Source organism: Stegodyphus dumicola, chromosome 7 (genome assembly GCF_044657685.1).
Source record: "Stegodyphus dumicola isolate Sdum_Otavi_A_Nest chromosome 7, ASM4465768v1".
NCBI lineage: Eukaryota > Metazoa > Arthropoda > Arachnida > Araneae > Eresidae > Stegodyphus > Stegodyphus dumicola.
Window position 1 is genome coordinate 46,599,165 of NC_140774.1, and position 72,089 is coordinate 46,671,253.

At 34.8% G+C, this 72,089-nt stretch overlaps 1 long non-coding RNA gene across 1 annotated transcript; it reads left to right on the forward strand.

The window, feature by feature from the left end:
* The first annotated feature begins 7,646 nt into the window (after positions 1-7,646).
* LOC146996170 (uncharacterized) lies at positions 7,647-36,666 on the forward strand. The gene is made up of 2 exons (XR_015041866.1): positions 7,647-7,780; positions 36,118-36,666. It is a non-coding gene; the product is annotated as an uncharacterized LOC146996170 (long non-coding RNA).
* The last annotated feature ends 35,423 nt before the right edge of the window (positions 36,667-72,089 follow it).

The following is a 72,089-nucleotide window of genomic DNA, read 5'->3' on the forward strand; positions in this document are numbered from 1 at the left end:
AAAAAACACCACAAGAAAAACACAATTGCCGAACTTGATATCGTCGAAAACTCCGAGCCTTAAATAGCGCTTTGAAGTCGCGTGATGTGCGTCTGTGCTGAAATTCTAATCATTTGCATATCTCACCTCCGCTAATGCATGTTGTAAATTTCATGTTATTTGCATGCTTCTTTCAGGATGCTGCATTTACGATAGCCAGCAATGTACAAAAACTCTTTTTTTTTTTTTTTCAAATTAGTATGAACTACAAGAATCGTATTGTTAAATTAATAATAAACTTTTATTTATTTATTTATTTATTTTTTGAGTCTCAAGATCACATGAATCTATACGGTGTTTGAAACTGAATAGGTTTATTGTACGCAGTTTCGTAATTTTTTCCGACGTAACCGGAATAAGACAGTTTCACTTAGAAAACCCTCATGAAAGTTTCTCTCTTATTAGGTGGATAGCTCTCGAGTGTTTCGCTATATTTAAAAATACAACATGAAAATAAAGCATATTTTGAAAAATTTGGTTGTTTCCAATACTATAATTTGCGTTTATAATCTATTCCAGAACAGGATTCTAGTTAACGAGGAAAAAAATTCCTTTTAGTCTATGGTAACAAAATAAAGCAAATGTTCTGTCTAATGGAATTTTTCATCGATTGTCAGTGGCTGCATTACATGTTATGATGTTCCATCAGTGTGCCGTTTATCATCATTACAACCTGGCAAAACTTGCAACGATCAACAATTCCTAGAAGCTCGTTTTATTCCAACTAATTCGAAGCATAATTATTCCACGCGCAGTATATTACACGAAGACCTAAAATGTTGCCAAAATTACGTAATCTTCGAAATTAATTTATCAAAAGAAAATATTCTAACTCGGGTCGAATACGCCAAAGTACAGTAAGGCTTTATTCATACCACGGTTTTGTCGTCATAAAGCACTGTGGTTTAAGGCACGAAAGTCATTTGACCCATCTATTTAGCAGAGTTTAAGCCATAGCCAACTATGGAAGGGAAAGTTTCCTATGCGTAAATGTGTAGCTGGCTCAGTGAGACCACCGCCCGATGTTTTCTTCGGTGTGACTGGTGTTTCCAATATGAATCTGACATAAAATTAAAAAGTTAGAATTTTTAGGTAAAGTCCTTAAACCAGTTTTTCTGACACTTTGCAAGATCTGGTAACTCAGCAACGGAGATCGGCTTAAACCTGTTATTACTTTAAACCCAGCGAGTGAATGAAGCTTTGGGCTATTTCTTTAAGGGAACAGATGTCTTCCTGGAGGACGTTTTAAAAGAAACTGGCTCTTTTAACATGTACGAAATTATGCAAACACCTAGGCAGCCAGCCCATTCAATGAAATTTGAACTCAGGTAATCAGAGAATTTAACAGCTCAGCAAATGGTGGATTTTAGCAACTTAATAAAATTTCCTAGAAGCGCAGAAATTGATAACGATTTGCATGAATTTGTGATCCAGTTCGATAAGGATTTAAGGCAAGTCACATATGACTTGCCTTAAATCTTATGTGACTTAACATAAGAATAAGATGGTTACCGCTTACTGAAATCTGTCGCAAAGTGTCCCATACCGCTTAATTCGTTGTTTCTTTTTACCTTCTCCAACTTAAGGTGATTAAATTGCTTCTCTTGCCTCAGTACTGAAGTCTAAAGTATTGAATTCACATTGTCATCACTGATTACTCAGTTACATTTAATAACAATTTCCAGTGTTCTTTTATCTAGACCCTGGTCAATGAATAATTTGAACAGATATAGATAAATAATATAATCAAATGACGTCTTCATTTTAAAAGTACCATTCGGCTATATTGGATGTAAGTAATCTCCAAAGTTGAATATGTCTTGAATTAATTAGTGTGGCATGACAGCCCTTTGAAACTCATATTTATCTTCTTAAAAGAGTAGAATAAATCTTGCAAGATTTTATTTCGCATTCTAATTAGTTAAATGAAAAGACACAGCTTCGTTTGCGTATTACTTCCTGGAAATAAGATCCATATAATAAGCATTTTTACCTAAGTGGATGAAAATATATGATTTTCAATTTTTGCATTTGTGCATATCTCATACCTATATAAAATTTTAATGTGCACCTCTGAAGAATGAAATTATGTCTGAATGTGAAAAGACAGAAATTCCTTTACTACATCGAAGAAACGTTGAATTTTTTAACATTATTTATCCTTTAATTTTTCATATCAGTAAATTAACTCAGTTAATTCAAAATATAATTAATTAAAATGTCACATAAAAAGATAAAAGAAACAAGATAATCTGAAATTTAAGAATAAGAAAAACTGCAAAATATTTTACTCAACGAACAAAACAGATCAGTGACGTAATGACTCAAAAAGCATAGTTTTTCCGTAAAACTAACGTCTGGTCTAGGCTGAGTTTTGCCTAACTTAAAGTTCCAAGAACTGTTTTTACCCCTGCAAGCATTAATCGCTGCTGAAAAGTTGGAACAAACTTTGAAAGTAAAATTATGTGTACACAGATGTCTGTTTTTTCGAAAGTCGGTTTTCGTCACGGGGCATTTCAAGATTGTATTGTGTTATAAATAAGGGAAAGGTATCCAAAGGTTATCAGTTTAAAAAATAGAAACCTCCTTTCACAGTTTATCAAATAATGTCTCTAATGATTACCAAAATGTGTGAATAAACGTTTTAAATGACAAAGAGGATATTTAGATATATGCGAAGAACTGATTGATAACCACGTAAAAAATACGCATGATTCTAAAGCAATGCTTTTTAAAATCGGGGTATACTGTGTGCATTCCGTGAAATACTGCCAATGATTCTCCAAGAAATTTTGTTGAATAAGCAGTCAAATTTATGACGAGTAACTTAATAGCATATAAATTTATAATCAGACCTGTGAAATAATTATGTAAATGTGCTTGCGAATAAAAGGTTTGAGAAACACTAATCTAAACAGTCGAACGCACAGTTCTATTAAGCAAGCCTTCTACCACAGCTAACAACAAACTTCGACCTTCGTCAAAGCAAGCAACGATTTAGTATAACATGCTGTCATCTTTACCATTATTTTTTATCCTTTCAATGTACTACCTGTTTTCGTTATTCTAGAAGGTGAAGCTACAACATGTCCAAAGAAGTCCTTATTCCTGCACTATCTTCACAGACGATGTTCTGAATAATGAAATCGAATTCATTACTACAAGTGAAAACATGGCGTTTCAACTTGACACAATTGTCCAATAGCTGGTTCTTGAACGTACTGTACAATCAGTGGTAAACTAGAATATACAGTAACAGGACTTCGTCTCAGTCACTCCTCAGATGATGGGAAGGATACAAACGATACGAAACTTTGTTGGCCAAACACTATTACACGTATACAGATTCCATGGACAAACAGCCGGATGGGTTCATTATGTTACATTAAAATGTCGCATAAAAAGATAATGGTGTGGAGGCACCATTTACTGCACCCATATCCATTATGTAGTTCCTGCACTTACTATATTGTGTTATTTGGTAAATTTTGTGAAAAGGAGCATTCACTTTTTATACAAATTAATAATAATATTGCTTTATTACTATACACCATTTAGACTGCTGAAAAGGTTTTTAATTAAATGCACCACTACCACTTTCAGATAAAAATAAAACATATATAGATGGGCCAAGAAGTAACAGAACAGTAAAGTCATGAAAAAATATATATTTATTTTATTTTCTGATTTAAACAACTAACTAATTACATACAAGAAATAATACGTGTACTTTGATAAACTTGTCTCTTCCTAAATGAATTGCAATTTTCAAATGTAGATAGTAATGAGCGTCGTATTTCCTTCTCGTTATTCAGTTGAAAACCATGTACTTCTGTATAACGAATTCTACTATGACGTTGAGAATATGAGTGAAACTTGCCATCATGATGAAAACAGATTTCATCAGATAATTAAATGGTGCGCAATAACTAGTTTGATGGTGAGTTTAAAAGAACTGCATTTTCTAGCATCTTCTTTAAGATCTCTGGAATATAAAGTATTATTTTTCAGCACCCAAGAAAATATACTTGTTGTCCAAAATACCTTTAATAATTTCTATTCTAAAGAAGTCAACGAGAAGAGCCAAGCAAGAAATCGACATTCCTAAATCATCAGTTCATAACATATATATATAGAGAGAGAACAATATCCCTTTTATCTCATCTATAGTTTTTTGGAAGCTAATCCAGCTCGAAGGCTTCAGTTGCTATAAAAACTTTCAAACGAAAGGTTGGAAGGGGGGATGAGACTACCTGAAAAGAAATTGTAAACTCAAAAGTTAATGTTTAAAGCTAATGTTCAACCACCATAACAGCGTTCAATTTCACACTGTAAAACAGGACTTAAAGGCCTCTTATTTTTCGATGGAAGGCAATAAAACAGGATTATATGACTATTGACATATGACTTTCTCAAGCATGTTACTAATTGGGAAAAATTGTGAACTAAAGTTCCAGTATAATGTTGCAGCACTGAAGCACAAACTTGGCTGGATAAATTCTTTTGTCCCCTTTGGATTGGGATGGTGCCCACCAGCGGCCGAGCTTTGAGATTACTCGACGAAAAGTCTAATTGCATAGGAGATGTTGTAGTTTTTACCCTGTGCAACGTAAATATGAGACAGTTTGCCTTACGCGCCTTTCATGAAGGCACCTTTCCCAGCCAGATATCTCCTATACGCTTTGCTATAATCGAATAATCCATTAAAATAAGGTGTAAGATGAAACTGTTCACCTGATCAATTTCCAGCATTTTATCTGTGAATTGTGCTAAAGATTACAAAGCACTTCGCCATATCTTGAAGCCATCGGAAACAAACACAGTCTACTTGATAAACGTGCAACCATTACTATTGAATAGCGCAGTTATATTATCAAGCATTTATATTAGCAATATAATAAAGCTATTTGCATAGGAAAAGGGATGTTTTCGTGGATCACATCCTAAGGGAAAGTGGGTTGTAATTACTTTGCAAATATGGAAGACCTGGAAGCCGTTTATTAACATGCTGTTGAATACCCGTTTGAACGCTTGTTTTAGTACATAAGTATGTTACGTATATAGTGACTATTTCAGGTTTGTTTTGTAATTTGTTTGCACTTAGTAAATTACATAACATATAACAACAGTTGGATGATTTCCTCTTTATTTTGGGTTAACTGCTCGTCTGAAATAAAATTCTTTACTTTGAGAATATTATGCCCATCTTACGCTAATCTTCGAAGCAAGCCATGAGTATTGTTACGATTGATTACATGTAGCGAATTATCTAAAAAAAGGAGAGACAGAAGAGATAAAAGAGAAGGAACGCAGCTCATTAAGCTAACACAGAGCTATAACTATAATAAATATCACAGCTATAGTAAAATTAGAAGTACTGAACATAACTCAAGCTATAATTACCACGTGAATATGTCATGCCAAAGCTATTCTTATTAAATCTGGAATCCTGCCACCAATGCTTTTATAGAAATTGATCTTTACTATAGAGTCACTTTCATTAGAAAAAGAGGGAAAAAACTGTTCTTATATCTGGAAAACGTTCATTAATACCGTTACAACACTCCATTAGTGCATTACATGAATCTAAAAACAGAGCTACATATTTTCACAACGTCTGCTTACAATTCTAATCTAATGAAAAATAGGCATTTTCTTGTTTTATCGGAAATACAGATACTTTTGTTTTTATAGTACTTTGTTTTATTTGATTACCATGGGCAAGGCAATAAATTTCATTATTTCTACGAACGCAGTATGATATGTTAATTTTTTTAATACCTAACATTTGAGATTTTCTTTGCCCTAGGTTTCCTAGGTTTCTGCCACAATAATCCACCAATTCAAAATTTTATGCAGATGTCAATTACGAAAAATTAAAGCTGTACTGATACTTCTTAGTTTCAATATATGCCGCGAGATCACCTATTGTAGGCAAAGGTGCTCGTGTCATTTTTTTTTTTTAATCTAATGGCGGGCACTTGCCTGTTCGACAATGGTCACTCCTAAGTGAAAGAACTAGTGGCCATGCCATTTTATTGTTGAGGCACCTAATAAGCAGCCAACGTTGCCTCCTATGAAGAGAGGGACAGTTACAACCATGTTTTCTCGGGGATTCGAACCCAAGTCCTTTGGTATCGCAGTTGGCTCCCTTAACCACTATACTATCTGGGCAGCATATTTAGTTATTAGTGGTAAACAAAAGTTTAAAAAGCAGAAAATTTTCTTGCATCTAATTGATTATGTAATTACGATTTTTAGTATTTTAGTAATTTTAGGCTAGCTATGAAAACCTTAATAGAATTAGAAGATTCTTAGATATTCTAATTGATTGAGCAGTTAGAACTGTGAAATGTTAAACATAGTAGGCTCATTCTATATTCGCTGTTAAGTTAAAGGAAGCTTCAAGTTTTCTAATGTATGTTATTTTGTGTTTTATCACCGGCTACAGTTGAAAAAAACTTTGTTTCCTTTATTTAGCTGTGTAACCTATTTCTTTTTAATTTTTGCTTGGACGATATGTCACCTTGATGTTTAAGTAGCTAAGACAAGCAGCCATCTCAGAAAAACAAAACTTACGTTAAGAACCGCTGTGTGTAAAACTGATGTCTCGACAAATATGTGTAATGCATGAAACATTTTTGCTTTTTAAATCTTTTATTGTGCATCCTTTACTGAAACACTTCAGAGACTATGCCAAACCAATACGGCAGAAATCCACACAACTGTCGGCTTAAATTTACAGTTCCTTCAATTTTTGATTGACATAGATTTAGCAGGAAAATAAAAATAAGGGCTGTATTTACTGTATTATACAAAATACTTTGTTTAAAATCATCATGAAGTTTTTAACGATACAGAAAGAAATAAAATAAAGTGAGCGAGTGAGTAAGTGCACCGCTATGATGGCTTCCGACCACGGGGACATGAACCAAACGGAGTTATATACCATCACAGCGGGGAAAACTCCAGAGAAACAAAGTTGAATATTCCATACTAATTTAACAGTTTCTGTAGCTTGATAACTGCACCAAGCATTATTCTGATTATCTGCTTTAAATTCTGAACTTTTCAAACATGATATTATTCACTATTGCTTCTGCTTAAGCATTGTCTTGAGATTTTCTCTAAATAAAATAAAGTATAAGACGATAGCGCCTGAAATGAAAGAATCATGATAGTCATTAGTTATATAAATTACATTTTAATATTTGTTATTAATGGCAACAAGATTTTTATAAATACCTGCTGTTTAAACAGTGTGTTTATTGCTGTTCATAAGTAGGATGTTTAAAAAAATGTATACACAGTTTAAAATTTATAATTCATTCAGTTTTCTATCATTACAAGTTTAATTGATTTTAAATAATTTATGGAATTAGACTAAGCTTTCAACAAAGAAAATTTAGTCCAAAGTGCTACTGAAATATGAAAATTTAAGTTGCAAAGGCAGTTTAGAAGATAGTTTAATTTGATCTACCAATACGACTTATCATCACTTGAATTACATGTAAATTTGAAACAGATAAAACTGTTCAAAATGACTAAAAAAAATATTGTGAAAAGTTATAAGGTATTTTCTTCCTCCTTCCAGCATGCCTTCGTGGTGTAACGGTAGCGCACTCGGCGCGTGTTCGAGAGGTCCAGGTTAGAGTCCCGACGAGAGCATTCGACATTTTTCACACCTATCAAAATACCCTAATGACTTTGCAAGGTCACGGATATCAACGATCCCCACAAGGTAAGAAAAACTGATAAAAATGGATCGGCACAAATGAAGAAAATCTGTGATGCAAGCGAATCTTAGATAAGAATTTTAAAATCATTTGCCAATCACATTTTAAAGCGTTGTGATTTACGTTCTCCGACTCTCAGTGAAGATAATCGGGATCAAAAAGCAGAGCTTTCAAAGTAGCACTTGGCAGAATGTGCAAAAGTTGCAAAGTTTCCAAGAAGCTGTATTTGGAATAATGAGGCTACATTTAAAAATAGGAATTGACCCAAAAAATAATCATTCATTTCCATAGATTGTTTTAAATTAGGGAAATAAGCCACGTTTATAAACACTGACATAATGATGATTGAAAATATATATACATTTTTGAGACACGCAATAGGTTTAGTTATTTATATTGCTAAAAAGGCTTTGCATAAAAGGCAGAAATAAAATAAGTGTTTCATATGAAGGCAAGGTAGATAAGAGCCCATTAGTAATTAATGCAGCATTAAAATATTCATCCAAACTCTACCTAAAACTACAAATAACTTGTCATTTTTCCAAAAAAGCAAAAATTATTTCATTAACGCAGTTGATGATTAGTTTGAAGCCGGCACGTTCGAAAGTCTGAAAGAAGTTTTGATATGGGATTTCAGGAATCTAAAAGATAGAATTCAAGTATCGTTTTTCAAACCTTCAGAGGATGGTTTAAAAATCTGTTAATGTTTTACATTATAAAATAATCGCTAGAATTAACAACTTTTAAATAATATCTGAAGCAATATTTAAAATTTCTATTCCGAAACAAACATCTATTTTATTCTTTCAAAATTAAATAGTGGCATAATAGATTCAAATTATTATACTAGAATGCATATTTCTATAGTACATTTGCATGGCGTATGTGTTTATTTCCTTGATATGTTGCATCAAATTATTCACAAACCATTTTGTGTTTCTTTTCGACAAATTGTAAAATTCGGTAATTTTACACGATTTCTGCTGAATTCAAGCACTTCTGAACCTAAACATGCAATATGCGGCGTTACAAACGTCTTTTATTATCGTCATTTCTTACGATTATTAATTCTTACGTACTGTTTAAAAACACATAAAAATTCTCATCTGGACATGTTGAAAATTAATTCATCTTAATTTATATCACTATTCAAAAGTAAAAAGAGAGATATAAGTTATTAAAAAGAGTGTCTGTTGCTGCTTTAACTTGTTCAATTTTTTAATGCTGTTGTTGTTGTGACTAATCTTGCTTGTCGGCTCAGGCAAACTCGAAAAAGTTCGCAGAATGGGTACCTGCGTTTTAACGCTAACCCTGCATAATGGTAAAGTCCTTGGGCGTCTATAAACACGGTAATACAGGTAAATAGAGTCTCGAACGAAGACGCCGCCCAAGGCGAAGGTAAGTGCACAAGCAATTAACCAGAGTACATATTCAATTATAGCGATATAATATAAAAAGAAATGCCTTAAATTTCAGAGAGAGTCCTATCACATAAGACTCTCATAAATAAGTGGTGGGGAAAATGTACAATTATATTTACAATATATACATGACTACATAATATACATATTTACATGCTTGAAAAAGTTAAATAGAAGGCATGAAATTGTGCTTCAAAGTACTCATGTGAAAACTACTTTTATAGTTACGAGTATATGTTTTGAAAACTTTATTTCCTTTATAATTATCTTAGAATCATTTGAAATAAAATACGCTTTTCTTTTGATAAGTTTCGAAATTCGGTATATTTTCAGTTTCAAGATGGCTTTTAAAGAACGACATCCTTGCAATTTCTTGCATAACAAAGAAACGATCCGAGTTGATATAAAGATACAGCTGTTCAAATCGGAAATATAATAGATGCAGTCCGAAGAAGGATATCACGAAGAATATGATCTTCTTTTGTCTAACTGTCTCATATTGCAGGACTGCAGATGATTGAATTCTAGGTTTATAGTTTTATACCAAGGAAAAATGAAAGGGAATACTATTTTTATTTTATGGCTTCTCGACTCGTTTAATCTATGAAATATGCTGGAAAAGTTTGAAAGCCCTTGTCAGGAGGATGAAGCAAATTTTAGGAATAAGAAAATTTGCTTGTAACAAAATGCACTACGGAAATTACGCAATACACTGCTACGAGATGATATCATTTCTCCACTGAAGCTTCAAAAGAAAGAAAAATGGCCGCTCCGCATAATAAGACTTTCTTACAATGCAATTTTGTCGAAACAAGGAATGTCTGTCAATGTTGATCTCTCAGTATTCCCAAAAAAAGCATACAAATAAGGTATGATGCATAATGATGAAAATATTAGTTCGTATAACTTGTAGCTAGACAGGTAAAAAATTTAAATAATACTCGTAGTATTTGGTGGTATAATGATATTTTGCGATTTTCCAATATTTCAAAATGTTTCTTCTTTAGCGTCCAGGTGATAGATATTCCAAATGAAAATATAAACTAGTAAGCAAATGGAGCTAAGTGGAAAATTTATTTGTTGTTATTCATTCATTTATGTCACATTATCTCATTAATAGCTTGTGTAAGTTTTTTTTATTTTCAATGGCAAGGCACTTGACACATACAAGAATGTATAAAATGCACAATATAAAATACATAAAAAGAGAATACAGTAGTGAAAGTAATTCAATCATGCGCAGTCTTTCAAACTAGTATCATTCAGTCTCACACTTTCCACGAATTACAGTGAACCGCATAAGATGGTCTCTATCTATAATGCTGCACAGTGGGCAGATTGGGCTTGCCTGGATAGCAATGAGAAATAGGTGCGCATTCAAGCGATAATGTCCAGCAATAAGTCGCAAAGTCGCCACAGCTTAAAACGAGGATAATCAGGAATATTGTCTTGAATATTTCTCAACTATCTCTTTGTAGAATTTCTACACACTAAATCTTGACAACAGTTAAAGGCGGAAGTGTATGTAATAATACGTTTAGCAGTAGAAAAAGAAATCTCACTCTTAAACATCTGAGGGACTACGGATCTCTTTTTAGCTAATAAATCCGCTTTTTGATTACCATCCACACCGCAGTGTGCCAGGATCCACTGGAGGGTAACTTAGATCTCTTTCCTCTTAAGCTGCTGCAAATAATTTCTGCATTGTGATAAATCTAAAAATGTAGCCATGGCATTAGATGCAATAGCCTGAATAGCTGCCTTCGAGACACTCAGTATCACAGTCTCAACAAAGGTCAAATTTCTGATCAAAAGTTGTTATAAAGTTACCTTAATAGCAGCTATCTCACCATCAAAAGCAGTTCCAATATGCATAAAACGCGAATAATTCACAAAATATTCTCGCACCGTCATCTGTTGAGTCTATTGAACGTGATATTAAGCAAATCCCCATATACAATTAGCGAGATGCTTAAAGAAAGCGTCTTGTGTAAACTTAACTAGTATAATAATTCATTTATAATACATTAATAACTTAATAAATTTTAAAAAGAAATAAAGGACCTTCCTTTCTATTTTTATAACGAAATTTAATACCAATAAAATGCCTGAAAAAGGATGGGAAATGCAAACATATTTAAATATATATATATATATATATTAAAAGTAATATTAAAATTAAATTAAATTAAAAATACGACTGCATTTGAATACTTGAGTTTACAGATTTGACCACGCCCAACTGGGATAGTGGATAGCGACACTGACTGTGCTACCAAAGGGCCTGTGTTCGAATTCTGGAGAAAGCATTGATGTTTCTAAATGTTAAATGAAAGTGGCACTCTAAATATGCGGTGAGCCAGAAGGCCTCTCGAGAGGTTGGTGGTAGGGGAAAGGGGGTGGAATACCCTTTCATCCTCCCCCCTTCCCGGGGTACTCTCCAACAAAATTGGGGGCTGAACTGAGCAAAGTCGTACTGTCATCTGTATGGTGCTCAAGGCTTTTGCCAACGACAGGCGTAATCTTGCACTCCCTGCAGCGAAGAATTTCGTTGGCTTGTTCAGATGTTACCGTCAGACAAGTGAGATAAGTCACAACACAAGAACGGATTTGCCAATTCAGCAAATAAAATAGTATTTCTAACTGACAATTATTAAAATTAACAGCACCAGAAATCGATTTCCTCCCTGTCCTCCAAAAAAGAATTCCAGTTTTGAGATTTTTGGCAGTTGCTTCTGTCATTCATTTTTGAACATAAAATAACATAGATTACAATGTATGACAAATATTAAAAAAATGACAAATATTCAAAAGTTTGAAATGACATGGGTATATTACTGTTTAAAAACGAACGCGACCATTAAAATAAAATTTTTAATTTTAAAAGGAAACTAATATAAAATACTGAAGTATCTAAAGTTACTGCAAAGGTTCTTCATTACCATTTGCTGTTACGGCACAGCTTCAGTATAGCCCACCCGGAATTTTAAACAAAAAATATCGCCAAGAGCGGCGATAAATGATATGCTGTGGTAACCCATACTATTCGCCAAACGCAATGTAAACAAGAGGAAGGAATTATGATTACAGCTAATATACTAGTCAGTTACATTTATTCAATTTCAATACAAATTACCGAGATATCCGTTTACTCACGTGCAAGTTTAATGCACGTGCCTTGTATTCTTACTTTTCCGGTGTAGCTTTCTCTTAAAATTTATCTCACGCTGCGTTGCAGGGAAAATACAACATTTTTAATTAGAATTCTACTAAAATTAATATCTAAATACACAATTCCTAACACTGTTATTGGCGATTGTTTAACGCTCAGACACCGTGAATACTATTTTGTATATATTGTTACGGATTTGACATTTAAATAGCTAATGTTAGTTGAATTATAAATTAAATTGCTTTATTCCCCGTGCAGTGCAGCGCGTGACGAATATTAAAGGAAAGCTAAGCCCGAAAATTAAAAATACAAGAGCACGTGCATTTAATATTTAATAAATAAATATCTCTTTTTGATTTCGAGAAAGTGCTGGAAAATTCTCGCGCATTTAAAACGCTTATATAAGCGGCATGAAAACTTCTCAATTCGAGGTCAGTTAGTTAGTTGTTGTTTTAAGAATGTGTTTAGAAAACTGCTCTTGTTGATTGTACCGAATTCGCGGATTAGCTTTCTTTAGCTGTTTAGAATTAAGTTCTCTTGAACGTTTGAGTAGTTAAAAGATAACTATTACGAGATATTTGTAATACTGCACGAATATCTGAGGAAATTTAAGCATTTTTGTTGTAATAATAATAAATTTTGTTCATTTTTCATCGGACTTGTGAATTCATTTTATAACGAACCCGTACGCACGCAACAATTTTTGGTGTCAGGAGCGGGGTTTGAATGCCAATAACAAGAGCGATGTAAGAACAGTTAAGGCAGTTGATATCAGCCTTTGCCTCTTTTAAAGAAGAAATTAAAGAGGAGATGAAATCTGGTCAAAAAAATATGGAAGCTGGTCAAGTTGCATTTAAAGAAGAAATGAAAGAAAAGATTGATGCTGGTCAGGAAAAGATGGAAGATTCCGTTAAAGGAGAGATGAGATCTGTTAAAGGGGAAATGAAAGCGGGACTGGCATGCGTTAAAGACGAGATGAAGTCCGTTAAATACGAGATGAAATCCGTTAAAGAGGAGATGAAAAGAGAAATTACCTGCGTAATAGAAACACATTCGAGGCTACAGAAGGTAGGATAGACTCGGTCGAAAGTAAGGTTGGAGAAATTGAAGAAAGAGTTTCTCTGCAAAGTTACTCTGCAATGCGCCGGCTACATTTGAACGCCTAATGGAGACTGTTTTGAAAGGTCTTTCCTACGAGGCCTGTCTGATATACCTGGATGATATCATCGTCAGAAAGACGTTTGAAGAACATCTAGAAAGTCTCAGAAAGGTGCTTCACAAACTGAAAGAAGCCAATCTGAAGCTGAGTCCCGCTAAATGCAAATTGTTCCGAAAGAAAGTGACTTACCTGGGACATGTCATCTCTGCAGAAGGTGTGTGCACGGATTCTGAAAAGGTGTCAGCCGTTAAATCATGGAAACGTCCCGAAAATGTCCATCAGCTGAGAAGCTTAGTAGGTGTATCCTCAGCTCGACAGACCATTTATTCTCGACACGGACGTGAGCAATGAAAGTGTCGGTGCTGTTTTGTCCCAAGAAATAGACGGCCAAGAACGTGTAGTAGCTTACTGGAGCAAGTGTCTGTCTAAAACGGATAGGAATTTCTGTGTCACTAGGAAAGAGTTCCTCGCCATAGTTAAAGCCGTAGAGCATTTCCATCATTATCTATACGGCAGAAAATTTCTCCGCAGGGACCATGCCTCATAGACCTGGCTTTTAAATTTCAAAAATCCTGAGGTTCAAATAGCCAGGTGGATACAGAGACTCCAAGAATATGACATCACTATCCTTCATCGTAAGGGATCATCACACGGGAGCGCCGAAGCCCTCTTCCTAGAATTATCCTGCAAAAGAAGACCTTGAACAGAAAGCTGTCGGTATTGTTCCAGCGTGGAAGCGAAATACGAGCTGCTGACTCCGGTCGCAAGACAAATTACAACATCAACATCGGCTGATCGACACCCGTGGAGTGATGATGAAGTCAGGAAAGACCAGCTGGAAGACCGCGACATTAAACCCATACTTGATTTAATAGAGTCATCAAACAGAAAACCTACATGGCAGGACATTTCTATCTGTAGTCCTACAACAAAACAATACTGGGCACTCTGGGATTCACTTCACATTCGAAACGGCGTCTTATACCGGAAATTCGAATCGGATGATGGGAAGACGTTCCGATTGCATCTGATACTTCCAAGATCCCGGATTCCTGATGTCCTTAAAGAAATGCATAAGAGCCCTACAGGAGATCACTTTGGAATAATGAAGACTTTACAAAGAGTTCGTGAGCGCTTTTACTGGAATAATGCAAAGGATGACGTGCAAAAGTGGTGCCGAACTTGCGATGTCTGTGCAGGTCGAAAAGGACCAAGAAAACGCAGCCGAGGCAAGCTGCAACGTTACAGCGTAGGTGCTACTTTTGAAAGTATCGCCTACGCCTTTTGACATCTTGGGACCTCTGCCACGAACTGCTGATGGCAACAAATGCATACTCGTTGTCATTGATTACTTCACCAAGTGGCCTGAAGCGTATCATATTCCTGATCAAAAGGCTGTCACAGTAGCTGAGGTGATGATACAGCACTGGATTTCCAGGTTTCATCTGTAGTGCTACGTAGGCACTCTGAACATCTGTATCAGATCAGGGAAGGTATTTTACCTTGGCAGTAATCAAAGAACTATGCAAACTACTCGGCATTGACAAACCCCAAACGACGCCATTACATCCCCAGTCGGACAGCCTGGTAGAGAGGTCCAATCGAACTATCCTTAATAACCTCTCATTAGTGGTTTCCAAAAACCAGCAGGACTGGGACAAGAAATTATCACTGTTTTTACTGGCTTACCGCAGTGCTGTCCACGAGACCACCGGCTATTCCCCATCACAGATGTTCTTCGGTCGTGACATTCGTCTTAACAGGGATGACCTTGGATGCAACGCATAATTTCATTCTTTGATAAATGATTTTTCTTTAACAAATGATTTCTTTTAGGATACTCTTCTTTACACATCATCATTATGGGTGCGATGTGCACAACCCAGTAAGTCCTCAAATCTTTAGGCCCACCAGCGGCCGAGCGGTCAAGTCGCTGAACACTGGTAGTTCGGTCTGAGGTTCAAATCCCGCGAACGGGCTGGCTGCATGGGCATTTTCGTGGTTTTCCCCATGTGTAACGTGTATATGAGCCAGTTTCCCTTAGAAAGTCCTCCCCGAAGGCATCCCTCCCCTTAGGCAGATAGCCCTAGTGTGCTTTGCCATAATTAAATACACCACCACACCTCACATCTTTAGACAATGGATGAAGCAAAGATATGAGTGGTAGCACAGCGAGAGGAAGGCAGCAAAGTAAGTTTACATTTTATTAAAGCGATATTTATAAAGTTGGGTCTTTTTTGAAATTTTTATCTGTGATTGGATAAAAAGTATCCGCAATGCTGCTCTTACATAATGGCATGATTCGGATTCATTTTGAGATAGTGCATTTTAGATTCATATATTATTATCTTTGGGACAGGAAGGAGATGCAGCCAAATTAAAATGAGGAATTAAAATAGCTATTGCTAAATTTAGTAGTTTTCATACTTATTTTATATCTTAAATATATTTTAAATGTTTCTGGATAATCAGGATAAGGATTTAATCGGATTCAACAAAGCGTACGAAAAACAAACAAACACACATACACACACACACACACACACACAAAAAAAAAAAAAAAAAAAAATTTAAGCAGATCACATGACAGTTTCCTCCGTCCTCTAAGTTAAATTCCACTTTTGATCAAAAGTCTCCTGGGGGGTGGAATCCAAGGACAGATTTTAAATGCATCTTTACTAGAAAGATACTAAACATGCATGCCTTACCGAATTCGAACCCAACGGTGTGGGAGATCATATGCCTGCGCTAATCATCATACCGATCGGAGTGGCTAAAAAAAGATAAAATTAGGGATAATTATGTTCCCATACGTATCCCACCCATTATAAATTTTTCCGAGTGCACGACTGATGAGCAAAGAAAAAGTTTATAAAAAAAGATACAAAACTGGTGGAGAAACGTTATCAAGAAATAATACTCTGTTCGATAACTATTGAAAAGATTTTTTTTCATCGCAAACTGACATATTATATTAAAATTCATTTTTTTTTTCTAATGCAATTAGAGAGAGTACTGTGTTGCTGCATAACCAAATTAAACTATTTTAGGAACTAAATTAAACACTTCTTTCATTACTTACTAGTTATGCATGATTTATACACCGCACAGAAAAGTGAACCAATTTTAGTGTCATAAGGTTTAAAAACTTTATGACAATATTACCAATTCAGTTTCTTTTAGGTCACTACGTTTTTTACCAGTTTCAGTCACATATTGCAAGGTCATTGAAAATTTTTTCCCACTTTCTAACCGCACAATAAAACTACACAGGTTCATATCGGTAATCAAGTCTTAATCCGCCAGAGATAGTACAGCGCTACTATCGGTCTTTACAATTCAAACAGTGATACCAAAAGCTGCAGCTCTTTAAACCAAATTCTGGTGTCGGAGGATTCCTATTATCCAAGATATTTTGTATCTGACGGAAGTTGATATAGTTAGTATCATAGCAGTTAGGAGTTTAAATTATTTTGCAAGTGCAGCCAAGATTTGAGCTTTATAATTTTACTAATTTCTTACATTCAACCGTAGTACAGCGATTCAGAATGTTATCTGACAGCAAGGGCTGCAGGAGATTCTGGTAGTAATCATAAATGTAAGTGTATATCATTAATTTATTATTATTATACAAAGAATATTTATAGAAGTATGACAAGTATTATGAAATTGGATCAGCATTTGTGCAAGTCTTCAAAGAAACAGAATCATTTAAAAATTATTTTGGCTGAAAGTGAAAGAAAAATCGCATACTGAAACTTTGGAAGCAGGTTAGAATTAGACGATGTACATATAAATTACTTTAAGCATATATAATGAAAGCATAAGCATTTCTTGGAATAAGATTGTGGAGCCAGTGTTGAAACATAAAAAACACAAAGTATATCATTTCATAGTCTATAAGATTAAAAGCATAATGCTGATACGCAAGCTGCGGTAAAATGTGTGGATGGATTTGTCCAGTTAATTCTAATTTTCCAGTCCCTGATATCCATTTTCCTAAACCATGGAACTCGGAGGTTTTTATGAATATGCGCTGTTCAGTTTTAAAAATGTTTATGCTTTATTTTATCTTTTTCTATAGATGGGGCTGCCTTCGCGCTAGATGTTTAATTCGTAATGTATTTTTTAATTTTGCCGTGTGTTTGTGGCAACAGATTAAATAAAACCAAACGACTAGTATTCGATGCTAAGAAAGAATGAACTTATGTAAACAATTCTAACAGCCGATAAAGTCAAAATCTTATTCAATTCTTTGAGCCTTTTTCCTGTATCAAATTCAAGTATTTCCAGGTAACTATAAGTCGATGAAAATTCAAGGTAAGCTATTTAATAATTATTAATTATTGAACTTACCAACAAACATTGGAGACACCGGCGAGATATTAATATTAAAAGCCGCAAATCCAATTCTAGTATTCCATTTATGCATTTTTATATTGTAAATGAAAAACTATAAGGAAGTTTTAGTTGTATTCAGATAATTTTCATATAAAATTCATTCTTAAACTCTGGTTACTATTATACATTTTTTAAATATATGTTTGAAGTTTGCACGATATCTGTACATAACTATATTGTACGTAATTTTATTCTTTAAGGTAAAATAAATATGTTAAAAAGGAAATCATCAGCTCCATTAATGTATCGAACTCAAATCAAGCAAACTGGAAGATTTGCTGGAACTGTTGGCGATGTTTTAACGTCAGAAAATTTAGAGAAAATTCTTATATTAAAATCAAATCTGCAAAGATGTGACAAATTGAAAAATATTATTATGGATATTCTATTTTTGAAGATTTTGATGAAGAATCTGAGTTAAAAAATTTGTCTGAGACTCAGGATTTGGCAGACGAATCAGTAGTTAAAGTAGAAACACATCTAAATTTATTTAATAAAGAATCGCAGCTCAGTGATGATAAGAAGGTAAAATCTGCCGCATCCCATGTGAATATAAAACTTCCGAAGTATGATCTTCCAACGTTTTCTGGCCTGTTTGAATCCTGGTTGAGTTTTAAATCCATATTTTTTAGTTCTGCTGATTCTAATGCATCTTTAACTGACATTCAAAAATTGCAATATCTTCAAAGTGCAGTTTCGTCTGATGCTGCAAGACTTATGTAAATGATGCAAGACTTAGACTGCAAGAGGATTCGCAATAACCTCTGAAAATTATAAAATGCTTGGGACATTTTACTCGACAGATATGATAACCAAAGGGAATTAGGATTTTCTCAGTGTAGAAAATTATTTAATTTAAAATTTGTAAGACCAATATCTGATTCCATTCGAACAATGATAGATACCTGCAATGAAGTTATTCGGAATTTTAAAACACTTGGTCCAGACTGCAATCAGTAGAAATTCTTCTAATATTTGCGTTACAATTCACTTAAAATCAAGTGGGAACTAACGCTAGAGAATAAAACATTTCCATCTTTAAAAACGTCTTTTCGTTTTTGAAAAAACAAGCTAGAAGCCTTCACAGCGTAAAGGGAAATTATAATATTCAAGACAAATCAGCAAAATCCATTAACAAAACTTTTGCTCTCAAAACAAATGTAAAGTTAACGCAGGGTTCTTGTGCACTTTGCCAGTTACCACATCATTTACATAAGTGCTAGAAATTTATTAAAATGAATATTGATGAGCGTTGGAACTTCATAGGAAAAGCAAACCTTTGTTTTAACTGTCTGAGACCAAATCATGGTGTATCCTCATGCCGATTCCCTACATCTTGCAGGGCATGTAAACAGAAACATCACACAATTCTTCATGTTTTTCGAACTGATAAAAAAAACATTCTGCTGAAGTCAAGTACAGTCTACCCCAAAAGGTATATCTCAAAATAAGCCTTTATATCAACCTTCGGCCAGTACCTCGGAAGAGCAGCAGTTTTGCTTTACAGGAAATGTAAAAAATTCTAATTTAATATTACTTGCCACAGCTGTAATAAGAGTAAAAAATAATCAAGAACAGTTTCTCAAATGTCGTGCTCTAATTGATAGTGGTTCTCAAACATTGTTAATCACTGAATCGGGTTGTAATCGACTAAAACTTTCATTTCAAAAGTCTGAAAACAATATTCTAGGACTTGATGATACAGTTGCTGCACGTGTTATGAAAGTACCTAATTTACACTCATGTCCATAAATTAAGGATAATTCGGAGTCACGCGGAAATCGAACTCTAAAATAAATATGTCACCTGTAAAATCACTACACACATCTTCAAGAATCATATGCAAATTTCAGGAAGTAACCAGATGACACCGATGGTACTTCACAATGACGAGAGTGTAAGAGAGTGATATATAAGGAATACAGGCAAAGAAGTAAAATTGTTCGCGGGCGCTTCATAAGCATTTCACTGCAATAAACGAATAGTTATGACACAAAGGACGCATTTGGATGACTTTTAACGTAGTAAAATTATCGGCCGTCTGGAATGTGGGCGTTCCCAACTGGAAGTATCAGACGGACTTGAAATTTCCCAGAGTGTCATCTCCATGCTTTGGCAACGATTCCAAGATAATGGCAATGTGAGTAGACGTTACAGCAGCCGAATGAGGACCGACAGCAGAGTTACAACGCCGAATGAGGACCGGTATTTGGCAGTTACTGCCAAAAGAACAGGCGGAGCATAGCCTCAGACCTGTCTGGTCAGCTCTCTACAGCCACTGGTACGACAATTTCAAGGCAGACCGTGTACAGACGCTTAGGGAAGATTGGTCTATATGCTCGTAGACCTGTCAGATGCGTTCCACTTCCAACTCACTGTCGCCTGCGGTTAGCGTGGAGTAGAGAGCATGCATTGTGGACACCGCAACAGTGGGCTTGTGTGATGTTTTCCGACGAGTCCAGGTTTAACTTGCAGTCTGATTCTCGCCGGACTTTCATATGGAGAGCTCCAGGTACCCGTTACCACCAAGAAACCATCATTGAACGACACCGTTACGGTGCTGCAGGAGTGATCGTTTGGGGTGGAATTATTCTGAGTTCCAGAACTGACCTGTATGTTCAAATTGGAACCATGACAAGCCAAATCTATCGGGACGTCATTCTGGAACAACAATTATGTTTGTTTCGGGGCGCCATGGGCGCACAATTTGTGTTTATGGATGACAACGCCCCTTCTCACCGTGCAAACATCGTAAGCGAATGCCTTCAATCGGGGGATATTACCCATAGCATTCTCACCGGACTTGAATCCAGTAGAGCACGTGTGGGACATGCTTGGCCGACGAGTTGCAGCCCGTCAACCTCCTCCTACATGTCTACCGAAACTTCGGAGAGCATTGCTTTTTGAGTGGTGTAATATCCCCCAAGATCAGATCGATAATTTGATACTCAGCATGCCTAGGCGTTGTACGGACTGCATTACATCGTCTGGGAGACATACAATGTATTAACAATCGTACCAACCATGTAATGTTGGTTTTCTATAAATAGGTTTTTTTTTTTTTTTTTTTTTTTTTGTAATTTGCTTCAGGGAGAAAAAATCGCTATTTTTTTAATAATATCAAACATATAGCATCTTTTTTTGCTCTTTACCTTTTGTTTAATAAATAAGCTTTACAAATAAGTCAAATTTGTTTTGCTTCTAATTCTTCCTTTGCCTGATTTTGCATTATCCTTAATTTATGGACATGAGTGTAAATTTTACTTCTCATTTTAGTAACGATAACTTTTCTGTTAAGGCTTTAGTAGTCAAAAAGCTAACGTCAAATTTACCAAACTTTGATCTGTCAGGATTCAATTGGCCTCATCTAAAAGGATTACAATTAGCAGATCCTTCCTTTCACATAAGTAGGCGGATTGATATCAAGATTTAATTCAAACTGGAGAGTTAAGGGGAAATCAAAACCAATCATCCGCTCTAAATTCAAAATTGGGTTATCTTATTTCAGGAACGGTATCCATTTCAAATAGAATTCAGAATTCTTTAATCAATTCTCATGCTTTAGTAGACATTGAAAATTTAATGAAAAAATTCTGGAATGTGGAATCGGTTCCAGAAATGAGTAAAGAATAAAATTCTATTGGGTTATTCAAGAAATCAAGCTAAGAAGCGGTTCTTTTCCTTAGAAAGGAAAATTCAACGAAACACAGAGCTTAAAACTCAATATATACATTTCATGCGGGAATATCAAACGATGAATCATATGCAGATTGTTCCAAGTGTCGATTTTTCAAAATCATCGTCAGAGTTTTTCTATTTACCTCATTTTGGAGTTACTAGAGATCAAAGTGAAACTACCAAATTACGTGTTGTATTCGACGGTTCTGCAAAGTCTGATTCAGAAGTTTCTTTAAATAATATTTTCCATATCGGTCCAAAACTTCAAAATGAATTGTTTGGAATCCTATTGAAATTTAGAACTCACTGTATCGCACTCACTGGAGATATTGAGAAAATGTTCCGACAAATCTTAGTCAATAAAAATGACGTTGATATCCAGAGAATTTTTGAAGAGAAAATCTTGAACAACCGCTTAAAGAATTCCAACTTCTGACAGTTACGTATGGCACTTCTCGTGCTCCATATTTGGCTATTCGGACATTAAAACAACTTGCCATAGAGGAACAAACGAGTTTTCGAGAAACTTGGAGAGTCATACTGGAAGATACCTATGTAGATGATGATCTCACATGAGCGAAGAATAATGAGAAAGCAAAACAGTTAGTCTCACAAATTATCGAATTAATGAAGAAAGGCGATTTTCCAATAAGAAAATGGGTATCTAATGAACCGACAGTCATTGAATTTTTACCCCAAGAACTAAGAAGCCGAACGGACCTTTGGCAGAGTGAAGAAAGTAAAATCTATACAAGTCTAGGAATCATTTGGGATGCTAAAGAAGATGTATTCAGAATTAGGAAAAACCCACCTATGGATGGTGTTTTAACAAAACGTCAACTTCTGTCAACTATCGCGAAAATTTATGATCCTCTTGGGTTTTTATCACCTACAACGATTCAATTAAAAATTTTAATGCAGCATTTATGGAAGAAAAATATTGAATGAGATGATTTATTATCTAATGATATTTCTCAAGCATGGGATCTCTTTAAATCTGAAATAGAACATTTAGCTGAAATCAAGATTTCACGATTCATGATGAAAAACAGCTCTATTGAAAATATTCAGTTAATTGGCTTTTGCGATGCGTCTGAACATTCCTGTGCTGCAGTGTTTTATCTAAGAACAATATTCGAAAATGAAACATTCCACGTTTCATTGATTACTTCAAAAACAAAAATTGCTCCTGTAAAGACAATAACATTGCCAAGATTCGAACTATGTGCAGCGCTTCTTCTTTCTAAATTCTATAAAGTTGCTTCAACATCCTTAAGGAAAAATATTCACATTGATCAGATATTTTATATTCAGACTCAAAAATAGTTTTAGAGTGGCTTAGTTCATCTCTTCAATGGTGTAAAAGTTTTATTGCTAATAGAATATCAAAAATTCAAGACTCAACTTCAGAAGCTTCATGGAATTACGTGAAAAGTCAAGAAAATCCAGCAGATTGTGCCTCCAGAGGTATTTCTGCATTAAAACTGAAAAGTTACACTTTGTGGTGGTATGTTCCTCAATGGTTGTATCAGCATAAGATGCTCCCTCTGCCTGGCCCCATGCCACAGGAAGCATGTGTAGATGATATCAGATGCGAAGTAAAGAAATCGTTTCTGTCAATCAATATCACCATTTCAGATACACCTGAAATTACTGCTATGTTAGAAATTATTTTAAAATACTCATCGTTTTCAAAATGCATTAGAATAATTTCGTGGTGTTTAAGATTCATTATAAATTGCAAAATACAAGCTCAGAGTCAAAAACTCAAAGGTGTATTATCGCCTGGAAAGCTTGAAGAAGCAATTAAATCTATAACTAATTCAAAAATCAAAAAATTCAAGCTTGAGTACAACTACTTACAAAAGAGACTTTCCTTACCTCAAAACAGTAAACTGATTCCAATGAATGTTTTCCTTGATGGAGAGGGAATTATTAGAGTAGGAGGATGGTTAACAAACTCGAAGTTAGATCACAATCAAAAACATCTGATTCTTATGCCAAAGAATCATCATTTCACTACTCTATTGAAACAATATTATCAGAGAATGCATTTACATAGCGGTCCTCTACTTACTTTGTGTTGTATCCGTCAAAAGTATTGGATACCCTCTGGAAAGAGATGCAGTCCGACGAGTTCTATCTAAATGTTTGACTTGCTTAAAACTGAAGTCGCAACCATGCCATGCCATCATGGGAGACTTGCCTTCTAGTAGATTTGGTGTTGGAAAAGCATTTCTTAACGTTGGACTTGATTTTAGTGGACCATTCTTTATAAAACCTAACCTGACATGCAGCACAGTAAGAATTAAATCGTACATTGCTCTTTTTATTTGCTTTGCCACAAAAGCAATTCATCACAAGGTTGTTTCAGACTTATCAACAGATGCTTTTCTAGCGGCTTTAAGACGGTTTATCTCTAGACGTGGAAGGCCGGTAAATCTCTATTCTGATAACACAACGAATTTTCGAGGAGCAGCAACCTACATAAGAGACCAATCAGTGCTTCTCAATTCTGCTAAAATTCAAAATTTTGCAGCTCAAGAATCTATTGTATGGTATTTTATCCCACCTTCAGATCCACATCTTGGAGGACTGTGGGAGGCTGGAATCAAATCTGCAACATTTACTGCAAGTTAGCAACATTTATTGAAGCAACATTTATTGTTGCATTTAACATTTGCAATAAATGTTGCAAGAAGCAGCATTTATTGAAAGTTTGCAAGGCAGCTATCTTAACTGTTGAGGAACTTACCACTCTAGTAATACAGATTGAAGCATGTCTAAATTCTAGGCCACTGACTCCTCTTTCTTCAGATCCTCAGGATTTAGAACCGCTTACTCCAGGACACTTCTTATAGATGCTCCTGTAACTTCCTTTCCTGAGAAAGCTCCAACAAAATCTCTTTGCTTAAAGTCAAGATGGCATCTGAGGCATCTGATTCAACAGCTTCGTAATCAGTTTAGGTCAAGATGGCAGGTGGAATATTTGAATCAACTATAACTACGAGAAAAGTGGACCTTGCGTGCAAACAATATTCAAGGTTTATCTCAAACAGGATTCTCTTCCTCCTTTCAAGTGGAATCTTGGAAGAATCACAAAAGGTTTTCCTGGAAACGACGGAGTAGTTCGAGTTGTTAAAGTAAAAACGTCAACTGGACTTTATCGAAGTCCAATTTCCAAATGCTGTCCTCTTCCTAAGTAACCATTCTTGAACTTGAGTGTTCAGCCCAAGTGGGGAGGGGGGAATGTTCAGTTTTAAAAATGTTTATGCCTTATTTTATCTTTTTTCTGTAGATGGCGCTTGCCTCGCGCTAGATGTTTAATTTGTAATGTACTTTTTAATTTTGCCGTGTGTTTGTGGCAACAGATTAAACAAAACCAAACGACTAGTATTCGATGGCATGTCGCATGCTAATAATGAACTTATGTAAACAATTCTAACAGCTGATAAAGACAAAGTCTTATTCAATGAATTGAGTCTTTTTCCTGTTCAAATTCAAGTATTTTCAGGTAACTATAAGTTGATGAAAATTCAAGGTAAGCCATTTGATAATTGTGAAGTTCCTTCCCCTGATGAAAGACGAAGAACGGAAGTGACTTACCCCGGAAAAACCGGTCGAGGCAGGCTGGTGGGGGGGAAGAAAGACTGGACGGAGAGGGCACTGGGAGTTGGACCGGCGAGCATGCCGTGTGAGAACGTAGAGAAAAGAAATATGTTTTAATTTCTTTTGCGCGCCTTGTATATATATATTGTATATAGTTTATGTTACAGTGTACTCGTTGTATGGTGTATCCATAGTGCAGTTTGTGTAATAAATTAGTGAAGAAAATGTCAAAGCGGACAACTGTTATTTTCCCACTATGGTAAGTTTACACAGAAGAACCCACCTCGTGTTTGAACGAGCGCGAGGCATGACAAATGTCGCAGTCGTATAGGATAGTGGGAAAAATGAAATCACTAAAAGTACGAAGGAAGTAAGATCGTAAAAGGTGATTTGAGTGAACGTGGTTTAAATGAAGGAAATAATTCACGAAAGCAAAGAAGATGACAAAAGATGGTCATGAAAGACGGAAAGTGGCGCGCGTAAGCCTACACGTGCAAATAAACGAAAGGGTGTATGAAACCTCGTCGTGTGAAAAGTGATCATCAGTATTACCGTGGTGATATTATTAATTTAAATGTTCGTGCAGTGTTGAAACAGTGGCTGGTAAAAGTGATCATCCGTATTACCGTGGTGATATTATTAATTGAAATGTTTGTGCAATGTTGAAACAGTGGATGGTAAAAGTGATCATCAGTATTACCGTGGTGATATTATTAAGTGAAGTGTTATGCAGCGCGATGAGGAAATTGTACAGAATTGAGCACAGCTCGTCATTTTCTACTATCGGGATCAAAGGTAAGTCCCTCTTAATTTCTTGGGAAGCACAATATATAAATGAAGAGAGCTCCCTCCCTATAATTACTATAGTAACGGAGACAATTAAAATTGTGTTAATGTCGGTTAATAACATGATGAGAATGCCAGGCGTTAAAGCCAGTAGACACTTAAGTATATTTTATATGCAAATAAGGAATTATGATTAATTTTGTTATTAAGGAGATAATGTATGCTAAATGAATGTTAAAATAGTTCAAAAATAGGTCAGCAGTAATTTCGAAACATTTAATTGTGTGCTCATGTTACTAATTAAGGTAGAAATTATCTATTTTTGTTGTTGCCGGGTTTTGGCAAAATGTTTTAGTCATTAAAGTTAATAGGTTGATTAAAAATTAATTAGTTTAATGATTTGAGAACAATAAGTAAATGTTTGTTTCATTTCCAGAATATGTAAGGTATTACGGCGTAAGGCCAAAGTATTCAGAACTATTTTTTTTTTGTACTAATTCAAAAGCTAATATAATTTTTGGTATTTATGTGTTAACAATATATGGTGAAATATATGTTAATAGTAATATATGTTAATAGTAATATGAGAAAGATATTCATGATTGTGTTCACTAATGATAATGTTTGCTAAATGAATAATGGTAGTATTCAGTAGTAGTGAAATATGTATGTTTGCCTGTAAAATTAAGTGTTATTTATGTGTTGTATGGGTAAAGCTGTGAAAAGAAATACCAGAAGTTAATATGGGTCCTAAAAGGAGAAATAGGGTGTCAGAAGAATCTGATGAAATTATTAAGAACATGCAGGCTCAAATTAAGTTAAAGGAAATGGAGCTGCAGCTAGAAAGGTGTAAGTTAGAGGCAGATGCGGCTAAAGACCGATTAAAAGAGGTGGAATTTCGGGAAAGACAATTAGAGAGAGAACACGAGATAAAAATTAAAGAATTAGAAATTCAGAGTAGGAAAATAGATAAAGGAGGAAATAAATCGGGCTCAGAGGATGAAGGGGTTTCAGATGCTGAGAGCAAGGGAAATGATTTCTTGAAACATTTAAAAATAATGAAAGGAGTTATGATTGACCCGCCATCTAAAGCTGAGGAATGGCCGTTCTTTTTCCATCATGCGGAAATGATGTTTAATCTCTATAAAATTCCTGAAGAACATAAGGGGAAAATTATTTTGCAGAGTTTAAAAACTAAAGTTTGATTTCAACTCTGGGTGAAAGGGATTTGGATAATTATATTAAGATTAAAGATACAGTATTAAAAGAATTCCAGATTACCCCATTGCAACATAAAAAGAATTTAGAAAAATGTGTAAAAAGATATGAGGAAACGTATACTCAGCACATAGCGAGGGTTGAGGCAGCACTTGATTTCTACTTAGAATCCAGAAAAGTTAAGACTTTTGATAAATTAAGAGAACTATTGATTGTCGATCAAGTAAAAGATCAATTACCCGCAAATGTTAAGGCGCATATACTGTTAAAAGAGGTAGAAAACTGGTTATCTCCGTCAGAGCTTGCAAATGATTTGGATAATTACGTTGCAGCAATGCCTAGAAATTACAATACGAGTGCTCAGGAAGTAAATAAAGTGGGACCAAAACAGGAACCGATAAGACAAGGGGAAAAATTAGGACGACCAAATAAGAGTAAGGGGAATTTCAGTTCTGATTACAGGGTTGATAAGGAGAAGTACAAAGGGGTAAAAACTTTAGAACCTCAAGGAATGATGCAGGCAAATAAGAAAGTTCTAAAATGTTTTCAGTGTCAGGGTGAAGGACACATAAAGCGTTTTTGTCCAGCGATAAACCTGATAGCGAAACCCAAGAGAGGAAGCGAAAAAGAGGATACGGATGAGGTGGAATCAAAGGGATTAAATAAAATATGCGTAGGGTGGAAGTTAGCTAACTATGCAGAAGAAATTCCGTTAACTAGGGCAAGTGGGGAATTACCTAGGATAGAACTGCAGATAGGCAACGCTAGATTCAAAGGAGTGATTGATAGCGGAGCAGAAGTTACTGTAATCCGGAAATCGGTAGTTCCACAGAAATATTTGGAGTCTGGAGGGAAGATATGGTTACAACCCGCCGTGGGACTCCAGGTAGAAGCCCAATTAGTTACAGTACCTATCAGTATCTGGTCAGGAGAAGAGGAGGTACAGCCTTATGTAAACGTTCATGCAGCAGTAGTGCATAATTTGAACGAGGAAGCGCTGATTGGTGAACCGAGTGGTGACACCTCGAGATTTTAGACTTCTCAGGGAACAAGGAGATATTTATTGGGGAGAAAATAAGGAAGAAAAACTAGTATTGGGAGTTGGTCAGGTATCGAGTAACTTGGACGGAAAGGAATCGACAGAAAAAGCCAGTCACGAGGTCGAAGGTGAAACGGAAATAGCTCGTACTACACCGTTGGTAAGGAGTAAAGATGAGGGGGAAGTAGAAGTGGGAGGCAGTGAGCAAGTGTCAGCTGATAACCCACCCTTATCGCAAACTCAACGTTTTAGGCAGGAGCAAGCGGAATGTATTTCGCTGAAAAGCGCGTTCATGGATGCACGTAATAACAAGAATGGGTATTGGCTGGAGTCAGGAATTTTGTACCATACGGGAAGTGTCAATGGGCAGCGATGTAGTCAGTTAGTTGTTCCTCAAAGCCGCAGGAAAGAAATTTTGAAGTTGGCTCACGAAAGCTTACAAGGGGGGCACTTCGCAGCAAAGAAGACGGCGGAAAGGATTAAAATGTCGTTTTGGTGGGAAGGATTGTCAAAGGAGGTGCGGAAGTGGTGCGAAGCTTGCAAGGAATGCCAGCTACGAAGGAAAGTTAAAGTGAAGGATAGGGCTCCAATTACAGCAGTAGGGAGGCCAGAACTTCCATTTCAAGTGGTTAATGCGGACGTTTTAGGGCCGATTGAGCCGAAATCTTCAAGAGGGCACCAGTATGTGTTATGTGTTGTTGATCAACATAGCAGATGGCCGGAGGCAATTCCACTAAAGGCGATAACAGCGAAAGCTACATGTGACGCTTTCATTGATATTTTCATGCGAACAGGAGTTCCGAGAATGATAGCCATGGATAACGGAACGAACTTTAAGGCTAAGCTAACACAAGAATTTTTAACTAGGTTAGGGGCCTCGCCAAAATTTTCTACGCCAGGGTATCCGCAGTCAAACGGGCTAGTGGAAAGGTGGATAGGAATAATGAAGTCAATGTTGCATCACGCGATAAATACTCAAGGAAGAAACTGGGATAAGCAGTTACCATATTTGTTATGGGCTTATCGGGAGATACCGAATTCAACTACCGGAGTCTCACCATTTTTGCTGATGTATGGTCGGGTGCCAGTGGGGCCACTGGCGATACTTAAATCAAGTTGGGTAGATGAGACGGTATTACCACAAGGAGTTGGGGAATCAGTTACTGAATATTTAATTTCTCTTCGAAATAGGTTACAGGAGGCAGAGAAATTCGCTAAAGAAAATTCGGAAGCTAAACAGCAGAAATATGTTCATCATCATAATTTGAGGTCTAAGGAAAATGAATTCGAGATAGGAGATGAGGTAGTAGTACTGATACCAACGTCAACAAATAAACTTTGCTCGAAATGGACAGGACCTGGAGAAATAGTTGCGAAAAAGTCTCCACATTCATATTTGGTAAAATTGCCAGATGAATCTGTTAGACATTTGCATCAAAATAAGTTACGGAAATATATACAGCCTATAAATGCAGTAGGGATAATCTATGAGGCTGACACAGAATTTGGGGAGGTGCAGCACGCGCCTATTCAAAGAAACCCTAAAGTAGACAAACTTTTAGATAGGATCTGTGTTTCAGAGGAATGGAAACATTTAGATAGGTCACAAAGGAATCAGTTGAGCAGATTAATCAAATCTTTCCATGTAGTGTTTGACGGGGAGATTAAATGTGCGAAGGTAGGATCCCACAGTATCAGGTTAAAAACGGGAGTTGAAAGAAAGCAACCTCATGTTTATAAGGTACCTGAGGCGTTGAAGCCACAGGTGGAAAAGCAAATTGCTGATTTGTTAGAAAGAGGTTTAATTGAACCTTCCACAGCAGAGATTGCTTACCCTATTGTGTGTGTAGCGAAACGGGACGGAAGCGTACGTTTATGTTGTGATTATCGAGGGCTTAATGCGGAAAGTCAGATTGTCCCATTTCCTATGCAAAACGCAGAAGAGCTTCGATATAAGGCAGGGGCAGCACGTTATTTGTCTACGCTAGATATTCTTAAGGGGTATTGGGAAATCCCTATGGAGAAGGAAAGTAGACATCTGACGAGTTTTGTTTCTCCGAAGGGTCAGTATCAGTGGAAAGTGATGCCGTTCGGTTTGTCAGGTGCTGCCGCAACTTTCCAAAGAGTTATGAATCAAGCTCTTAGACCACATAGTGATTATGCTGAAAGTTTCATCGATGATATAATTGTCTATTCGTCAACGTGGGAAGAACATCTTAAACATTTAAAAGCCGTACTCAGTACTTTACAGACATTGAACTTTACGGCTAATTTAGAGAAATGCTCTTTTGGCAAGTCGGAGGTAAAGTATTTAGGTCACATAGTAGGCTCAGGCAGACATGGCCCAGATCCAGAGAAATTGCAGGTCATTAAAAATTTGAAGCCACCTAGAACCAAAAACGCATTAAGATCAGTTTTGGGGTTATATAATTACTATCGAGAGTATGTTCCGAATTATGCAAAAGTAGCTAGGCCGTTAACTGATCTCACGAGAAAATCTATACCTAATGATATACCTTGGGGGTCTGAAGCCGAGAAGGCATTCAAAGAATTAAAGGATGCTTTGTGCACGGCATCGTCTTTATATACGCCGGATATACGAAAACCTTTTGAAATTAACACAGACGCCTCACTAATAGGTATTGGAGCGTGTTTACTTCAACGAGATGAGTATGGGAAAGCTAGACCGATAACATTTGCTAGCCAGAAATTAACTAGCGCTCAGTCTAAATGGAGCACTATAGAAAGAGAGGCGTATGCAATTATTTGGGCTCTCGACAAGTTCGAAACTTGGACATACGGAAATAAAATTTTGTTGCATACAGACCATAACCCATTAAAGTACTTAACCGAAGGGATACCCCGGAATGCTAGATTACAGAGATGGGCATTAGCTCTATCCCGCTTCCAAGTCACTGTAATGCATAAACCAGGAGCTAAAAACTCCGATGCAGACGCATTGTCGAGGATCCCTCACGAATGTATAAGTGACCAATAATCTGAACTAAATTGAAAAAAAAAAAAAAAAAGAAATTAATGTTGGTATCATATATTTTTTTGTGTGTGTTTGTTTATTATTGTAGCACTAGAAAGGATAATGTTCAATGCTAGTATGGCAAAAAGTATATAGATATTGTAATTTTCATTTATTATTTTTTTTTTGTATTATTGTGGTTACTCTAGAAAAGATTGTGTTATTAGGGTATATTAGTAAACGAATTATTCCTTAAAGAAGTGTCAGTGAGTTGATATTGCAATGTTTTGTTTGTATCGCTGTAGAAATTTGGACATGTGCAGTTTTTATGTTTATGTGTTTTAAGTGTTCTTTTTTGTGTTAGTGTTTATAACTGTAGCATGACCCTTTTTTTTTGCTCTCTGATTTTAATGTGATTCCTTGTGCTGTGTCCCGGAAAAGAGGGACTACCTGGTAAGTGCCAAAATAATATGGGTTTCAAATTTTTCGACTCAGTCGTAAATATTTACAAACCAGAGGGGAGGTGTGAAGTTCCTTCCCCTGATGAAAGACGAAGAACGGAAGTGACTTACCCCGGAAACCGGTCGAGGCAGGCTGGTGGGGGGGAAGAAAGACTGGACGGAGAGGGCACTGGGAGTTGGACCGGCGAGCATGCCGTGTGAGAACGTAGAGAAAAGAAATATGTTTTAATTTCTTTTGCGCGCCTTGTATATATATATTGTATATAGTTTATGTTACAGTGTACTCGTTGTATGGTGTATCCATAGTGCAGTTTGTGTAATAAATTAGTGAAGAAAATGTCAAAGCGGACAACTGTTATTTTCCCACTATGGTAAGTTTACACAGAAGAACCCACCTCGTGTTTGAACGAGCGCGAGGCATGACAATAATTATTAGTTATTGAACTTACCAACAAACATGCGCAATCTAAAGACACTAGTATTTCTGACAACATTGTTCTGACTACAAAGATAAATGTAAGGCCTAATATAATTCTGATGCAATCTAAGATACCTGCATTTACAATAATGGGTAAAATCCTAGTATACGGTGCAGCCTTGGCGCGATTTTGAAAATTATCGCCAACACCAAAAATGACCCAAACAACGTCTATATACTATACACTATATATATATATATATATATATATATATATATACCCAAACAACGTCTATGTATACTAAGTAAATACTATGTATAACTATATATATTCTTTGAATAACCCGTTTACTACTCTCATCGTATATGTCCGGTTTTTATTGCTCATTATAAAGTCGCCAAAAGTAGCCAAATCCCGTGTGCACCTGATACTAGGATTAAACCCAATAATGTAATTATTTTTTATTGTTATATAATAATTGATACAAAATAATTAAATATCTTCATTTTAGAAGTATTAACGAAAATATTCTTTCCTGTATTAAACTTTATTTTGCATTCAATATCACTACAAAATGTACGAGAGCTGAACTGAAAAGTCTATGGTTCTAGCGCATTGTTACATAAGAAACTTCTGCGTTTTGACTTTTCTGCGTTTTGGCAATACTCAGATTCCAAGGTTATCGGATTTAAAATATTTAAACAGTGTATTAAAAGTTAAAACGTACTTTATTTAGATATTTTAATTTTAATTTAAAATTAGATTAAAAGAATGCAATGGTGCTGATTTTCAGTACAATACAAAAAATAAATTCAAATAAGCTGAAATTTTCAATACCACACAGATAAAATCAGTACAAGTGTTTTTTCCTGTAACTGTAGTACCTGCCAATATTACGTTGAACACAGCTTACTGAAAAAATGAATAAATTTCACTACCTGATGATTAATCTGAAACAATTCTTACCTGGTTTCAACTTCTCCAGATTTCTCCCAGGAGGAGCATTAGAATCGGCAAGGGTGAGTAACATTCGAGAAGCCACTCTAATGTTCAGATAGGAATCAATTAATACCAGAGTTACGATAAGTCTTAGAACATCAGAGTTAAACATTCTGTATCACTATCGAGGTTCTAAATAACAATTTCTTGTTATTTCCTTTTTAAAATTGCAGAGGCGGATTCAAAGGATTACGTAAGTCGCAAACGTGAAAGACCCGGAGCTACAAGGAGTATCCAGTGATTAATTATTTTCTAAAAAATATCAAACATATCACGTGTCTTAAAATTGAGGTCTCCAAAAGTTTAGGCCATATTGGCCCACCGTACATAAATTGATCATTGCCTCTTACTCGGCCTTGTGACTTTGCATTAGCTGCATGTATTTAATTATACCGCTGGCCGATTGCTTTGAAATTCATTTGACTTTTTTTTTTTTTTTTTTTTTTTTTTTTTTTTTTTTTTCTGCTAAAATCAAATCAAGTCGACACTCAATTATGCATAGCTTTAAAGTTTAATCTGGCATGCTTACCTTTCATCTGTAAGAATGGATAATGTTTTATGTTTTTTTGCTAAGACGGTAAAAGAATTTCTCTAAATTCGTCCACCACGATTAATGCAATATACAAACCTTTTGAGTTATAAAACAACGAAAGTATTTTGCTTTCCATCATTGTAATAAGTGTCTCTCCCCTAGCAAAGATCTAATTTCCAATTCAGTAAGATAATGAAAGTATTATGCCGTTGGGTGGAAAAGTAAAATGGAACGGTTTATGATGTAATAATCAAGGACGAATACCAAGTTCAATGTATTAATAACAGGAATCGTTTTACGTCACAGGTATGAGGATATAAACTTTGTCAACAGATGGCGCCGTTTTTCTGAATATTTTGGCGGAAAATTCACAACCAAAAAAAAAGGAAAAAAAAACACTAAAATGACGTTGTTAGGTAGTATATCAATAAATCGGTGTTATTTTTCTGCAGTTTAACTCGACAGCTTAATAATACGTTATTTGGAAATTTATTAAGAAAATCGTATCATTTTTCTGCACTTTGCCTAGACAGCTTGATTATAATATTCAAGATGCATTGAAGTTCTTAATTTGTTTACAAATTTTGTGGTCTTCAGTATAACATAGATACTTAGAATTTTATGAATTCTGAAATAAAGACGTCACAATCAAACGCTTCGGGAAAGGAAATGTATAAAGGCATTTTGTTTCGATCTAGAAATGTTGGTTTCGTACTGCAAAAAGAAAATAAATGAAATTCATTAAACTTAATTAACCTAGTTGCTGTTATGAATTGTGTATCACAAATAAATTAGAATAATATAAAATTAGTATTTAGCGCTCCATTGGGACAGCGCATCTGCTAAGGAAGTTTGCAGCTTTTCGCTTAGCCTACGATAGTGTATATAAGCAGGGAGAGTATGCGAATACAGACTTCTGTAGTTAATATACGCAAAGCTTGCTTGCATACAATATTCAAAACTCAAATTGCTCATTATCAGAAACTAGAGATTTGTTATTATACACAATATAGTACATTCAACTAGACAGTTAATTAGCTACTGTGATTCATGCCTTGTTGCTGTTATGGCATATCTCATATATCTGACAATAACATCAGAACAAGTTCACGGATTTTATAGTAGCAATGAGCACAGAATTGCGTCGTCGTTGGCATGGACCTTGGGCACCTTATAAATGACCGAATGACTGCCCAGCTGCATATCAGCTCTGAAGAAGAACTCCCGGTGTAGGGATCCAAGGTTCTACCTCACCTCCCCTACCATCAAATTTTCGACTTACTGTATTTTAGGTATTCCATACGAAAAACACTAATGCATCTATAATTATCCAGATAGTCTCCGAAATTAGAACCCAGATAAATCGATGCTGCAGCCAACATCGCTAAACACTATTCTATCAGGAGCGGCATGATTATTTTGTTATACTGGTTGCTAAGATAATGTACTACAACGACGACTGTTTTGTATAAAGCAAATAGGAATAAAGCTTTCGTTTTTTTTTAACTGTTTATACCGGATATGTATGAACATTTTATTCGCATCTTATTAATAGTTATAATAGCGTAATATCAAATCTCCTTTTGGTTAAAGTTTTGTGCAAAGAAAGCATCGCAACACAAATTCAAAAATGACAAAAATATTCAAAGCTTTCGTTTCTCATTTAGGTTAACGTAAGCCTAATTAAATTAGAATATAACTATAATACTTTTATTTTCGGAAGTTATAATTTATTAATTACCTTAGTTATTAAGTCTACAGATGGTGTTTACATATTTTTAGAACGACTTTAGGGCCGTTTAATTAATATTTAAAATGTAAAGAGGACGTTTTTAAATTTTCTGTCTGATAGTCTTTCTGGACTATACGACTGCATTGTGATTTTCATGGCAGAAGGGCTTTTCAAAAAATTTCCAGGAATACTGACCTCTATTCCTCATTTTAGAGTCCATCACTACGCTCAGAAAGAACTCTTCTCGAAACTAAAGGCATAATAGTCCATAGGTGAAACATCAGGGAACTTCGCAGGAATATGTTGAGAAAGTATATATGCAATATCTACATCAATGTTCATTTTTCGAAGTATGGCTTGTTGCTTTGTCTTGATGAAATTTCACTCTTTAAAAGTCCTTAGGATAAAGAAAACGAACTTCTATGAAAGTCGGACGTAAAACTTTCTCTTGATAGAACGTTGATTAAATGTATGAGTACAAATTATTGTAAATTTTATGTAAACACTTCCATTTATTTGTTCCTGTTTATACCATATATTAATTTTTATGTAATAAGCTTTATTATATAACTGTTTGCATTTACTTGCACCTATCCAATTATTAATTTTGCATTATGCTCGTATTATTGCAATCTTATTGTACATTTTGCGTAATTTTGAATCTGCAGGCAGTTATAACATTTTGTGTGTTTAAATTGCTTTATTATTTTGTAATATTTCTCTATTTTATCTATGCAAACAGATGTTCCATTTGCGAAAATTGCCGAAGAAGAACCTATAAATTGCTGAAGTCTTACTGATGACAAAATGTTCTCACCAAATTTTTAACTGTCAAAGAGAAGTTGCAATACTTGGGGAGAAATCGCCTTCTTCGAAAGGATTTCAGATTTTCTGAAATCTTATAACTGAATTTTTATAGATTGTTCGAATTGCACCTTCCCTTTTGTCCCGTTTTAAGTATAATGCTTTCGCCGATTGAGGTCACAGTTGAAATTGAAAGGCTCGACTTAATTGTTTGCAGACTGAACTGTTGCTGAGTTTTCGACTTAGTGATTTTTATATTTGCTCTGTCAGTGATTTAGCAGTTCTACTGAATGTCTATAATTTTGAAATTATGGAATTCCCAAAGCGCTAATCATGTATTTTTAAGACAGAATCGTTTGTATTTGCGCCTGGTTTAAGAAAAAATATAGCATTACTTCTGGCTTCTGTTGGAAATTTTAGATGTTTCCTTTATTTTGTAAAACCTGTTATCGCTTGTAATTGCAATAAAGATCAACATTTCCTTTTCGTCCGGTTTGTTTACTTATAAAATCTTTACTAGTTGTTAATGCATAACAATACCTTTAACATGGAACTTTGAAACCCTTTTAAGTATTCCGTAGAAAGCAATAAACAAAATATGAAAGTATAAAATACATTTCCTATACCACAGCATATAATACTATGGTATATGAATAAAAAATTCCATCAACTTCTATTTGTACGCACGCATCATGTAAGTATTACTCGATATTTATGCAACACTCGAAAGATCACTCTTTAAGTTTCGCCTGATTAGCAAGTATTACATGCGTAATGTTCTTTTATTGTTAAGGGTATGAGACCATAATATTTACATGTGATGTTTCAAACGGCCCCCGCTTTAACATTCGAAACCACCATACATGAAGCAGTGTATTGTATGAACTGTATTCAATTGTTACCCAAAACTTAGACGGTTGAATAATTATAAGCGTAAATAATTGCTTTTATCGGCAAGTTATTCTTCAAGAAATATCTCATGTGATCGCGTAATAAATGCAATTCTTTGAAAAAAAAAAAGCTGAGTAAATTCCTTTTAATCAGATTCAGTAAAATCGTTATCAATGCAGAAGGAAAACACTTTTTGTTTGTTAAGTCTCGACACTGCGGCTATTCAACTGATCCAGATCTAATTGTAGCTCAAGGAGTGCAGAAAACCACGTGTAATTGCGCGTGACTGACCACTTTTTAATAAACGTGCAGAAAATGAAAAGAATGATAAAATGCAACCTTTGTTTTGTTAGCTTTCAGTATCTACCGCTTCATGTTTCCTCAGTAAAAGATAGAGAAATCATTAAATTTTCTTTTACCTGTACAAAACCATCTACCGCGGACTTATCTTTCAAACGGCTGGTTCTAGACCCGCACTTCTAGCACATCGGTGTGACGGACCTTCCGGCTAAAATTGCGCGCAAATAAATTTTATCAGTTTCAAAACTGTGAAGAATATGAAGCGAAAAGATGTACAAATATAACTTTACAACAGTTTCTTGTAAGCGAAAAATGTCAGTGACATAAAACATGAACACGTTTTTGGCAGTGAAGATGGTTATATATTATGTGTTTACTCTTTGATTTCTATCCGTACCATAAACAAGCCCATATAAAGATGGTTTTAAAGCATGAAATGAAACAACGACGGTCCAATTCAACTCAGTTTCAATAAATTTAATCCAGTGCCTTGCCACGTTGTGTGCTTACTCTGGCAATGTAGTTTCTTTAGATATAGAAGATTCTGCTGTAGGATTATGGAGCGATACATGACCGAAACACTTAAATTTATTCTTTCGAGGAGCCACGTAGAAAAGCAAGCATCAAATTCTTGTTTCCATTGGATGAGCTATAATAAATTAAAACAGGGGAAAGAAAATCGCCATTTCACGGATCAACTATACTCTTTCATCTATCAACTATATGTGCGTTTCAACATTTTTCATATATTTTTACTTTTTTCACATATTTTACGTTCTTGATAATCGAAATAATTGGATTTTTTTTCCTTCCTGTTGATTGCATCACCAGTATCCAAGCAGTAAAGTCGACGAACGCTGTTAATTCGACCTTGGCTCGATTCCAGGCGAACAGGCTCACTGCACGGACTTTTCCGTAGTTTTTCTCTATGTGTCAGCTAATGTGCCCTAGAAACTCCTTCGCGAAGGTATCCCTCCCCTCAAGCAGATAGTCTTCAAGTTCTTTACCATAATCAAATAAACCAAACCATACTTTCTGATGAATAGCCTGTCGTACATAGAGTAATCAAGACTGTCGTATATAGAGTAATCAAGCACTGCATTTCAGACTTCAGAAGCGCCACTTTATACAGAAATATTAGGAAAAAAAGGATAGAATTTTATGTTGAAAAAATATTTCTTTATGTGCACGCACTAGAATCGCAATTTATTAAGCAAAATACATAACTCACAAGATATGTAAATCTCGAAACAGTCTCAAGCCTCTATGATTTGATTTAACTATCCCTGTTGCTGCTAAAATTATGATTTACATTTCTGCCAAAGAAGACCTGTGTCATATTAAAGAAATATTTAACTTTTTCTGTTATTTTAAAATTTACATAAATTTGACATTAAATTCAATATTATGAAATTAATCAACTTCAAACACAGAAATTTGTGAACATAGAACATAGAAAAGTATAAATTTCTAACATCAGAAAAAGAAATTTTTTTATAATGACAAACATTTACTGATAGATTGTGGGATTTTACTATTAAATAAATAAAAATAATATGTATTGATATCAAATGCTAAAAGTCTTAACTGTTAAATAAAATTAGAACTCATCTCTAACAAAAAGAAAATACTTTTAAACATTTGGTTTCTCTCTTTGAATGCCAAGAGATACAAACAGGAAAGTATTGGAAATATTAAAAGCAACACTTTGTATGAGGGGAGGAAAGAGGTGACCGTTTTAAATATATATATATATATATATATATATATATATATATATATATAAGAGTAACTGTAATTAGTAATTAATATATTACTGAACAATATTATTCTGGCTATTAAAATTTACATTAGATGAAGATGATAATGTAGAGAACTAGAAAAAAAAATTTTGCAATGGATATTAGAAATTGACTCGACTGATGTACGCCAAATACTGTTATACAATGCACATTTACAATACAGAAGGAAAATGAAAGATCGTCGATTTGCAGCAACTTCTGATCTTTGTTTGCATATGAAAACATATAACTGAAACTATAACGGAACATATAACACATAGTTGAATGAACATATTTCAATTATATGAAAACACATAATCGAAACTAATAACGCAAGGTATTAAAAAAAAAGAAACACAAAGAGAGCCGAAGTTTATGTGTTTGCATAAAATTTTATTACTAATCCGAAAGGGTTATTAATCTAGAAACTCGATTTTGCTTTGTTTCAACTTAATGCGTTGTTTGACTTTTCATTCATTCTGTGTCATTCGGGGAAATGTAAGAAATTTATCTTTCAAATTCAATTTGTCGGTTACTGAAGAATAAACTAAGTTGGGAAATGCTCCAATGTGACAATCAAAATCGCAATAACAATCTTGTATTTGGCGTACATATATTACAAGACTCAATCGATTTCGAGGGCAGCTAAAGGTCCCTCCTCATCAGAAGAACCAAATTACTAGAAAGGGGAAAAAAGAAGAAGCATTGGCAAAGGAGTCTCAGAACCACGTGGTCATTTATCAGCACTGCACGCGGTCGTAACCGGATTTTTGAATCAGAGTTACACTGGCCGCCTACTTTTATTGAGTCAGACTATCTGATCAAACATATAACACATAGACTCAAACGCAAGAAAAAATCAGCGAAGTCAAAAAATAGGAAGCGAGGGGCAACTGCACCTTCACGCACCTAGTCTGAACCTCGAATCGAAAACCTCGAACTAAGCTATTTAAAATTAATAGATGCAGTTCCTAAAAATATTACTTTTTTTTACTTTTGAATCCGATTCAAAAGTAAATTTAATTCATGATATAGCTAATTAAAAACATTAAATATTTTTAAAGAATTACATTATATATTTTTTTTTACTTTTCAACTATACAGAAGATATATAACGATCCCATGTTACTATAAATGTACACTGCTCAAAAAAAAAAATGGGACAGTGCTATATCTCCCGTTCTACTGGGCCGATTGACAAAATTCAAACTGCGTTTTTAATGTCTCGAAAGCGCGACTTAGGATATATATTTGATTTATATATAGCACTATTCTAACATAGGTATTTTGACACAAAATCGGACTTTTTCTAAAATAACATACCAATTTTTTTACATATTTCAATTCTACAACTCAAATTATGCCAGAATACCAAGTTTTGTAAAAATCGTACGAATAGTTTTTAAAATATTGGCTCTCAAAATTTTAGCTCCTCAATGTTAATTGAATTTAGCAAATATTTATTAATATCTCTTTTTTTATTAAACTTTTTTGATTTTTTCTCTCACATTTCGAAATTTTGGTTCATTCCAAATAAAATTTACCCATTTTTTGCGTTTTATTTTTTAAATTTCTATTTTTAAATAATTTCTATAGATTTTTCGAAAAAAATTTTGAATTATAACCTATAAAATTTTTACCATCATCTTAAAGTAGGTGTATTTTTAAGCATATCTGCAAAAAATTAGACTTTTTTATTCAAAATTTTCTAAGATATACACGAATTTACATAATTTCGCGTTTTGAAATTTGGCACTTTTTTTTGAGCGATAATAACGCCAAATGTGGTCTATGGATTTTTGTTACACTGAATTGCCACAGCTATTCTTAAACTTCAAGTAAAATTTTACGGAGAATTAATTATATGACATTTTTTCCCTCAATGATGCGTAATAAATATTTATTAATACTATATGAAAGGCTATTTTTTAAATTATAGATGATATTATTCAAATTTTTAACTATTTTTTTTTTTTAATTTCTCTCGTATCTTTTCTTTTTTAAAAAAAAATTTAAGAGTAAGTTTTTGTAAGAGTAAATTTTTACCTTCGGCGTTTTATCGTCTGCTACTTTACTTCGTTTAAATCGAATTGTTTAAAACTGAGAATTTTCGTTTGATATTTATTTATTTGAATTTTATGACATTAACTGCATAATTTATTTCTAAACAAACTGTTGCTTTTGAAGTAGCTGAAAGAGCGGCTGATACTATTATCTATATTTTTAAAGCACAATATATTTTTATAGAAACATTATATTTAGAATAATCATTTTTTATAAAAGTCAAATTATGATATAAACATACAACCCTCTAGAGACTGAATTAATGTAAGTTCAATGGTTATGTAGAAATGATCTGCAGCTACTTAATGGCTGGAAAAGTCAGCAGATTCTATGGACAAGTAAGAATAATTATATAAACGACACCAAAATTCTGGATTCAATAAACAACGAAGATACGATGTTTACTAAATGAATTTAAGAAGTTTTAAAACATAAAAAATCAACTCATTTTTTCCCTAAAATGTATTTTTGTGCGTAGCGTATTTTCATTATATCCTTAAAATTCTAATTTGGAATGTAATTGACAAGAACTGAATCCTAATCATCAGTAATATAATAAGTAATTATTACGGTTATTAATAAATCCTTCTTATAAAGTAATTGCAAATATTTCAAAAAACTTTCTGTCTGAATGCAAACATTTTTCTATGCAAATATTTTTAATTTTATATTAATCAAGATTGCACACCATATTACTTATTTCCACTTCAATTCTTACCGTCAGTTCTAGTAGAATTTACAAATCAATTATATTTAATTAAGGATTGGATTGGATTATTTAATTATGGCAAAGCACACGAGGGCTATCTGCCTAAAGGGAGGGATGCCTTCGTGGAGGATTTTCTAAGGGAAACTGGCTCGTATACACGTTACACATGGGGAAAACCACGAAACCGCCCATGCGCCAGCCCGTTCGCGGGATTCGAACCTCGGACTGAACTACCAGTGTTCAGCATCTTTACCGCTCGGCCGTTGGTGGGCTATTTAATTAAGGAATGACCATCTAAGTTAAGAAACTGCGTACCGTAACAACATTTCAATTATTGGCGCCGTATCTTTCATGTTACTCCCGATTGGCTAGCTACATGATTTTTAATGAGTATTCGGATTTTACTAGTAACTTCACTTGGAAATCGCGCTTAAACTAGGTTAGTTGGTTATTTGAACATAGAAAGAACATCGGAGCTATTTGATTAAGATGCTTTCATAGAGAATCTTTGTAAAGAGAACCTAAAAAACTACGAAAACCGACCATGCAGCCTGGGTTAGACTGAGCAGCAAACAATTAGTATTTAACAATCTTTTCTTTTTCAAATGCTAGGCAACTGATGAGGCTCCAATTTAATATTTTATTTGTAAATATTTAAAATATTGTTGTATTCTTTGACACAAAAAGCAGAATTTAAGTTTTGTTAACTCGTTAGTAAACTACAAAGCCGTAGTGCAAATGAATATTCAATTTCTTTGGCAATAATTGTATTCACTTAATATTCTTGGAATATGAACTAAAGAAGGAACGTTCTCGGAAGATTAAAGAAGTGTTTAAATCCAGTGATATTAGGTTTGTCTTACAAGCTCAGGATCAAAACGACTCTGCAATTGCCCGAGTAGTTGACTTGTAAATGGATGTGAATTAAGCAGATGACTTTTAATCTTACGTTATTTAGCCAGAAAACGTCTTCCAAATGTTTTGTATTGCATGACAATGCATCTTTTCATTATTCAATAACCAGTCGGAGAATCGCTTGTGTTCGGAAAATAAGTATGTATATTCAATCGTCCTGCATGTTCTTCAAATTTGTCTTCTTGTGATTTTTTTTCTTTCTCAAAAACTAAAGTTGCCTCTCAAAGGAAAGTTTTTTGACATTGAAGAGACAAAATTAATATGACATCTACTTTTAGAGGCATGTCAAAAACAGATCTCTACAAACCTTCTCTTCCATTACATGTTGTGCAGTCAGACAAAAAGTTACATCAGCGTAAATTCTATAATCTATTTTTATTACACTCTGATTACTTTATTAACATTCAGTGAATATATACTAAATCTTTTACTTTAGCTTAAGTAATTCGAAATTTTTGACGGAATTGTTGTCGGAACTAGGACTTAGAAGATAAGTCAAATGAAATATTTCGATAACCCAGTAAATTCAAGTTCGAAATTTCAATATTTTATTTTCGGAGGGAGGGGAAATGTTTTCAGTTTTGATCCATTATACTAAGTATATTTGCTTCGATTTTTTATTTTTCCATAAAAGCGAAAATTTTACGCATGGTATACATATAACGCATAGCTTCAAATTAAAATTTAACAATATACAGAGTGGTTATAATTAAAGTTCCACATTGAAACGGTCATAAAATGAAAACTGCTGGATCAAATGTTATCAAACTTGGAAATCGTGTAAAGGAGGTCATGGGAATTTATTTTCCGCGAAAAAAAAGGAAGTTCGAAACCTCACCACCAGGGGGGAAATGGCGCTGTATGCAATATTGTTAAACGAAATATGGGTCGGAATCTAACTTAACCTTTTGTTAAACGAGTTTAATATGTTGTATACCCTTAAGAAACTTTGAAGTAGGCAAATTACCATTTAAAGACGTTAAATTCGATAAATGTCGAGTGCGCCATCCCTGTAAGTGAGAATTTCGTCCGTGAAAACCACGAATTAGCGATTAGAAAATGTGAGATCGCAAATCACTCTCACAAGTGCGTACAATCTGGAAATAGTTTTCTTACAGATCGCTAATTTGTAATTTTTTAAGCCTGAATTCGGCACTAAAACATGAAGATACTGATTCAAAACGCTTTTAATCGATTTGGGCCAAAGAAATCGCTCATGTTATCTATCTAGTTCCATTGCATTCTCCTACTGCATTCGATTGCATAACAGTCATTTCACACCGTTTACTGTTGAATGACAGCTAGTTTTATAACTGAACCATTTTTTTCTGAAGAGCAGTCGACAGCTGGACCACTGTGATTGCAGCTCACTTAGAGCCAATATTAAAATGTTTCGTGATACATGAACTGCAGTAACGTGGCATTTTAGATACTACGATTTTTATGCAGGGCTGGGCACCACCTCAAGAGTGTCGCGTAGTTACTTAGGCAACATTTCACGAATGAACGTCTTATTGGCCAACACTTCCCCTCTTCCCACCAGACCTCAACCTCTGTGACTTTTGTCTATGAGGTTATCTCAAAAGCACTGTTTATGGTGATAATCTAAACAATTTGGCAGAAATGAAAAATGTGATACACTGATAACATTCCTCCTGATATGCTATGTGTAACGTGTATACGAGCCAGTTTCCCTTAAAAAGTCCTCCACGAAGGCCTCCCTCCCTTAACGCAGATAGCCCTCGAGTGCTTTGCCGTAATCTAATAAGCCAAACCAAACCAAACCTGATATGCTAAGAGCTGCTGTTGAGAATGCAGTAACATGATTTAACTTGCTTTCGGAAAATGCTGGACGCTACATTGAACATGCTTTGTAACACGTTTCGGAAAATATTAAACACATTTTAAACAGATGTTTTCATGTCTTATTTCATTTAACAATATTGTATACAGCGCCATTTTCCCCCTGATGTTGAGTTTTTGAACTCTTTTTTTTTTTCCGCCGAAAATAAATTCCCATAACCTCCTTTACACGATTCCCAAGTTTGATAACATTTGGTCCGGTAGTTTTCCTTTTATGACCATTTCAAAGTGGAACTTTAATAATAACCACCATGTAAAATAAGCTTTAAAAGTCTGACAGTTTGGTTCAAGTCCCAACTTTAAAAAATATGTATATAAATATAAATTTTTATATTAATTCTCTTAGAAAGCATGTTTTTAAGAAGCTAATTTTTCTCTCGCGTTATAGATTGTATAAAAAAACATGATATTTAATATGATTTAGATTGTTTCAGCCGGTATAAGAATCGGGTTACTCTGTGGTACAGAATAAACCCTGCTGGACTGTTTTATTTCTTTGTCATTTAGCAAAAATCTTTTAATTAAAATATTTATCCTTTGAACTTCGCTTTAAACTTTATTTATAGCTAAAATGACTAGAAAATGAAAAGCTGTCTTTAGCTGAAACGCAATTCATATAATTGATGTTTTAAAAATTTGACAAGAATGCAAAATGTATGGAAGTCTAGCAGTCGAAAAATCTTAATTTTCTTGTGTGAGCACTGAAAATAACTGTAGAAGGAAAGAAGAAAATTAGGGAGAAAAGTAAGCAAAAATTTGCAGGGAAATTTGGCTGTCAGACGTACCAAGATGTTCAAAAAGTTGGACGCTTTCGAATATACTATCAGGATACTTCAAAGAATTTAGGTGTTCAAAGAGAAAACAGTTGGACGTGTACACCAGCAAATACCATCAATTGAGCTTGTGTTAACAGAAAAGACAAAACGATATCATTGCAGATTAAAGTGAAGAGCGACTAGTTTTAAACTATATGGTTGTGTAAATTACGTTATAGAACATCATATCGTATCATAAATGATGAATCCCATGATTTCCTCAGTCGAATTATTTGAAGATTCAGGAGTTTATCCAGTGATGTATGTGGATGTCACTTAAAGATGTTTTTTTTTTCCCTTCCTGATGAAACAGCGGCCGAGCGGTAAAGTCGCTGAACACCGGTAGTTCAGTCCGAGGTTCGAATCCCGCGAACGGGCTGGCTGCATGGGCGTTTTCGTGGTTTTCCCCATGTGTAACGTGTATGCGAGCCAGTTTCCCTTAGAAAGTCCTCCAGGAAGGCATCCCTCCCCTTAGGCAGATAGCCGTAGTGTGCTTTGTCATAATAAAATAAACCAAAACCTTTTGATGAAACCAGTCTTTCCTTTCATCTCATAGCTTCAAAATGTTTAGCCTCTAAAGACTGATAAAGGCTCTGACGAAATACTTCGTGAAGAACTTTCTAAGGGAAACCAGCTGTCATACGCGGTACACATGAGAAAATCCACGAAAACGCCCATGCAACCAGCCCGTTTACCGGGGTTCGAACCCCGGAGTGAACTACCAGTGTTCAGCAACTTTACCGCTCGGCCGTTTGTGGGCCTTTATGAAATGGAAGGCGATAACTTTATTTAAAATGATTGTCAGAAATACCAAAATGTTTCGAAAAGTTGGATACTTTTCAATATACTTTCAGAATGCTTAAAGAAACAGAGAAGAAAAATAAATTTTTTTCGTAAAATTTAGTATTCGTATTTTTTTAAATTTAAAACTTTTCAATCTTATGATATTTGATTCTTGCGATTTCAAAAATAAAATATTTGACTAAAATATGAATGACATTTTACGAAACCAAATGTAGGATAAAATTGTGTAAAGCAATGGGCACAATGATAAAACTGTTTAAAGCAGTGTATGCAAGTCATCCTAAGTTAAAATATCGGTTATACATCTCTCTTATTTATATATATTTTTTCTGAACGGAACATTGAAAGGCGTGTAAAACTGTGCTTTACTGTATTTTCTCTTTTAATATAGTATGCAGTTTTCAAACGCATCGTAGTCTGGGTTACAAAGTATTCTTCAGAAAAAAACGCAGTTCAAATAAATAAAATCAAATTCTGGAAAATTGATATTAATAAATATATTTAAAATGCTCAGTTCGAAGGAATAAATAGAAAATTTTAAAACAATTATCTGAAGAGACAATGCAACACAAACAATTAAAATAAAAGTATAAAAATTTAAAAATGACCTAAAATAATAGCTATGACGAAAAATATATATAAAGAAAACTATTTGAAAAAAAAAAAATAAACGCTGCACCTTTATTTACGCAGTTCGAATAGGTAAATAGAAATTTTTAAAACAGTTATTCGAAAAAAAAAAAAAAAAAAAAAAAAAAAAAAAGTGCAACTTACACAATTAAAATGAAATTCGAAAAAGAAAAAATTACTTAAAATAATAAATTATAATTAAAAATATAATATAAAGAATATTATTTGGAAAAAAGGAACGATGGTGACTTTTTTTCCTAAGGAAACTAGGTTGCCATATATTAAGAAGTTCGCCAAGTGAAGTATTCTTGGCGCAAACTGACAAAAAAGTGCCAACATAAATTTGTGAATTTCTCCGTAAATGTTGCTCCAACTTTTACAAAATTTCATATTTAGGCGTAATTTGAGTCGTAGAATCGAAATATGTAAAAAAATTGGTATGTTATTTCAGAAAAAGTCCGATTTTGTGTCAAAATACCTATGTTAGAATAGTGCTATATATAAATCTAATATATATCCTAAGTCGCGCTTTCGAGACATGAAGAACGCAATTTGAATTTTGTCAATCGGCCCAGTAGATCGGGAGATATAGGACTGTCTCATTTTTTTTTTTTTTTTTTTTTTTTTTTTTTGAGCAGTGTACATTTATCTAGTATACTATAAAATGATTCGTCATTCCACTTGGACCATCTCTGTTGATAATCTGTATTGGTAACCATATTAAACTTTAAAGGAGCCCTTTTGAGCAAACTTTAACATCTGAATCCTTTCAGAATTTTTATTTTTATTTATTTTATTTTATTTTTTTATTTATATTTTTTTATTTTATTTTATTTTTTTATTTATATTTTTTTATTTTATTTTATTTATATTATTTTATTGTTTTTATGCAATAAAATTTGATTCAGTAGAAAAATGTATAATACATGGCTTTCTAAAGACATTCCGTTAATTAATGGTGTCAATATTTGTAAAATAACGAATCTTCACCAAAAGTGACCATTCCGTGTACAAAAGCGATGAAATCACTGCATGAAAAACGTTATTTGAGTCTTTTCGCTGTAGCACAACACACACCAAGTAACTTTCTTTAGAAAGATGTATTCACCAGTTTGATATTTCCAGCGAGAACACACACTTTTGTCATTTATTCATTTCAATGTGATAGTGGTTTTTTTTTCCCCCTTTATTCTCAAAAAATATAGGTACTATTCCGTTTTGAGGGTTGTAAAAAATTGCAGCGAAAATTGCAGCGCAAAAGCGCCAAATCTAGCAAATGTGCTCATTTAACAGCGCGCCAAATCTAGCGTACGCGCTGATTTCAAATTGCGTTAAGTTTAGATAGTTCTATATTTCTTTAAGACGCCACTGATAAACTAGTTTAATTTTTTAATCCTTTTTTGATTTAAAATCCTTTTTTGATATCCTATGGATTTAACGACTTGGGAATTATTTTAAGAACGCGTTTTTAAAAATTGCACATACTCGGTATCCATGTACACATCGACCTATTTTCACTTTAAAAAAAATCCCAGAATTGCACAAAAATGGCACTGCGCCCACCCTTGACTTTATTTATGTACACATCGACCTATTTTCACTTAAAAAGTCAAAGAAAATTGACAAAAATCCAATTGTTTTGACCCTTGTAAAAAGCGCCAAACAAATAAGTGGGCGATTCTGCCCTTTACCGAGAATTTTTTCAAATAAAAGGCATCATTCATTATAGAAAATTATGTTTGAACATCCAACGAGATGAAATTATGCTTTGGCGATAACTCGATAGCGAAATAGCGATGCAGGCATCCATTCAGTTATGTTTAGCTTTTTTATATACTAAATTATAATAATGATCTGAAATAGTTATTTATTCTTTGCTTCCATTCAGTAATGTTTTGCCTTTTTTATATAAATTATAATAATAAAAAAGTATATGAAATTAACCTTTCATCTATATAAATTAAAACAATAATCTGTAAATATAGTTATTTACTACTATACTTCCTTTCTTGCGTTAGGGTTGCCGCGATTATTTTTGTCAGCACTGGCATCAACAATAGTTTGGCGAGTTTTTACGGTCCTCAAAACCGAATAGTACCAAAATATATCTTCTGGGATTAATTAATTTAGTGAATGAATAACGAAATAGAATGATTCACTTTTTAAATTTTCATTGCTAACAATTACTTAGAAAACAAGAATATTGTAAGTGATAAGAATAACACAAGTTTAAAGATGACCAACAGTCAGTTGTTGGCGCGTAACTCTTTGATTAAAAACCTTATTTAGCTCATGTTTTCTATAACGGTTGGGTTAGTTTATTTGAATACAGCAAAGTAAACGAAGCTATCCGCCTAACGGGAAAGAAGCCTTTGTGAAGGACTTTCAAAGGGAAATTAACTCTTTTTCTAGAACAGGAAAGATCCACAGTCCACAATGAAAACTAGAGAAAAAAGAAACGGATAGAAGATCATTCTATATAAATTGCCTAAAGAATTTTATCGTTATGAATACGTTTTATTTCTTAACGAGACCCATTGCATAGAGAAAGAGTTCTCAAGCAAGAGGGGCATTTCATAGTTCCAGGAAGAGAATATGGTCATACGTTTTATTTACCTGTTAAGTATTTAATTTTCGTTTATGAATACAAAATCTGCGTTTATTCACGTTTTAGTATTTATCGACATTTTCTATATTTTTTCCTTGTTTAATATATAAAACACATTAAAAAATAATCTGAATTTAAATAAATATACATATTTTTTTTCGAGTTTGGGAAAAGAGTGGGGAGAATCATCGTTTAACAATGGTAAAATGAGTGCATGGGTCACAAAATTTTTGAGAACCACAGGTATAGAGGTACAGGGTTCAAAAGAAATTCTATAGCAGAAAGAATATGATATAACAATGTTACGATTTATAAGAATAAGGTATTCTTGTTAATAACTCTTTGTTTTAAAATACCATTAATCATATTGTTGCGTGCGTACGGGTTCGTTATGAAATGAATGCACAAGTCCGATGAAAAATGAACAAAAATTTATTATTATCACAACAGAAATGCTTAAATTTTCTCAAATTATCATGCAGTATCACAATATCTCACAGTAGTTATCTTTTAACTACTTAAATGTAAAATAGAACGTAATTCAAAACAGCTAAAGAACGCTAATCCGCGAATTCGCTATAATCAACAACGGCAGTTTTCTAAACAACAACGAACTAAGCAACTACTACTAACTGAGATGTTTTCCTCCTTTTATAAGCTTTTAAAATCACGCGCTAGAATTTTCCAGTACTTTCTCGAAATCAAAAAGATATATTTATTTATTTAACGCACGCGCTCTTGTATTTTTAATTTTTCCGGCTTAGCTTTCTTTTAATATTCGTCACGCGCTGCACTGCGCGAGAAATAAAACCATTTAATTTATAATTGAACTAACATTAGCTTTTTAAATACCAAATTCGTAACACTGCCCCCTTCCCAAGGACTGCACGTCCCGGGCAGTACAATCCCTGGACAGGAAGCTAAACTTACAACTGTGGCATAAATGCAACTGAGGCATAAACATTACATTACAATATCAAACAATATAAACAATAAATGCAATAACTAACTTAAACAAATCAAATGCTATCAAATACTAAATACAAAACAAATACTAAATACAAATCAAATACTAAATACACATTTATAAACAAAAAGGACCATGGTCTGATACTATTTACAATTATTTACATTACGTACTATGGCCATAGTAATGAGCTAACCTGTCGTAATGAACGACTTTAGGTTTAGAGTTCGAAGACTTACGAATCCGAACCACGACGTCATTCAGCCTTTTCAGGACTGTATACGGGCCATCCCAAGGTGACTGTAATTTCGGACAAAGTCCTTTCCGTCGAGTCGGATTCCACAACCACACCTTGTCTCCTTCGTGGAACTGATGTTCAGTAGCTCTTGTGTCGTAGCGGGTCTTCATCTTCTCCGTCGCCAAGTTGACTCCCTCTCGTGCAAAGTTGTGCATCACTTCAAACCGGGCCTGGAGATCTTGAATATATTCCTCAGACGATGAAGGAGCATCCGGAGGGCGACTAAACAGGTGGTCACAAGGCAGACGAAGGTCTCGACCGAAGAGCTTCTGGGATGGAGAATAGCTGGTAGTCTTGAGTTTCTTTTCGACCCTGGTATGATTTCGGCAGCTTCCCGAGCTCGATCTTTCGGACAAGGCGTCGACATTTCCAGGCGAGGATCCCTTTTGAGGATGGATAGTCATGCCATCAGATGCTGAAAGCAGCTTATTGTTTTTGAAATCTAAGGAAAAATTGTATTTCCTTAAAAAGTCCAATCCGAGTATGCATGGATCTGTAATATCCGCCACATATGCCGTGTGATGGTAGGCGGCACTTCCAAACGTGATGTTTACGTTTAACTTCCCAGTTATGTCGATCTTGTCACCAGACGCAGTCTGAAGGGTAACACAGGATGGCGTCCAAATAAGTTTATCTTTAAACTGTTCAGCGAAATCTTTCCTAATGATGGTAACATTAGCTCCTGTGTCAATGATCATATTGCAAGGAACTCCATCGATATTCCCATTGATGGACAGTCCGTTATTGTTGCCACTCACTATAGAGATCTTAAGCGCTTTAAAACAGGGTTTTTCATTATCTGGCAACCTCCGTTCCTTGATATGGTCATTAATTTGTTTCCTGAGTCGTTGCTCAGAAATTGTCTCAATTTTCGTACCCTGGGGTGTTCTGCAATTCTTTCGTACGTGGCCATCAACTCCACAGTTCCAGCACTTTAGTTTCTTGTCAGTCCTTTTCCTTCCCGTGGCATTTAATTGTCTGTTTAAATCGTATGCCTTATTTTCCGTGCTCTGGGGTGTTCTGCAGTTCCTTCGTAGGTGGCCTTCAACTCCGCAGTTCCAGCACTTTAGGATCGGTTTCTTTTCACTTCTGTTCCGTCTCAAGCCACTAACTTGTCTGGTAAAATCATCTGCTTTATATTCCGTACCCTGGGGTGTTCTGCAGTTTCGTCGTATGTGTCCTTCAGCACCGCAGTTCCAGCACTTAACGGTCGGTTTCTTCTCACCAATATTCCGTCTCAAGGCGTTCAGTTGTCTAGTTAAATCGTCAAGTCGAGCGGTGACTTGATCCCCTGGCTCCTGGACTTGAGCAGCTCTGACTGGATGGCGGTCTCGACGGGTGGCTTGCTGGGCTGCCTCAAAGTTCATGGCATACACTAAAGCGCTTTTCAGATCTTTAACATCCGCCATTCGCAGTGCTTTCTGTATTTCAGGGTCCCGGATGCCATCGATGAAATATTGCAGGGACAGGATTTCCCTTGTTTCTGTCGGGCACTCCGAAAAGGCGTAATGTGACAGCCTTTCAACATCCGTGGCGAGCTCCTGAAGCGTTTCGGTGAGCTTCTGTTGACGAGATTTTAATTGGAGCCTGCTGTAGTCTTTTAAACATTTCTCGCCGAAGCGCAGCTCCAAAGCGCCGGATAGAGCTTCGAAATCTAGGCTTTGATTTTCGGGAAGCGTCTGCAGGATACCCGCTGCGTCTGCTCTCAGAGAAGCGGCGAGATGACAGGCCTTAGCTTGGGAATCCCATCCATTCGCATCCGCAACGATAGAAAATTGTGTCCTATACACCTGCCAGGAGGTCTTCCCATCATATGTAGATAGTTTCAGAACGGAACGAGCAGGCATCGATAAAAATTTGAAACCTTCAGAATTGTTTCCTACCGTCGCTATGCACTTCTTTAGGCTGTCAACTTCTTTGGCGACGGCAGCAGAAACCCTATCATCAATTTGTTGTTCGACGGCAGAAACTCTCTCTTCTATATGTTCTTTTACAGAAGAAATTCTTTCTTCTACTTGTTCTTTTACCGAAGAAACTCTTTCTTCTATTTGTCCAACTTTAGTTTCAACCGCGTCTATTCTGCCTTCCATAGCCTCAAATTTATTTTCTATTACGCAGGTAATTTCTCTTTTCATTTCGTCCTGACCTGCTTTCATCTCATTTTTAAGAGATTTCACCTCTTCCTTAACGGATTCCTGGCCCAACTTCATTTGTTCCTGTGCCGTTTTCATTTCTTCCTTGAGAGATTCCTGGCCCAATTTCATTTCTTCTCTAACGGACCTTTGACCAGCATCCATTTTCTCTTTAATTTCTTCTTTAAAAGATGTTTGGCCAGCTTCCATCTTTTCTTGGAAAGCAGCAAAAGCAGTAATGAGCTGTCTCAATTGTTCTTCCATCCCTCTTGTTATTGGCATTCAAATCCCACTTCTGACACCAAAAATTGTTGCGTGCGTACGGGTTCGTTATGAAATGAATGCACAAGTCCGATGAAAAATGAACAAAAATTTATTATTATCACAACAGAAATGCTCAAATTGGTACTTTTCCGTTTCGCCGGCGCAAATCTCGCCAAGCAGACTTTATTGGCGACAACATACAGTATACACATGAAAAATATTAAAAAAAGTGTTAGTTCTAAGAATTCTTTTTTTGAAGGCATAAACATTTTAATATCGCTTAAAATTTTATAAAAAGCCAATAAATAAAGACAATAAATTTGTAAAAAGGCATTAATTTAAGAATTTACTATGCTTTCATGGTTCAACATCCTGATTCGAGGGTTCATATCACGTGACCCCAAGCGATCTCATCTCACGTAAACTACTCTACAAAAATCTAATGCTCTTAGTAATTATCTACATTAATTTCAAGTTAAATCTTAATTTGGAACACAAGTTTAAATGCAAGAAATATTTCAATTCGTACGAATAGCTTACTCAGAAATTTAAAACCGCAGTGCTTTACTTCGCTAATGCATTCTCATTAGAATTCATGAATTCTAATGACCTTGACTTTACCTTTTCTATATTTTCGGCTTCGGGTAAGCGCTGTGATTGCATCCTAATTGACTTAATTACCGAAATGGCCTTAGACATAAAACCGAACTATCTGATAAAAATTCTATGTAATTATATGCCAGTATTGAAAGAAACAATCAGAAAAAGCTGCGACTTGTTTTGAAAATGAGGCGTAAAAGGTTACCAGCAAGAATATTCCGTTTGGCATCGGTTGTACCATTATTGGCGACTTTATCGCTTGCGCCGGCAAAATGGAAAAGTACCCTTAAATTTTCTCAAATTATCATGCAGTATCACAATATCTCACAGTAGTTATCTTTTAACTACTTAAATGTACAATAGAACTTAATTCAAAACAGCTAAAGAACGCTAATCCGCGAATTCGCTATAATCAACAACGGCAGTTTTCTAAACAACAACAAACTAAGCAACTACTACTAACTGAGATGTTTTCCTCCTTTTATAAGCTTTTAAAATCACGCGCTAGAATTTTCCAGTACTTTCTCGAAATCAAAAAGAGATATTTATTTATTTAACGCACGCGCTCTTGTATTTTTAATTTTTCCGGCTTAGCTTTCTTTTAATATTCGTCACGCGCTGCACTGCGCGAGAAATAAAACCATTTAATTTATAATTGAACTAACATTAGCTTTTTAAATACCAAATTCGTAACAATACATTTCTTATAAATCTTTCACTTTGTTACATTGAATGACAGTGCGGGTTTATAAATTGGAAGTCAAATAAAAAATTATGCCGCATGGAATGGAAACAATGAGTTTTAACCCTTGAAATTAGTTACTGGTTTCACTGTTCGAATTTTATATCCTGGAAATATAGGAATTTTTGCGATTCGCCAGTTGCATATATTTATTGCTGGTGATCGATCGATGCCCTTAAAAATTCACAACTACGTCTTAAATTATTTTTTCTTTGCCAAATCAATTTTAAAATTTCTATAACATATTGATTTGTGATGGAAATAATATAATAGTGAGTTTTGTTTTGCTACCATTGGGTAATTGCTATTTCGAACAGCTTGTTCTGTATATCTTTTAATCTTTCACTTTGTTACATTGAAGAACAGTGTGGGTTTATAAATTGGAAGTATTTCTGAAAAATAATTTTGTATTTCTGAGTATTAGTTCATAAATTGTATATATAGACTACTGTAATTTTATAGCTTAAAGCTGTTTCAGGTGTTAAATTAGAAATGAACGTGAAGATAGATTGAAAAATTCCTTTCCCACAGACACTCGAATAAGAATTTCATAGAAAAATGAAAATAGCAACACTTAAATATCTTGCTATTGTTAATAAAATTCATTCTGTAATCTTCTTAACGAGAAAATGTTAACTCTTATGTAATTCCTTTTCAGATAACTCCAGTATTTCATAATATATTTTTCTTTAAATGTCATTGTTTTACTTATGACAGTCCTTAAAACGACGCTTATTCAAGCACAGGGTACACAATCGAACGATAAGTCCTCAATCAGGATGTTAAATGTGCGTCAACAAAATTGCATTTAAAGCCATAATTGCCTTCCCTTTAATGTCGAAAACGTTTACAAGTTTATCATTTTTTTCGTTTATCTAACATTTGTCTTGGTATTTTCTTCAACTTAAAGTAGTTCTATTGTTTAGCTCATTGTCTTTCAGTACGATTTTAAAAGAAAACACTTATGAAGTTAAGAACTCCTGTTGAAACCTCAAATATTATTATCAATTCCTTATCGACACAAAAAGCCAAATCTATACCAAATTTTCAGCGAAACAACATTTTTCGAAGTAAAATTTAAAATGAAACTAATTGCAGGAACTGCATATCTACCATTACAGGTATTTTGCTTTGTTTACTCTAAAGGTCTGGATTGTTTGACAGAACAATAAATGCTGTGATTCTAGAATAATTATGACCAACTCGTGGCACAAAAACCACTTAAGATCCGTTAGTTGATTTTTTAAATAGTTTATGAAAACGTTATTAGTATTATTACTGACAATGGATTTCCTTATACTTGTACAATTTCATACTTTTCTTTTGGTGGTATGCAATGCGCAAGCGCTCACTCTACGTAAATCTGCACGTATATTGCACATTATCTTTTTTCTCTTTAAGTTATTTATACTGTTACGAATTTGGAATTTAAATAGTAAATCTTAGTAGAATTATAAATTAAATTGTCTATTTCCCGTGCAGTGCAGTACGTGACAAATATTAAAGGAAAGCTAAGCCGGAAAGTTAGAAATACAAGAGCACGTGCATTTAACATTAAATAAATAAATATCTTTTTTGATTTCGAGAAAATTCCAGAAATTTCTCGCACGCGATTTAAAATCTTATAAAAAGGAGGAAAACCTCTCAATTCAGTTGTTATTTTAGTTAGTTTATTGTTGTTTTATGAATTTGTTTAGAAAACTGAGCTTGTTGACTAGCGAATTCGCGGATTAGCTTTCTCTAGCTATTTTGAATTAAGTTCTCTTGAACGGTTGAGTAGTTAAAAGATAACTACTGTGAGATATTGTAACACTGAACGAATATCTGAGGAAAATTAAGCATTTTTGTTGTGATAATAATAAGTTTTGTTCCTTTTCCATCGGACTTGTGCATTCAATTCAAACGAACTCATACGCACGCAACAATTTTTGGTGTCAGAAGTGGGAATTGAACGCCAATAACAAGAGCGATGTAAGAACAGTTAAGGCAGTTGATATCAGCCTTTGCCTCATTTAAAGAAGAGATTAATTCCGTTAAGGAAGAGATTAAATCCGTTAAGCAAGAGATGAAATCTGGTCAGGAAAAGATCGAAGCTGGCCAAGCAGCCTTTAAAGAAGAGATTAAAGCGGGACAGGAAACCATCAAAGAAAAGATGGAAGTTGTTCGGGAATCTTTTAAGGCAGAGATAAAAGCTATTAAAGAGGAAGTGAAAATAGGGCAAGAGGAAATTAAAAAAGAGATTACTTCTATAATAGAAAACGAATTTGAGGCTATGGAAGGCAGAATTGACACTGTTGAAACTAACGTTGGACAAATAGAAGAAAGAGTTTCTTCGGTAAAAGAACAAGTAGAAGAAAGAATTTCTTCTGTAAAAGAACATATAGAAGAGAGAGTTTCTGCCGTCGAACAACAAATTGATGATAGGGTTTCAGCAGTTGCGACAGAAGTTGATACTTTAAAGAAGATCGTAGCGACGGCAGGGAGCGATTCGGATAGTTTTAAATTTTTATCGATGCCTGCTCGTCCCGTTCTGAAACTATCTACATATGATGGGAAGACCTCCTGGCAGGTGTATAAGACACAATTTTCTATCGTGGCGGATGCGAATGGATGGGATTCGCAAGCTAAGGCCTGTCGTCTCGCCGCTTCTCTGAGAGCAAACGCATCGGATATCCTTCAGACTCTTCCCGAAAACAAAAGGTTAGATTTCGAAGCTCTGTCCGGCGCGTTGAGTTGCGCTTTGGGGAAAAGAGTTTAAAAGACTACAGCAGGCTCCAATTAAAATCTCGTCAACAGAAGCCCACCGAAACACTCCAGGAGCTTGCCACAGATGTTGAAAGGCTATCCCATCTCGCCTTTTCGGAGTGCCCGACAGAAACAAGGGAAATCCTGTCCCTGCAATACTTCATCGACGGCATCCGGGATCCGGAAATACAAAAAGCTCTGCGAACGGCGGATGCGAAGGACATAAAAAGCGCTCTATTTTATGCCATAAAGTTCGAGGCAGCCCAGCAAGCAACTCGTAGAGATCGCTACCCAGTCAGAGCTGTGCGAGTCCACGAGCCAGTGGATCAACTGATGGCTCGTTTAGATGATTTAAGAGAAGTCAATGCTTTGATACGGAGTAAGAGTGAGAACAAAGTGGCTCTAAGGTGTTGGAAATGTGATGCTGAAGAGCACATACGGCAGCATCGCAGAACACCCCAAGGCACGGATAATAAAGCATGATTTGATAAGACCAGTGAATGCCTTGAGACGGAATATTGATGAGAAGAAACCAACCCTAAAGTGCTGGAACTACGGTGTTGAAGGTCACTTACGAAGAAACTGCAGAACATCCCAGAGCACGGAAAATAAGAGAGGTGGGTTAAACAGACAATTAAATGCCATGGGACGTAAAAGGATTGACAAGAAACTGGAAGTAAAAGGATTGACAAGTGCTGGAACTGTGGAGCTGAAGGCCACGTACGAAAGAATTGCATAACACCCCAGGGTACGAAAATTGAGACCATTTCTTAGCAGTGACGCAGGAAACTAATTAATGACCATATCGAGGAACGGAGGTTGCCAGATAATGAAAAACCTTGTTTTAAAGCGCTCAAGAATTCTACAGTGAGTGGCAACAGTAACGGACTGTCCATCAATGGGCATATCGATGGAGTTCCTTGCAATATGATCATTGACACAGGATCTAATTTTACCATCATTCGGAAAGATTGAGCTCAACAGTTTAAAGATAAACTTATTTGGACATTATCCTGTGTTACCCTTGAGACTGCGTCTGGTGATAAGATCGACATAGCTGAGAAGTTAAACGTGAACATCACGTTTAGAAGTGCCGCTTACCATCACACTTCTTATGTGGTGGATATTACAGATCCATGAATACTCGGATTGGCCTTTTTAAGGAAATACAATTTTTCCTTAGACTTCAAAAAGAACAAACTGCTTTCAGCATCTGATGACATGACTGTCCATCCTCAGAAGGGATCCTCACCTGGAAATGTCGACGCCATGTCCGAAAGACCCAGCTCGGAAAGCTGCCGGAATCATACTAGGGTCGAGAAGAAACGCAAGACTACCAGCTATTCTCCAACTCAGATGCTCTTCGGTCGAGACCTTCGTCTGCCTTGTGACCGCCTGTTTGGTCGCCCTACGGATGCGCCTTCATCGCCTGAGGAATACATCCAAGATGTTTAGGCCCGGTTTGAAGAGATGCACCGTTCCGCACGAAAGCGAGTCAAGTTGGCGACGGAGAAAGTGAAGACCAAATACGACACAAGAGCTACTGGACACAGATTCAAAGAAGGAGACAAGGTGTGATTGTGGAACCCAATTCGACGAAAAGGACTTTGGAATGGTCCGTACACAGTCCTAAATAGGCTGAATGACGTCATGGTCCGGATCCGTAAGTTTTCGAACTCTAAACCTAAAGTCGTTCATTACAACAGGTTAATTTATTACTATGGCCATAGTACGTAGTATAAATAATTGTAAATAGTGTAAGACCATGGTCCTTTTTGTTTCTAAATGTGTATTTAGTATTTCATTTCTATTTAGTATTTGATAGCATTTGAATTGTTTTAGATATTGCATTTATTGTTCATGTTGTTTGTTATTGTAATGTAATTTTATTATTGCATTTACGCCTTACTTGTAAGTTTGACTTCCTGTCCAGAGATTGTACTGCCCGGGACGTGCAGTCCTTGGGAAGGGGGCAGTGCTACGGATTTGCAATTTAAATAGTAAATGTTAGTAGAATTATAAATTAAATTGTTTATTCCCCGTGCAAAGCAGTGCGTAATGAATATTAAAGGTAAGCCGGAAAATTAAAAATACAAGAGCACGTGCATTTAACATTAAATAAATAAATATCTCTTTGATTTCGAGAAAGTTGCAGAAAATTCTCGCGCGCGATTTAAAATCTTATAAAAAGGAGGAAAAACCTCTCAATTCAGTTGTTATTTTAGTTAGTTTGTTGCTGTTTTAAGAGTTTGTTTAGAAAACGGCGCTTGTTGACTAGCGAATTCGCGAATTAGCTTTCTCTAGCTGTTTTGGATTAAGTTCTCTTGAACGTTTGAGTAATTAAAAGATAACTACTGTGAGATATTGTAATACTGAACGAATATCTGAGGAAAATTAAGTTTTTTTGTTGTGATAATAATAAATTTTGTTCATTTTTTATCGGATTTGTGCATTCAATTCAAATGAACACGTACGCACGCAACAATACTTTAGATTATCTGTTATTTCAATAGTGTAAATTTCTAATTGTTAGTTTGGCGCTGTTATTATGAAGATCTTTGCGAACAAATGTTTTTTTAAATTACCAAAATTTGTAATGTAAAGCTTTTGTAATGCTTTTTTGTTCAAAATATTTTTATGACTCTAAATTCTATAAAAATATTTAAACGATTCGGTCATAATCTAAGAAACGTTAACATAGCTAATTTTCTTTATGAAGATAAAAATTAAAGTAACGTAGGTGGGTTATAGATTATCTGGATTATGGTAAATTCTTTAAGGATTATATTCCAAAGGAGACGGATGCCTTTGTGGAGGTCTGGCTAAAGAAGACTGGCTCGTATCCATGTTACGCATGAAAGAAAACTTCTAAAGCTACCCTGCTGCCAACCCCATTGGCGTGATATGAGCACGGTTCGAACTACCTGTGTTCAGCGATCTTACTGCTCAGCCGCTGCGTGGTACCATTAAAGTACGAGATTTCACTAACAATGATATAACAAGCAGCTATTCGTTTTTAAACAACCGAGCTATTCGTTTTTAACTTGCTTAGGTTTCTGTAATATTTTTTTCGAGCATAAGACCTATTTCCTGTTAGAAAGTTGAGAAAGAAGCAGTCAAATTTTTTAAAATTTTGTTACACTGAATGCTGTTTATTTTTGTAATTAATTCGTAAGTCTATTAATATAATGTATACCTCACTTATGTTTGAAAACACGATATACTTCACATATATTTCAGTAGTTTTCTAGACTCCAAAAGCTTGAATAAAATAAATCCACTATGCAAATTAAGAGTCGATATTCCTGATTAGCATCTTTTCGAAAAAGATTACTCTTACAGAAGTCAGTACCCCAGTACCATATGGAACTGAGGATTGTCGCCTTAGGAAGAAGTTAACTATCATTTTTTAAATATAGTAATCTCGATATTTCTTTTTTTGGGGGGGAGGGGGGCATCAAAATTAATCCCCGGTTTCCACCTTCACTAGAGTTTCTATAGTATATACACTCTTTTGCAAAAAAAATCGAAGAAACATGAAGAAAGTGATTGTTTTTGATGAAATTGAATATGTGTATAGCTCATACACAGATAATAAAATGATTAAAAAATCAAGGTCATAGTACCTGTTCACGGCTCACAATGACCCGTTGAGTGTTCAAATTAGTTGTTGGTCGAACCGCTCCTGGCGGCAATCCATGCTTGAATTCGTCGAGGCAAGGAGTGGTAGAGGTTCCTAATGTCATTCTGCGACCCATTCTGCCAGGCATTCATCAGTTGTCGCTCCAGATCTGCGATATTTTGTGGTGCCGGAATCTGGCAGCCTACCATGTCCTAGACATGTTCGACTGGTGCAAGTTTTGGTGATCCTTCTGGCCAAGGAAGAGTATCAACCGCACGGAGACAGTCCAGAGATATGCGAGCGGTATGTCGCCTGGTATTATCTTGTTGGAAAATGGATCCAGGATGACGTACCAAGAAGGGTAATGCAACCGGCCGCAGGATGGTATCAACATATCGTTGAGTTGTTAAAGATGTACGAACGATGACTAAAGATGACCTGCTGTCATAAGAAATAGCGCCCCACACCATCACACCAGGGATTATGGCTTTTGCAAAACAAAGGCTGATTGGGACCGCTGGCCCCGTTCCGGACTGTACACGTATAACGGAACTGTACACGTATAACGTTTACAGTTAACGTTTACAGTATAACGTTTACAGTACACGTATAACGTGTACACGTATAAATTTCCTGCGTAAAACCTTTGCAAAGAAGAGTGTTGTAAAGTACTAATGAGTACACAGAAAGAAGATGCACTGACTCACTTTGCATAATTCACAAGGATAGATAGTAGATGTACCAATCACAAAACACGGTGTGCAAAGCATTGCTTATGGTAAACTTTAATAAGCAGTGTAGAAAGGCTGTTTCTTTAGTCAGGTGTTCGAACGTGCTAACAAGATGACACTTACAAGAAAACCACGAGGAGAATTGATAAAGCTGTTTTATCTGAATGGGGAAATTGATACCGAAGGGGGCAGCGCGAGTTTATCGACGAAATCGTAAACCAAAATGAAGCCTGTAAAAATTATACGTGATTTAGTAAATCTATTTGAAGAAACTGAATGTACAAGTGATAGACAGCGATCCAGACGACGATGCTTTCTTGCTGAAGTTGTTGCAGAAGTACATAATTGATCCATTGCAGAAGACACCAGTTACTTTTTTATGGTTTAACAAAAGATAGTTATAGATGTGGCTTGCATACAGATGGAATGCGTAGTAGGAGGAGAAACTTGTAGACCTTGGAGGAGATAAAAAGGCACAATTTTATTTCTTAGCAAATAATTCTAAACACACACATTCTCGTTTATATATTACTATGCAATAAGCACTCCACAGTATTTCGTAGCAATTCACATTTTTACAGACAAAGGACGGAGCGGAGCAGCAAAGCGATACGAGCAAAGCGAAGTAGAAAGAAGGACTGAGCAATTGTAGCAGTGGTATTTATAAACTTGATTTCTTTGTTTAAATTCTGTATCTGCGATTGTACACGAGCTGTCGCAATACAGGAGGATTGCATAAGCGAACATAAAATAAAAAGACGCAGTTCAGAAAATTCATTATAAACAATTTAGAACATAAAGGGGAGACAACACAATTAAAATGAGGGAAAAAAAAAAAAAAGAATATTGCCAAATTAAGTTTGTAATTTTGAGTTATATATTTTATATCTTACACACACACATATATTGTAGTTAAACAATTAAGCTAAAAAATCTGAACCAAAATCACATGCTGCGGTAATTCAGTGATAATAATTATTAAATTAAAATCAAAACAAAATGAAAGTGGATTCAAATATAATATTGTCTTCGACTAAATAGAAAAATGAATTGGTTTAAAATGTCTTTGAAAATCTGCAGAAAGGGCAAACATCACTGTATCAATTGACATCGGTGTTGAAAATAAAAATAAAGTAAAATAAAATTTCATGAAAATTGCGATCTATACTAATTCAATAACAACAAAACCAAAGTAATTCAAAAGCACCATACAAACTCAAGCAGAGTAAAACTACCCACCCCCTAAAAAAAATCACTTAGGTTATTTCGAAGCAAGTGACACGAAAAATGAGCAGTGCCCTCGCCGGGACTGGAAACATGGATCTCTCGAATACACGCCGAGCATACTAACAATTACACCACGAAGGCTGGCTAAGAAGGCGAGAGAAATACCTTATATACTCCTTTTAAAGGGCGACTAGGGGATTAGGGGACCAATCGCCAAATCCTGGCGGCGGAGAATCATCATCTACTACCATTTTTAGTTCGTTCGCCACTGTTAATATATTAGGTTATTTTATTATTATTATGTTATTTTTGATGCATGAGAGATGAAAAATATGCACGCCCTTGCAGAGACTCGAACCTCGGACCTCTGGAATACGCGCCGAGCGTGCTGGCCTTAAATTACGAAGGCATGCTAAGAAGGAGAGAGAAATACCTTATAATTAAGACACAATAACACGCCGAACAAATACTAATTCAGAAGTCAAACAACAGAAACCAGCGTTATATTTTCAAATTTTCACAGCACTAGTTTCGATGGTTTTACCGAACCACCACTGTCAGCTGCTAAAGCGCACATGAACGAAATAGGATATAATGATCAAATAAGATAAGAAAGCCTGGACAGAAAATAAGCTAGTGGCGCCCTCTGTTGATGAAACCAGAACTAAAAGATAATTTCTTTAAAGGCCGAAGGCAAAGATGGATTGGAATTCGGATCGTTAACTAGAACAGAAAGATTTTTTTTTTGAGTGTGAAATGCATCTAGAAAATCCAGTTCTCCAATGGAAGATGTTTTTTGAATAATTTTGGCAGCAGAAAAATTGAAAGTGTGATTTTCGGAACAACAATGTTGGGCAACAGAAGACTTCTGTGTTTCCTTTTTTCTAACATATGCCTCATGTTCCTTGACGGGAAATTTTAAGGCTTTTTTAGTTTGGCCAATGTAAATTAAACCACACTGGGAAGGAATCCTATAAATACCCCAGGAATTCATATCCGGAATGGAGTCCTTGAGTATGGAACTCGGAATTTTATTGATGGGAGAATAAACGACCCCTGCTCTTTCCGTGCTCTTCAAGTTTGCTACTCCAAACTATCCCTCGATGAAGAACTAAATTATTTAAAAGCAATAGCTGTTGACAGGGGCTTTTAACCAACATTATTAATCAAGCAGTTAAAAAATGCTCATCTCAGCACACTAAAAGGCACACTCTTGTTTTAGGAGATTATAAAAATTCTGTTGTCATTCCCTTCTTTCCATCAATTAGCTATAAAGTTGCACATATTTTGCAGAAATTTAACTTTCGGGTCGTTTATTTTCCCATCAATAAAATTCCGAGTTTCATACTCAAGGACCCTATTCCGGATATGAATTCAAAATGCAAATAATGGATATACTTGCCTTGCACTCATTCCTGTTTTCCTCGTCAAAAGTTTTGAAGACTGTGTCAAAAATTCATAGATTCTCTTAAAATGCATATCATTCGAAAAACGTGGATGTATTTTTATTCAAGTGTGGCAAAGCATGCGAGGGCTATCTGCGTAAGAAAAGGTATACCTTCTTGGAAGACTTTGGAAGGGAAGTGGCTTGCATTCATATCACCCATGAGAAAAACCACGAAAGCCAACCATCTATAATAGCCATCCCATTTACCTGAGTTCGAGGTACCAGTATTTAGCGGCCTTAACCACTCGGCCACTGGTGGGCAACTTTCTAAGGAAACCTATTTCGTCTTCCTGTTACCCATGATTCAAATAAATTAAATGTCGTCACACTTGTGTGTAAAGTATCTTTTTCAGAAGTTATAATACATAACATCGTTACAATCTAATATAATAACATTGTAAAATTATCACTAATATTACATTTTCATTAAAACCTAAAGGCCTGCTTTGATGGTTTATGCCCTCCTAAAGCGGACGGTGGCGGCATTGATCTTTAGTATATTTAAATGAAGGATATTTAAGAAATATTCCTGTTAGCTGGATATTTCAGGAAATTTAAATACAAAATATAGGAACACAACCATATTTGAATTATTCTGCATAACTTGAGCGCACTTTAGTAGGCTCTTAATTTCCATTCTTAAATTATTATTATCCGCGAAGTAATACATTTTGTAGTTTATTCCTAGAAAGTTTAATTTTACAGCACAACTATATCTACCTTATTATGTTAGTGAAACATGAAATATTGAATTTGCAAAATAATGGGCTTAAAATATTTGCTTAGTTCAACACATATTAGTTCCCAACCTTTAGTAAAGACTAACAATGAAGCTCATCTGCCAATAATAATTGCGCGTTTAAGTGTTAAGCAAAAATGTAAACATGGGATGAGAAAAATTTTTAATGAATTCCTATATTTTTTCATAACTCCCCTTGTAAAAAGTAATTGTCACGCAACTTATCCTGTTTAACGAATAATTGTCTTAGAAAATTTGCCCTAAACATAGATAATGTTTTTGTTTTTCTTGTATTTAGCACGATCATTTAATTCTAAGTAACCAAAACAAATGGCATTTGGACATTTAGACATCGAAATTCTGAGAAGCGTTTTGTTTTCCTATTAGTATTCAAGAGAGATCCAAAGATGCTTTAAGTTCTTTAATACATTGAGCAGGGACACAATGCGGAGTGGCCAGCCTGTTAATTCAGTTCGAAATGGACACAACTGAAGTTCAGTTAGTTTAAACTGTCAGAGAAGTAGACCTTGAAAGTTAAGAATGCAGATGTGATATCTCGAATTTTTATACCTGTGTTAAGTGACGCTATTATCTCTTCATTTTCAATGATTTGCAAGTGCTGAAATGAGTAAAATTCTTCAAAGAAAAACATTTGTGACGCAACAAAAATGGTAGAAAATATGCAGTATTCACAAACTGTGCAAGGGCATAAGTGGAAAGATGATATATTTCTAACTCCTCCAGTGAATCTCACGCAACGAAGTTTCAATTCTTGGTCAAACTCACTGAGAAGCAGCAGCAATTCGATCGAAGTGGTTACTCCCTTGTTCTGTAAATTAACCTCGCTGGTTGGACTTAGTCTGGAACCATCTTATGGTCTTTGCAGATGTTGCAGCATATGGGACGGCATAACGTTATTACTTACAGTTCTAAGTTGGATCGGCACAGTTTTCCATACATTCACCCACACATACGTACCACTGCTATCTCATCAGTTCATACGCGGTTTTCTGTTAGTGCTCATCTTATTTGTTAGAATGTCTTTCTTTCTGAAGAGAAGCGATATACTGAAAATATTAAAAGATCTCTCTTCCACTGGCTGCAGCTATAATCCTCGCTGTTTTAAACGTACAAAAATATTAACTGCCAGAAAGAATTACTTGCTTAGTTTTTCTGTTTGCGCTTATCTCATTTCTATATTTGCCTGTGTTTCTATACATGAAGCAGAACATTTCAAAGCCTATTACAAAGACGATTATGGTAAATTCTTTAAATTAATGCTCAGAGTCATGGCAGTGCTTTGTAACACTATTATAAGTGAAAGCGCATTGCATATTAGCGCTGCAACTATTATAATGTGTTATGACATGCTGAAGGCAGTCATTCATTGCTACGGAAATTCACTAAGAAGGCGCAGTATTAATCCAAATTTAGACGTGGACGAAGAATTCACAAAGTATAATAAAGTGCTACTGTGTGCCAGACAGACCGAACAAGTGATCTCTTTATTAACAGCTTTAGTGTACGCAGTTGTCATCTGTAAGTCTGTCCTTGCCATCAATTTCCTGCGAAAGATGTCTTTTAATTCTTTCCGCGCATGCCCATTTTTTATCGGTTCGAACCACATTTGTGCTAGCTTAGTTATCTTTCTAGGGATCACATTCTCTGGAGCTGGTGTAAGAACAGAAGGAAAAATTTTGCGGGATCTCACACTAAACTGTTTTCAGAAAATCACAAGAAACAACCATGATAACAGAAAGCTCCTGAATTTACAGGTTATTATTATACACATGAAAGAGCGCGATTTTGGAGTTACAGGCGCTGATATGTTTGTCATCGACAAAGGATTAATATTAACGGTTGTAAGCGTAATGGTTACTTACGGAATTATAATTTCTCAAATCGACTAAAACTACAGATACTTTGAAACAGACAGTGTCCAAAAATGAATAATAACAATCACATTTGCTCATAGTGTGTGCGGTATGATTGAAAGTATTTTTATTTATAGTTACAAACATACTTCATTTTATTGCATTTCTCAAATAATACGTTTTATATAAATAGAAGATTTATGGAAATTTTGTGTCGAAATAGTCGACTAGAATTTGCCAATTGTGCTTGCTCACTTGCGTTATATTGCCATGTCACAATATGGTAATTCTCAGAATATCTCGAACATTTTCTTTTACTATCAAATAGTAGTCATAAGATGGAGTATAATTGATTTTAAATTTCAAAAAGATAATTATTTCATTTTTTTCATTCATTAAAACTGATGTTCTCAAGAATTCCTCATTCTCGCTCTTCAATGTAACATTTTATGTTGACTGTTATTGCACTTTTTCGACATTCTCAACAAATGTTTAAGTTAGTGTGATAATCAATATTTTTCATTCTTTTCATATTCTTATAAAAGTTATCGGACAAGTAATCTTTTGTGTTACATTATGGAGCGAAAGCTCGGCTTGAAAGAAAACTTCCGTAATGAGACCTTTTAAAAAGAAAATTCGTTTTCAGAATTTTAATCAATGATTTCATGAAAATAATAAATATCAAGAAAAATATAACTTGTGTTTCGTTTAAACCGATTTTAGATGCAATGTGTTAGGTTTTCATATTTTCATTAAAAAAAAAGGATATTGGTAACCGCGTAATTTCTACGTAGGGATTCCGCAAGGAGAAAAGTAACTGGTAAATATTGCTCTAAGATACGAAAGAAAGTTTAGAAAATGATACTATACCCTAGAAAATGGAAACATTTTATCTGATGGTCAAAGTTCCGTTTCTTACTAGTTCTTGAATATCGGAAGACGGTTATAAGATGTTGATATATTACGAGAGAAGACCAAATTGTACCAATGAGCATCTGCCCATAACACAACTTAATTTTGTTCTTCTAACCTTAGCACTCAAAGAGACGCAAATATATAGTGCTCAGTTATAAGTTCTTTCACATAATATTGAATTTCTTATTATTGTGGTAACTTCTGATCGGTGACGTCATCTAGCATTTGCGTCTGGCCTTAACATGATATACTGGTATCAGAGGATGCTATAACCTACGATTAAAACAATTCTATAAACCACTGTCCAATTAAGTTTTTTTTTCCCTATAAGTTATAAATGACAGTGATCTACAGAAAAATGTTGGCAATTTCCTTAATGACTTGTCCTGCCAAGTTCCTCTAAAGAGTACACCAAAGTTCAAAAATTTTCAGAGGTGTTCTTTATTTCGTTAAAAAGTAAATCCAAAACCAGAATCAATGCTAACACTCTTCAGAACTTTCCTTTGGGCACCGAAACCTCTTAGTGAAGATAAGGTATTTTCGACATATTCCTAATTTGCATATTGTTTAAGAAACTAATCGACTTTAAACACAGCATTTGATATTCGTTTTTCCTCCTCGAAGAGAAAAGGGAGTTTCACTCAATGATATCCATGAATACACTAGTAGTTTGAGAATTTGAATAATGCGTTTAATTTTTAGAAGATAGCCTGTTTAATGCAATTATTTTAAATGTATACTTTATAGAGACCCAAGGTTTTTTTTTTTTTTTTTTAAGGAACCAGGAGATGCAACAACCAACTCTACCCTCCCTGGCATTCGAACTACGGACCTTCCAACAGCCATCTATCTGTACACACTAGCAATTGTATCATGAGGGCGCACACCAGAGAATCTGGTAATTCCTTATATTCTCGCCCATATTTTGCACTCTTCACCCCCCTTGAGTGCTATTATGCTTAAGCTGTTATTGTATGTCTTCTGTAGGATGAAATCTATCAGCTGTGCACCGCGGGCAAGACTATGCTTCTGCTATGAATTACAAAAAATATTGTGAAGGTTAAAAATTGAATTCCCTGAATATCATTTGATTGTTACAACTTCTAGATAATATTCCCAATCTATGCAAAGTTCAAGTTCAGTTTCTCAAATTAGGATTTCAGTAGGACGACAGCAAATGTCCAGAATTCATACATTAGCTTACTATGAGATTTTGTTTTCACTTTCTCCAGTTTTATGTCATAATTATTTCCTTACAAAAGCAGCTGTGTAATATATTCTTTAATTTCTATCTTACGCCATGATATTAAAAATTAAATAACAGTTTAATTTTTTAAAAATATATGATTGATATTACATTTTAGTAAGATCATTTTAACAATACACAATGAATCTGAATTTTTCAATTACTTTGAAATATAACTTTTTCAGCTCTTTATTGTTTTTAATTCGCAGATTTTCGCCTAAGAAAAGAAAATGTTGCTACTCAGTGGGAAAGATTTGTTGCAAATTTTGCATGCAAGTGATTCAGTGAAATAAATACACTGCTTCAACTTAAATAATCGCCCCTTAATAATAAGTGCACATGTCTCCATATAATGCCAATTTACAATGAAATAACATCATAGCAATATCTTCCTACCATTTGGCTTTGCAAACTTTCACAGCTCATTTTAAATATAAAAATTATATTTTTGTCTATAATTTGAAGGGGTATAGTTCTTATACTTGTAAGCTTATTGAAATGCTTAGCTTAAAACTGTTTCAGATGTTAAACTGAGACCTGTACATATATATCACCTCATACTTCCTTTTTAATTTTTTTTTTTTTTTTTTTTTTTTTAATTTTCAAAGTATTTTCTTAACTTTTTAAAACATCAGTGGTTTTCTCTGACGTGTTAGTGGTGACGTACTATCAGTGGTTTTCTCTGACGTGAAGTTTTCAAGTTTCAATTTTATTTTTTTATTCCTTTTCACCTTTATTTTTCGTGCCATGCAAACTGAAAACCGAAGCAATAAATTACTCAATTTTACAATCCAAACATTTTCTGGCTATTTCATTTTTACTTCCTTTTACGAAGTAAAGGAAGGATTGTAATCGCGAAAAATTTCGGGTATCGTATTTCAACGAAAATATCCATTTTGACCGCCCTCGATTCCATTTGAACAACGCTCTTGCGTTACATCTTTACGTGCAGACAGAATAAAGGACTTTCTTTCCCAAAACGAATTGTGAAATAGATTTAAAATGTATTAAGAAGAGTTTTTTTCGTATCGTCTGTACGTACGTGCGTGCGTGCGTACGTACGTATGTATGTATCTCACATAACTCAAAAACGAACAGCCTCAGAACGTTGAAATTTTGTCAATGGGACTGCTATAACATGTAGATGTGCACCTCCCTTTTTGGTTGCAAGCGACCGCACCAGAAGTGTATAAGCATATATATATATATAACCCACTATGACTCGGCTCGGTAAGCTTTTTTTATTATTATTCTAATATGTTGGCAAATTGTGCATTTTCTGCTTTAAAAGTGATTGATTTATATTATTGTTATGTTCCAGTTAAGATTTTTATGGATATAGTTACTCTGCATGCAATACCTGTAGAATTATCAACAATTCAAAAGGTTGCTTAAGTTTCACTAAACTTAACGACGCCGTTTGTTTGCATTTAAAATTTAGTAGCTTAGTGAATTAAGTCAGTTTATGCACCAATTCAGTGATTTTTGCCGAGTCTGGTCAAAAGCTTTGTGCACTGAAAAATCTGTCTGCTTAATTTTAATTAATTTAAACTCTAATTGTTAAAAAAAAAGTTTTTTAATGCTTTTTATCTCTATTTAGTGTTTTAGGTTTTTTTTGTAGTTTGCAATTTTTAATGAAAATGTTTTGAGTTTTTATGTGTTTTTATCTTACCGCGAAGTGAGAACTGTATCGATTGAATGAGAAATATATCTCTAATGAAATTCAGGGAAAGAAGTTTAAATGAAATGCACCAAAAAAATGTGCATAATTTAATAAGCCTAGAAAGCCACATCAGATTTTTTAGTTTTGTTTTCACAGACTTTTAATACTCAAAATTTTATTTATTTATTTCATCAGTCATGTTGAATATGTTGATTAAATATTATATATTGTTGCTTACATAAATTTGTACTCTTTTTTTTTTTTTTTTTTTTTTTTTTTGTGTGTGTGTGTGTGTGTGTGTGTGTGATTTTCGTCATTTTTTGCACAACTTACACATGTAACTGTCCTAATATTGAATGTTTAAATATATATTCCAAAATTTTCAGTTATATTTTAATTCAGTGTAGAAAGCATAGCTGCCAAAAGCATAGCTGTTTATTAAAAAAACGGGAGTTTTTTGCGCCCAAAATCGGAAATGAGAGATGTTCGCGCTGCACAGCGGAACCATTTTGGAAGAAATAAAAAAATATTTTAAATTGTGTATGCGTGATTCAGTTTATTCAACTATTTATATTATGTAAAATATATTACTATTTAATTACATTTTCCAAATTTCATGTTCTTTGGTTAATTTCATTTTTTTATTTTCTTAAAATTTTATATTGATTAGGGAAGGAAAGCTTTATTCTATCAAAATAATTTTAAACATATTAAAAGTAAAATTAATAACAGAAGCCTGCGTGGTTTCCCCCAAGTGTAACGTGTATACAAGCTAGTTTCCCTTAGAAAGTCCTCCACGAAGGCATTACTCCCCTTAGGCATATAGCCCCATAGGCTTTGCCATAATCACACACATATATGTTGAGGGACTTAAACGGCGCTCAAAAAGAGAACAAGAAGCGTTCAAATTTGGAGTTCCAGAGGGGAGTTCCAGAGTAGTGAGAGCTACGAAATCACAGCAATGATAGTCACTTTTTTCTTTTTTTGTTTGATTGCTGTTATTGTGGTGTTCACGATTTCAATACGAAGAATAAGAAAGAATCGTCTATCCAAATGTGCCATCTTTTTATGATTAGTTGTTCATGATCCAGATGTATCAATATCAATTCTACTAAAAATTTTACCTGAAATAAACGGTCCTGCAAGTGATTCAAATAAAGATAACATCGAAGAGTATGAAACTGGCGATACCTAAGCACCAGAGTATTTTTCACAATTGAAACTAAACGACTTGGTTGGAGACTTGCATCTGACCAAAGAAAACTCAGAACGGCTTCGTTCGGAGCTTAAAAAAAAAAAGAACTGCTCGCAATTGCCA